The following is a 72089-nucleotide window of genomic DNA, read 5'->3' as shown; positions in this document are numbered from 1 at the left end:
TTGAACCTCACGACGTGAGGCATCATTTCTCACAACGTGAGCCAGGCCTGATGCTCCCAAACCCTAAAAAACGGGTATAAAAACAGAATTAGGAGGCTAGGGTCGCCCACCTTCAACCTCTTTCACTCTCAATTCACGGAAAACCCCAAATTTGATCCTTTTGAGCCCTTGAGCCTTTGTTAGAGGTGTTGGTGTTAAACGTGTTTTCTTTTCTTTGAAGGAGAAGATGAAGAAGCTCTTGTGGTGACTCATTTTGGCAGGACCAGCTCATCTTTGTGGATTAACAAAACTTATGAGCTCCAGTAAGGTATAAAAATCCTACCTTTGTCACTTAAGGTTGCTAAATCTAGGTTTTGGCTACCTTCTTTGCATGAGATCTTGGCTTACCAAGCATGAGGTTCATAAAGTTAGCAACTTTATGAACCATTGAGTCATTGGCTATATTAGAACCCCTGGATCTGGACTTTGGTGCAAGTTATGCCCACCAAGATTGAATCTTTATGATTATATCAACTTTAAACCTAGCTAGTGATTAAGTCATGCATTGGCAATGCATGGCTGAAAATATACGATTTTTATGGTCTTTTAGACTAAATAAGGTATTCTGGAAAGTCTCAATGCTCATCTTAAAAGATTAAGAGCTTAATGCACACAGACCAGTTCTCACGACGTGAGAGGTATAGCCTCACGACGTGAGCACGACGATTTCCCAATCGAAGACCTTAAGACGAGTGAATCGGGTTGACTCGTTGTGTCGACCCAAGCCGAGTTGACTCTCACGATGTGAAACGATGAAGCTCACAACGTGAGGACAGACGGATAAGGAAGGTTGGGCCATTTCCTTGGACTATGCTACTATGGGCCTAGTGGATTACTCTATTGGGGCTGGTATTGGACTAAATCACTTGTTGGGATGGAAGAAGGGTCCATTCTAGGAGTTGGGCCCAATTTAGAAAATTGGACCATAAGTAGGCCGTTAGTGGGCTTGGGCCAAGCCATAAAGAATTGGGCTTCATGCTATGGACTTGGGCCTAGATCATGGACCAAACTAGATTGGGGTAAAAATGGTCATTTTACCCTAAGAAGGATTATTGGATTTTCACTGAGTGTTGTTATGATAATGATAGTCAAGGAGTCATCGGAGCAGCTGTTGGAGATTCCTTCCAGTGATTTTCTACGTTCAGCTTTATGAGGTGAGTTACCTTCCAGAAGAAGTGCGTCTAAGACCACAATGCCGACCCACCAGTAGTTGTTTGTTAGATGATTGTCTTTGTTATAATTATCTGGTATGCCACTATCTGATATTCTTTATGTGATAGGATGCTATTACATATGTGTTAGTAATAGTAGGGGTGAAATAGTCCCCAGATTCCAGTTGAAAGATACCGAGGGGGTAGACAGTAGTCATGCATGCCTAGCAGTATGTTCATGTTATATTATTATGTGGTAGTGGTAAGGGGTGAAATAGTCCCTGATTACCGGTTGAAAGATACCGAAGGGGAGGCCATCTCCTAATTACTGGTTGAAAGATACCGGAACGGAGCTCGCTCCCGGTTACCGATTGAAAGATACTGAAGGGGAGCCCAACTTCCAGTTATGCCAGTCAGATACTCGTTGAAAGATACTGAGGGATATGGATTATGTGTTTATGGTATGTGGTATGATTATGATGGGGGAACTCACTAAGCTTTGTGCTTACAGTTTTTCAGTTTTGTTTTCAGGTATATCTTCATCAAAGGGTAAAGAGTCGGCACGGTAGCAGCGCGTCACACACATGCATGGTTTCCGCATTATAAGATTCTTGGGATTGTACTCTGACATTGTTACTATTTTTGTTGGATATAGTGTCTAAGTCCATAACTTTATTTGTTATGTACTTGACCCGACCCAGCATGGTCCATTTGGGTTGCATGGCATTACAATACTTGGATAGACAAAATGAGAGAAAGTACACTTGTGATTATTAATATATTATAAGTTCTAATATATTAAAAATAGTATTATTTAATTAGTATTGATCAAGTATTAATCTAGTATTAATTTGGTGATCAAAGTGAGACTAATTAAATATATAGGGTTGATTATGACAATCATCAATTCTTCTATGGTGGATTAATGATCCATGGTTTATGGGTTTGGTTATAACCATATGGAGCTCCATGGATAGTCCATGGGAGTTAAAAACCCATGGGTCATGAGAAATGAAGAGTCATGACAATTACGGTTTACATTTGTAACTCCTAATTATGACACATTATAAAAGAAACCCTATAGCATGCAAAATCGGCACTAGGGTATTCATAAGAGGGCATAACCGGTTTTTGAGGCTAAGTGACATTATCTCAAGTTATTCCAAGTTTGTAGTGTTTGTGAAGCATTTGAGGCACAACATTTGGGGTGCTAGGCTCACAAAGTCTTGAAGGAATCCAAGCAACAACAAGGTATGTATTTCTACTAGTTCTATGTTTTATTATATATTCCCTATGCCATGCTAGTTAGGAAATAACCTTGAAAAAGAAATTTGCATGTATATAGAGAAAACATAGATTCAAGGTTATTAGGGTTGCATGTACACTTAGGAAGTGTTAGAATGCTCAAAACCCATCAATGGTATCAGAGCCTAGGATTGTTTTCTGTATACTTGATGCAAAACTGCTTAAAAATCGAAAATTCTGCACTTTGACGACTGGACTCGCCGAGTTCATGGGGAGGACTCGCCGAGTCCATGAACAAATTCATCCTACTCGACGAGTAGAATCATGCACTCGACGAGTAGGAGCATGTTGGGCAGTTTTTCGAGTTTTGTTGCTGGAAATGGATTAAAATCATTATCCCAAACTGTTTTGGACTTGTAAAATTTGTTTTTCAAAGTGATAATGATTATTTTAACCCATTTTTCATGACTTTTATCAATTTTCAAGTATTGTATATGTTTATATGATTTCTTGAAATTGCTTGATATGAATTTGTGTTCTTATGAGTTTTAGAAGATCATAGGAATTTTGTGTAACCTCCATGTGTGTTTAATTCATGATCTTAATGGCAATGATGGTGTCCATAACTTGTCCTTAAGTTATGGATAACCAAAAGTCACTTCTTTAAATTGTGATTAAAGAACTAAAGAGGTTTCATAAAATGAAGAGTCTTCATTTTTATGAACCATTAAAACTCATAAGTTACGAATTGAAGAGACTTGGAATAGTTTCAATTCTTGCCCTCAAGTTTTGGAATTTGAAAAGTCTTACTCTTTAATACTTTAATTCCAAATTAAACCTTAGATTTTTAAAAAGTTTAAAAATCAACACTTATACTATTATTATAATTTTATTATATAGATATATATAATAATATGTCATTCTTACCGTTAGTAGGCCTCATTCACGAAGCCGGTCTATAAGAGGGGTATAAGGTTGTTGCCTATAAAATGGTGACTTAATGGGTGTCCACTCTCACCCACCGCTTCCTTGATCGGTGGAGGGTCGTTAGCCGAACGGGTAGGATACGACTCTAAATGCTCATTAAAAGTATAATGAATTATAAAGTAACTATACATTATAAATTGCCAATCTTAGTTACTTTAGGAAAATGTGAAATTGGTGCTAGCCCATAAAATTACACTTTGTACCTTACCAAGTCGTTAGTGGAGCGTGTGTGGTTAACCGACACACTAACATGGACTAGTAAGAGTGGCAAAGGGTAACTTGACTTTATTATAGATCGGTGGAGCGTGTGTGGTTAACTGGCACATCGATTAGGTAATATTGTTGAGGGTACCAAGTCAATTTGTATGGTTATTCACACCTTGTTTGTGATCCTCAGCATCCCAGTCACAAACTTGAGAGGGCACAATCGAGATTCAAACATGCCATTGAATGTTCAATGTATCTCAAAAGATCTAGGAGTTTCAAATCCAATTAAAACTTAATTATATTTCGTTTTTCATGGTGGAAATTGGTAAATCGTCATTGACCTACCTTTAACTATTTTATAATTTGGATTACGGCATCCCTCTTCCAATTATAAATAGGTTATTGGGTCCTAGTCTTAATATTTCATATTGGGTGTTATATTAAGGACTTTAAATCAACTAACTTGAATTTCTCCCATTATAGATGTCTAGTTTAGACAGCTATGGTCTTCCCAAATCTTTAGGAAGAAGCTTCCTAATGAAGATGATATCCTAAAAGGCAACCAAGGTGAAAGATCAATCCCTTTGTTGTGCATTAGTGGGATTGGAAATCATACTTCACTTCCTCCACCTCCTCTAATAAATCTCCCTATCCCACAAGTTTCAAGACCTGATAAGTTCTAAGTCACTCAATCCCTGTTGGCAAACAAAGTCTTTATGTGCTTAGGTCTTGGAGATTAAGTCACATATTGACAAGTCGGTAGAGTCTGGTGTCGAAGTCTCAAGGTAGCTGGCTGTAGGCTTGGTCACTCCCTGATGACCGATCACGACATGACCCTTAATGATCTTACCTATTTGCTTGATGATGCTAAATCAACAATGATTTGAAGCATTGGTAAAGCAAAATTTGATTGGAAGATCAACTTCCCAAACTTCCATGGACATTGACAATGGTAACATTGGAAGTCCAGAAAACCTTTCTCTTCCCAATTGAAAGGGATTGACCATAGTCAACTCGGTTGACCAAATGGTAAAGAGAAAGGCTAAGCCTGTGATAATCCCGTGTACCGTTTCCAAAGAGTCCATATGTTTATGTTGCCAAAGGAAGGGCATTGGTTGCGAAGCTACCAAATTTACCTAAAAGTCCATAAGGATAGTAAAGTCAAATGTTTGACTCTACTTCAGGTAAAGTCCATTGTCTAACTCTATTAAGTTTCTATTATGAGATTCTTATTGCATGATGTGACTGGGTCACATGTTGATGTTTTAAGAATCAAATAAAAGTGAAGAAACTTAAAGGAAGTATATGCTGATTCTGATCGCGAAGAGGGATTTTGATCGCATGGTTCAGTGATCAGAATTTTGAGCTGTTACTTAAGAGTTGAGACATATTGCTTAGGAATAGATAGCAACATGGTTTTCATATGGGTTGTAAGGATAAGTTTTCTGCAATGTTTTAAAATAAAGAAAAGTTTTGATTTTATTTATTTTAAGTATCCTTACAATGGAATTTGTGAAAAATTGTTGATTATATATTTCCATTAATATAAATATTTGAAAATGGATTTGATTCTTTCATTTGTGGTAGTATCATAATTTACCAAATAAGGAAAGATTCTCATCACCCAAGTTTCAGTTAGATAGAAACTTGGAATCATGCAACTTGTATTATATGATGAATGAGAAGTTTTCATCTTTGGGAAATTAAGACTAATTCCTTGTTCACATGTACATGTGAGTCAAGTGAATGAATAAAAGATTGGGTACACTTGGTTGTGTGTTGGTCGGGTCCACCACAAAGGTTGATAAGATTATTCATTATGATTTACTAAAGTTTAGTAAATATGGTTATACTTACAAGTTTAAGTATAATTTTGGATCATTGAAGAGTTTCAATGATAGATAGAATGAGTAAGAAGAATCAAATAAGGTAGAAAGATAAAAGCTTCTCCAATCTGAAGAGATGGGAGAGTACTTGAGTATTTTGTTTTATGATTATCTTAGTGATTATGAAACCATATCACAATTGATCATCCAAGGACATCTTAGTTCATTTGTTTGGCTAAGGAGAGGAATAATGAGTTGTTGAAATGGTTAAATCAAAAGATAAATCATACATCAAAATCAAATCTTAGAGTCATACTCCAAGATTGAGCCATTGAGTGACATAATTTTTAGAAAGTTTATAACCTTTATCAAATGTAGAGTAAGATGTGTCCTACTCTTGTACATTTGAGGTTGGTTAGTTGTGATGTTTTGGATAAAACAAAGACCAACTAAGCCCAATTATGGGAAGTGTTTAACTTGATAAGAATCCGCACTAACTATTGAATATTTGTTTTGTCAAGGAATGGTTCTTGACAAAGAGAATCATATACGTCAAGAGGTCAGTGGGAGTCTTAAAAAGATCTTAAGATAGGTTCAAAAACTAATCAAGAGATTTGTTAATCACTAGCCCGCGACTTGAGGTCTGTAACCTATCGTGTTGACATATTTTGTGCTCATCCCAGTTAAGGTTGGCTTTGCATTGGAGTTCTGAGAGTTCTCGACTATTTGCATAACAACCTGGAAGCAATGGTAGGCCCTTGTGCTGCCGGGTGGCAAGAAATTAAGATTGCACAAGTTCAGTCCATATGAATTTGGAAGTGTCACTAACCTAGTCCTGTGATTATGGTTTTGACAAAATTCACATGGAAAAGAACACATACACCATAAAAATCTAAGTGTCATAATGTTTCTCTTCGATTCATGAAAATGATGGTAAGGAAACTCTTTCACTAAGTAGATTTTGAGTAGATAGAAATTGTGAGAATGACAAAAGGTCTCAACATTATGATTATGACATCCCTCTTCATAATTGTTTAGACACACAAGTGAGCTATCTAAGGAAAGGTGTATGATTTTGATAAAGTCTTATCAAAGCAATTGCATATCAGAAATCTGCACTTTGGTAAGAAAGTCAATAAAGTGTTGGTTTCTAAAAGTCCAGCTGATCTCTGGATACATGTCAAAGCTAGTGGGAGCATAAGTGTTATGCTAGTAAGATAATAATCATTATGCTAGTGGGAGCATGATTATTATGTTAACTGTTGCAAGTCAGCAATATTAATTATAGAAAGCAAAAGTTTCAATTTGCCTTGAAAAAACTGTGTTGCTATAATTAAGGGAGAGGATTTTATACTTCACTCCAATTCTACAAGCTTAGATTGATATTTTAATCTACTTTAGTCAAGGATATATATGAATGTTATGTTGGAATGGTTCAACATAAGGAAATTCTATATATTTTAGCTTAGATTGAGAATTTAATCTACTTTAGTCAAGAATATATATATATATATATATATATATATATATATATATATATATATATATATATATATATATGAATGTTATGTTGGAATGGTTCAACATAAGGAAATTCTATATATGTTGCGTTCTCAAAATTCGATTATGATTACGGCATCCCTCTTCATAGTTCGAATTATGAAAACATGGCAAATAAAAATTTTATAGCATAAATCATGTCCCATATGCTTTGGGTATAAGTTTGATTACATGTGCTATAATCCATTCTAAATTTTCCAAATGTCTAGGGCATTAAGATGGAAAAAGGAATAGAACTGGAAATGACTAAAATGATTAAGCAAAATTGTCGAGGACAGTCTGAGGTTTACCAAAGATTGGTTGCTCATGGACAATTAGAAGTATAGAGTAAGGACCATATTGACATATTTTGAAAAGAGGCAACTCTTGTTCATAAGTGATGGTCAAAACGGTAATATGGAATTGTCTCCATAGGTGGAAGTTATTCTTTGAATCTGTGTAAGATTAAAGAACTTAATGCTAAGAAGGATGTTCAAAGGAATGTACTTTGAATTTGAGAATTCATTTCCATGGAATTGTTTTCCATTGGAATACTTTGTAATGTCTGTTGCCAAGTCTTTGTGACTTCTGTGCATAGTCATTACAAGGGGATAATTACATATAAGTTTAGAATCTAACATATTACAGTAAATGGCAAGAGTTTGGTATTCTTGCATTTACAACAAGGATTGGAATTGTGAAATGAGCATCATTGGAATATTGTCAATTGATCTATTTCACAAAGAGAGGAACATATGTAAACATAGTATGCATACTTGGAGTATGGCATAATTGTTGTTTGGAAAACCATAGTGTACATGCTTGGAGAATGGGACAACTAATGTTTTAATTTAATCATAAAGTTGATTAATCAAAACATAAATAATGAGTAATAAATATGGTGCTTAAATAAAAGGTGTTTTTATTTACACTCAAAGTGTTGGGGCCATTTAAGATTAGTATTATTCTTGTGTTTCACTTTGCATGTTTTGACTTCCAGAATAATTATGTTATGGTATATATGATATTATTCAAACCATCCACAGTCAGTCATATGTTGGAAGTAGATATGAATCAAGACTGTCATGAATTTGGCTTGTATGATTTGTCTAAAGTGCTTTAGACAATGCAATGGTTGCTACAACACTCATGAGTACTCATAAGGGCTGAGTATTGGATTCAACCCACGTTCACTTGCATCACTTCATGGAATTTATCTCGAGTGATCGTGAGACGGTAATATCATATAAATCTTCAAACCTAGAGATATGAGTTGTTGACTATGAGTTAGTTATTCATTGATTGTACGAAAACGCATTGGTAACTCGATGTTATAAAACTTGCCTTTGTGAATAATTCAACAAGTAGTTAGTACAATCATATCAGTCGAAGTTTATCTGTTCCTTCTAGAAATAGAAGCGATATCTGGCCCCCTCCATGATTTGGTTTTAACCTATGTACCGGGCCCGGTCAGAACCTAATTGATGTGTTCAATTTAGTTCTATGTCGAAACAAATCAGAGATCGAGAAACAAATGTTGGACAATAAGTAAGACCATGTTCCATGTGTTTGTTCAGCTGATATCATGAGAACAGAGGATTATATGATCACATATCTTAAATGGCGTATCATCGTCATCTTAGTTCTGAGAGACTTTGAAAGAGCTACGATTGCTAGTCGGATTTTGAAGTCAAATTTGCAAATATAGTTATTAGACTTATCCAAGTGGGAGACTGTTGGATATAGTGTCTAAGTCCATAACTTTATTTGATATGTACTTGACCCGACCCGGCATGGTCCATTTGGGTTGCATGGCATTACAATACTTGGATAGACAAAATGAGAGAAAGTACACTTGTGATTATTAATATATTATAAGTTCTAATATATTAACAATAGTATTATTTAATTAGTATTGATCAAGTATTAATCTAGTATTAATTTGGTGATCAAAGTGAGACTAATTAAATATATAGGGTTGATTATGACAATCATCAATTCTTCTATGGTGGATTAATGATCCATGGTTTATGGGTTTGGTTATAACCATATGGAGCTCCATGGATAGTCCATGGGAGTTAAAAACCCATGGGTCATGAGAAATGAAGAGTCATGACAATTACGGTTTACATTTGTAACTCCTAATTATGACACATTATAAAAGAAACCCTATAGCATGCAAAATCGGCACTAGGGTATTCATAAGAGGGCATAACCGGTTTTTGAGGCTAAGTGACATTATCTCAAGTTATTCCAAGTTTGTAGTGTTTGTGAAGCATTTGAGGCACAACATTTGGGGTGCTAGGCTCACAAAGTCTTGAAGGAATCCAAGCAACAACAAGGTATGTATTTCTACTAGTTTTATGTTTTATTATATATTCCCTATGCCATGCTAGTTAGGAAATAACCTTGAAAAAGAAATTTGCATGTATATAGAGAAAACATAGATTCAAGGTTATTAGGGTTGCATGTACACTTAGGAAGTGTTAGAATGCTCAAAACCCATCAATTTTATGATATGGTTGAGACATGTGATCTATGGATTTTATGAAATGAGATAACTTGATGATGTATCTTATAAATTGTTTTATGAAGCGTTATATCAAAAATGAAATTTTTGGTCTTGAAAATTAGGATGTTGCAAGTTGGTATCAGAGCCTTGGTTTGAAGGATTAGGGCATACTCTCGGGTGTGACTGGACTCAAACTGAGGACTTGGTATGAAAATTTTCAAAAGAAAATCATTTCTATAAAAATAATTTTGAAAAGAGAAAAGAACTTTGAAAAGAACAAGGTGTGTGATGCATGCAATCGGCCGAGCTCAAGTAAGTTTTTCCCAAGATACCCATACATGTTATGTTATGATATGATATGATTATGAGAAATGCATGCTAGATTAGGGCTAAGGATCTAGGAAGGATGCCTTATATGCCTACTGTATGAGAACTGCATGCTAGATTAGGACTAGGGATCTAGGGAGATGCCTTATGTGCTTGCCTTATGTTCTTTTTGAACTGCATGATAGTACTGACTAGTCAGTGATATGATAGCCTGGATAGGATATGCTTGGTTTGGGTAACTCAATGCTTGAATGCTGCTTGCTTTGTGCTTTTAGAAGTTCTAGTTATCTTTAACTAACTAGTAAACGAATACTTTAAGTTACATATTGTGAGGACTAAATAATTTCAGAAGGTTAGGTCTAGCCCTATTTTGGAGCTCTCGTTTGAGTCTAACCGTTGTAGGTTAGGACCTCTCATTCGAAGAATTATCTGGTCTTAGTGATATGTAATGATATTCGCGAGCTAGTTAGGTAAAGGTAGTAGGGATTTTTTATGCAACTGATGGCGGAGAGTAGGTTGGAGAGTTACCCTAAGGTAAGCCTAGGATGAGATTAGTGCGGCAAGTAGTAGTAGTAAAAGGGACTTGGCGAAGTCAAGGAAATCCTTGAGGAAAGTACAGATAGATGTGGAAGGTAGTATGTGCACGTACTACCGAATGAAGAGGATCTATACTCGAGTCAAGGACGGCTAAGATAGACCCAAGGAACTTGTAGAGTGTGTGAGACCTATCGAGGTTATATATGACCTTGATGATTATGTGTTTTGTTTTAGAATGGTGGTGACACATTTCGAAGCAGGAGGTTCAGGGTTCGAGTCGGGATCAATTTCAGGTTCGGGTGCAGGTTCCGAGTTGGTTGATGACAGACTACGCGAGTTCATCGCGTCAGAGATTATGAGAGGCATCCTTGAGGTGACCCTGTTGATTGTTGGGTCGATCAAGGAAGGGATCATCGAGCTGATGGAGGAGCGTCTAAGGGCGTTTAGGAGCGACGTGACATCTGTCCAGTATGGGACATGCACACTCTCCTTCAAGGATTTCAGGGGGTGTGGTGCGCCAGACTTCCACGGGGCAAAGGACCCCATTGTGGCCAGGAGGTGGATAGCAGACATGGAGTCTGCTCAGTTGACTAGGTTCTGCCCTGAAGGGTCGAAGGTCTAGTATGTTGCGGGATGTTTGAGAGACCGAGCTCGAGATTGGTGGGAGGAGGTTAGTGATTCGTTGGGAGCCCCAAACATTGAGGCTATGACTTGGTTGGATTTTGTGACCAGGTTTAGGGCTGAGTTTGCGCCGGCTGTGGAGCTTCAGCAGCTGGCCAGGGAGTTTCTTGACATGAGACAGACTACTAAGTCAGTGGCGGAGATTATCGCCAAGTTCAGGGAGATGGCCTTGTTAGTGCCTCAGTACGCATGGGATGAGGAGATGTGGAAGACCCGCTACCACGACATGTTGAGAGCCGACATTCAGAAACATGTCAACTACTCATCATGTCCGAAATTGAATGACATGATTGCGAGGGAGAGGGAGAGGGAGATTGACATAGAGCACATCAGGAAGAGGAAGGCGGAGACTGAGTAGGGTGTTGGGGTTTCAGGGAAGAAACCCAAGGGATTCGGCTCTAGGTCGAAGGGCCAGCATGGCCAGAGCCGCTGTGGGAAATGCGGCAGGTCACATGAGGGAGTTTGCTTGTGACATCCCCAATTTCACGGCCAGAAAAGACCGATTTGTTTATGCTTTATTTTGAAAATCAGAGTAACCTTTTAAAGAAAAGAGTTACGGAATTTGTTTCCAGAAAAACATGATAAATACGCTATCAAAGCATCTTCGAAGAAATGTATTTTATTCATTTTTAAAACATTGGGATGTCATCATCAATATAGAAACATAAACATAAACAGAACTTACATTCATTATCACTAGTGATTTACATCTCCTTGATCTCTCAGTGTAATATAGTTTCATATCGACACATGTGATACAAATAAACTGAGTGGGTCAGGTTGGGAAACTTGGTGAGTACATAGGGTTTTCAACCCATAATAATATAATGACGTTTAATCATTAAACAATCAACTCAATTACCCATCCCCATTATCTTTTTTATTTCTTAAGGGTCTACCCTAAGAATCATTTATCATTCAGCCATTCAGTCCTAAGGATTGTCCTAAGGAGTAGGCACGAAGTCCATCGTTGCCAATGACACAGCTGTCAATATTATCTATTAAACACAGCTTCCAATATTATCATTTAGGCGTAGCTTCCAGAATTGTGACATTCTCTATTAAAGGCAGCTGCCAAGATTATGATTTACTCTATCAGGCGTTGCTGCCAATACTATCCTCAGAGCGCAGCTGCTAGGATTTTTAAAAAACATCTACAGGTTGTGGCGCAGCTGCCAATGCTCATCTATAGGGTACTAGGTCCATTGCTGCCAATGTTCACTTATAAAGCACTATGTCCATACTGCCAATGTTCCTCTATATCAGCTTTCATCCCTCATCATTCAACTACTAATGTTTTACCCAACATATTTTGTAGATATAAAATACATATACAATTTAAATCATTTAAAACATGTATAAAATCGTTAATCCAGCATAGATAGCAAGTATACAGATAATATGCACACGTAGCACGTAATTTATATACAATACTTCATATCTATGTGTAAGATGAAAGTAACTATACACTCACTTGTTAAAGTGACGACTCGAAATTCGAGCAGCGCTTCGCTTCTTAACAATATGATTTCCTTCGACGAAACCTAGTATTATTACCACTAGATTTTAGTCTAATATTTATTGTGACAAATTATTAGTCTAGATTTTTCAGTAACTTAGAGTCTACTTCATGATCTATCAAGTAAGGATCAGCCAGACAGGACAGTTGGGAGGTAGGACGATTTGGACATATAGCTTTTTTGAAATCCAACAACCAAATCCAATGTGACCATTCTAGACACCTCTCCCGTAAGTAGTTAAATCAGTATAACGAATTTGAGTCACTGATAAATTTTAATTAAAGGTTCATAATAATGATATTATAAGATATACTTAAAGTAGGGTAGCATAACTTACTTAGCTAGGAGTCGAGATCCGCAGAGGAAGGGCAGAACCCCGATATGCTGGAGGAAGGGCAGAACCTACCCTGATATGCTGGAGTGAGGTTAGATAGAGAATCACGGGGAGTAGCCAAGTGGTACTCAAGACGACGGAGAGGATCCAACAGGTCCAAAGCAGGCTTTAGACTACTTAGAGTCGGCAGAAAAGTTATGTTGACAAGCGCCGTTCGGACCTTGAGTTCTAGGTCGGAGATATGGTCCTCCTGAAGGTGTCACCTTGGAAAGGTGTCATCCGGTTCAGGAAGTGGGGCAAGTTGGGCCCCAGATACATTGGACCTTTCAGGGTTGCAGCCCGGGTGGGCAAGGTGGCGTATAGGTTGAATCTATCAGCCGAGCTTAGCCAGATCCACAACACTTTTCACGTCTCCCAGCTGCGGAAGTGTCTGGTAGACGACTCTGTGGTGGTGCCTCTAGAGAATATTCATGTAACGCCCATGTTTATGGGATAAACATTAAAGACGATGTAATAGTCTAGTTCAACTATTGTTACGTGTTTTGAAGGAATAAGAATAAAATATGTGAATTTATGTGCTTTATACTTAATTATTATGATTTAATAAAATAAGGAAAAAAATAAGCATCGAAAATAAATGTTAGATAAACACGATATTTATGAAGAAAGTTGTAGTGGTTGAAACAAGGATTCCGGAAATATAAAGAATACCAAAATCCGAGTTATAACGAAGAAGTTATGACCTGTCAAAGTTTCGTGATAGAACTTGCATGACGCTGTGTGACGTAAAAAGTGAATTTACGATAAAGTGCTTTTTAGCCTTAGCAATCTAAATGAAATTCGTAGTACACGTTAAACCGAGAGCGTGCATAAAAAGAATGTCCAAATCTAAATTCGTATGAGGAAGTTATGAATTTTCTATGATTTGGCATAGCAGTATGCAACCTAAAATTCGAATTATAGACCAAGCGATTTTTAGCCGACACAACCTAAATAAGAATCGAAGATCTCGTCGATATTAGTTCAACGGTAAAAAGACAGATAAAAACAGACATCATATGAAGAAGTTATTTATTTTTAACGGATTCTTCCCGTCTCGGCCTGTTAAAAATATAATTTTATCAATAAAGTCAAAATTAGCCGACGGAGTCACGTATCTGACCCCATCGACACATTGGAGGCCTAGAAAACGAACCCATGTCATGTCTCATACGCCCAACGTACCGAAGTTACGACCAACGTAGAGCATCAGAAGCCAGTATGCCCCGCGTACCTAAAGATTACGCCCAGCGTACCAAGGGTCAGGCTCCTATTATAAATAGCAAGCAAAGCCCTCCGGAAATGGTTGCTAATTCTCATAATCATTCACTCTCAATACCCACTCTAGCTACTCTAAACCACCCCGTAGCCTAGGGAACATCCCTAACACCCGAAGCAAGTCCCGAAGTCCCAAAATCCCCGAGAAAATAAAGTTTTCGAGTCGAAACTTTGCCCGCGTAAAGCCTGGTTTTTGAGAAAACATCCCGTTTTCATCGAAAAAGATTGTTTTAAGGGACGAAGTGCTGTCCAATCACTATCTTATCAGGTGAGTGTATGGTCACTTTCATCTTACACATAGATATGAAGTATTTTATATAAAATACATGCTATGTGAATATATATTGTTTGTTTATTTGGGATGGATGTTGAAAGAATGATTTATATAGGTTTTAAATAATTTAAATGGTATATGTATTTTATATCTACAAAAATGTTGGGTAAAACATGGGTATATGAAATAGTTGGTATGTGATGAAAGAAGAGTTGGATAAATGAGATGATCAATGATATAGATCATGAGATGAGGGTAAGGGGTGAAATATGAGAGAATCCCTTTACCCAAATGTTGCCCCCATCATCTAACAGAGTATGGATGACAACCATGGACTATTTTAGACGGTCTATGGAACACTAACATGCTTGCAACTTGTAGGTGTATGAACAATATGTTCATCAAATGTACTCTAAAAACCCATTGACATGTATTGGGAGTGGACTCACAAAAATAATACTGTCAATAAATGAGAGCTATGGACTTAGCACACATTGTATAAACCCTGGCAGCTATGGACTTAGTGACTGTTGTATAAACCCTGGAGATGTTGTGACTTCGTGCCTATTCCTTTGGAGGAATCCTTAGGAATGATTGATAGATGATTCATAGGGTAAATCCTTAAGAAATAAAGAAGATAATGGGGATGAATAACTGGGTTAATTGTTTGATGATAAAATATAATACCTATATTTGTATCACAAGTGTCGATACGAAGCTACATTACATTGAGAGATTAAAGGGGATGTAAAATCACTAGTGTAAATGAATGTAAGTTCTGTTTATGATTATGTTTCTGTATTGACGATGACATCCCAAATTTTTAAAATGAATAAAATACATTTCCTCGGAAGTGATTTGATAACATATTTATCATGTTTTCTGGGAACAAATTCCGCAACGTATTTCAGTAAAAGATACTCTGATTTTTAAAATCAAGCATAAACAAATTGGTCTTTCTGGGCCGTCAAAATTTAGGATGTCACAATTTAGGTGGATGACAGCCTGAAATACATTGATCGACCAATAACCATCCTTGACAGGAAGGAAAAAACCTTGAGGAACAAGGTAGTACAGTTGGTGAATATGCAGTGGCAGCACTGTAAGGGCTCAGAGTGGACATGGGATCCAGTGGAGGAGATGAGGGAGCACTATCCAGAGATATTTGAGGCAACAAACTTCGAGGACGAAGTCTAATTCAAGTGGGGGAGAATTGTAACATCCGAATCATGAGGTATAAAATGTTAGTTTTTGCACTCGGAAGAGGCTCACGACATGATCCATAGTGGTCACGTCGTGGGTAGGGCAATTGACTCTTTGACCCGCGTCCTCGAACCTCACGACGTGAGGCATCATTTTTCACGACGTGAGCCAGGCCTAATGCTCCCAAACCCTAAAAATCGGGTATAAAAATAGAACGAGGTGGCTAGGGTCGCCCACCCTTAGCCTCTTTCACTCTTAAGTCACTGAAAACCCCAAATTTGATCCTTTTGAGCCCTTGAGCCTTTGTTAGAGGTGTTGGTGTTAAACGTGTTTTCTTTTCTTTGAAGGAGAAGATGAAGAAGCACTTGTGGTGACTCATTTTGGCAGGACCAGCTCATCTTTGTGGATTAACAAAACTTATGAGCTCCAGTAAGGTATAAAAATCCTACCTTTATCACTTAAGGTTGCTAAATCTAGGTTTTGGCTACCTTCTTTGCATGAGATCTTGGCTTACCAGGCATGAGGTTCATAAAGTTAGCAACTTTATGAACCATTGAGTCATTGGCTATATTAGAACCCCTGGATCTGGACTTTGGTGCAAGTTATGCCCACCAAGATTGAATCTTTATGATTATATCAACTTTAAACCTAGCTAGTGATTAAGTCATGCATTGGCAATGCATGGCTGAAAATATACGATTTTTATGGTCTTTTAGACTAAATAAGGTATTCTGGAAAGTCTCAACGCTCATCTTAAAATATTAAGAGCTCAATGCTCATTTTAAAATATTAAGGTATTCTAGCCGTATGTTCATGTTATATTATTATGTAGTAGTGGTAGGGGTGAAATAGTCCCTGATTACCGGTTGAAAGATACCGAAGAGGAGGCCATCTCCTGGTTACCGGTTTAAAGATACCGAAGGGGAGGCCTGCTCCCGGTTACCGGTTGAAAGATACCGAAGGGGAGGCCCGCTCCCGGTTACCAGTTGAAAGATATCGAAGGGGAGCCCAACTTCCAGTTATACAAGTCAGATACCAAGGGATAGGCATTATGTGTTTATGGTATGTGGTATGATGGGGGAACTGGACAAGCTTTGTGCTTACAATTTTCAATTTTGTTTCCAGGTACCTCTACATCAATGGGGTAAATGTCGGCACGGTAGCAGCGTATCACACACTGTAACATCCCAAATGTCGAGTCCAAAAATTTCGTTTGTAATTAAGTAATTTATAAAATCGTTTACTGAAAACAGTGTCATTTTCATATCTATCCATAAACCATCATGAACGTATCTTAAATTCAAAACATTGAACAATAGTATAAATCTGAGTACAGTCCTAGAAACTCATTGCTAAAATCATGAGTGTGTGTGATGCGCTGCTACGCCGCCGGCTCCTCCCCTTGGATGAAGAGGTACCTGAAACCAAAACTGAAACTATAAGCACAAAGCTTAATGAGTTCCCCCATCATACTACATAACACACAATCATACATGCTGCCAGACAATTCTGGGGTGCCCAACCTACCCATCTCAAGCCATTCTAGGGTGCTGACTACCCATGTCGAGCCATTCTGGGGTGTTGACTACCCATGTCAGGCCATTCTGGGGTGCCTACCTACCCTCCGGTCTATCTCACCCGGTCACGGGGACTGTTTCACCCCTACTGCTATCACATAATAACATATCATAAACATGCTGTCAGACATATCTGGGGTGTCCGACCTACCCTTCGGTCCTAACAACCGATCGGGGGACTATTCCCCACCTATTACCACTATCACGTAGAACATAGCATACTGTCACATAGAACATTTCAAGTAATAGCACACCAGACAATTATTACAAATACAATCATCTCAACTATAGTCAACTACTAGTGGGTTGGCCTTTATAACATCCTAAATTTCAAGTCCAATACTTTCATTTTAGTTAAGTAATTTATAACATTGTTTACTAAAAACCTTGTCGATATCAAATCAAACCATAATCCATCAAAACATATCTCAAAATCAAAACATCGAATAGTAATAGAAATCAGAGTACAGTCCTATGAATCACAAAATGCGGAAATCTAATGTGCGTGTGATGTGCAGCTACCGCGTCGGCTCCTTCCCCTTCGATGAAGAGGTACCTGAAACAAAACTGAATACTATAAGCACTAAGCTTAGTGAGTTCCTGTTGGATTAGTGTCTAAGTCCATAACTATTTTGGTATGTACTTGACCCGATGGTGCATGGTCCTTTTGGGTTGCCTTCACCAAAGCAACTTGATTGGAGAAATAAATAGAGAGAGAGAGGTTATTATGATTTATTAATATGTTATAAGAATAATATATTAAAGGAGAAATCATATTTGTTTAATTAATATCGGTCAATAATTAATTAAGAATTAATTTTGTGATCAAGTGTAATTAATTAAACTAGAGGGGCTGAATTGTAATTATGTGATAGTTACAAAATAAGGTAAGGATTATCTTAAATATAGGGTGAATGAATTTAAGGAGATAATGCCTTAGAATTCGACTAGGATAAGGGTTTCTAAGACTTATCTTAGGGTTGCTTGGTGGGCAAGCAACTAGATAAGGATAAGGACTAAAACCCTAATCTTTACACCTATATAAACCCCCTAAGGCTCATGAATTCGTCTAAGCCTTCCCAAGAAGTCCTAAGGACGAATTCCTACCTCTCTCCTCTCTCTTTATACCTTCTCCATTTGCTCTTGGTGTTTGTAAGCCATTAGAGGAGTGACACTTGTGACTCTAAGCCTTCCAAAGTCAATTCAAGGAGGAATTGGGATTGTTATTACTACATAACAATCAAGGTAATATCATAAACCTGATTATATGTTAATATTGATTTCCATATGCTGGAATTAGGGTTTATAGTCTTGGATTCAAAGCATGTACAATAGAGAAACCTAGATCCAAGCATTAGGGTTTGTATGAGCACATAGGATGTCTTATGTACAAAACCCATCAGTGGTATCAGAGCCTTGACTGGTTTCTATTGTATTGATGCTTGATATGTTTGAAAAAAATCGATTTTTGGTGTTCTGCTTGATGGACTCGGCGAGTCCCACTGTGGACTCGGCGAGTTGCCCCTACTCGGCGAGTTCCAGAGGGTGACTCGGCGAGTCGGTGCGTCAGACAGAGGTATATTCGGGATTTCTTGCTGTTTTTACTTATGGATGGTTACCTTATCATGTTAGATCAATATCAATCCGATTATATGATATATTTGACTATATTTTTGATCTAATTGAAGATATTTATCAATTAATAAGATAATTGTTTCCTTATAAGATAATTGATTAATTATTCTGAGTAAATTGATAAATTGTTTTGCAAGAAATCATTAAATAAATCAAATATGGATAATTATGTAATTAAATGTTAATTTAGATTATTTGTTATTTGATCCTTGTGCTTTGAAAAGTTTCATATTTTCCCCTTTAGGTTTTATAGTTTAAATTTGAACCCAAAGGTTTTGTTCTTTTGAAATTTAAATAGTTGAAAACCTAATGTTTTAAAAAGGTTTCAAAACATGCCCTCAAGTTTTGGAATTTAAAATTTTGGATTAATAGTTTAATTTGATGTATATTTAAATTCTAAACCCTAATGTTTTGAAATGTTTCAAAACTTGCCCTCAAGTTTTGGAATTTAAAAGTTGATTAGAAGTTTAATTAGGAATGTTAAATTCTAAAACTCTAGTATAGTTTTGAAAAAGTTCAAATCACACCCTTATGGTTTTATTAATTAATTAAGGTGTATAATTAAAAGAGGTTTAATAAATCCATAAAAGTTTAGGTTTAAAATTTAACTGAATTAAAAGTATAATTGTTAAATTAGACCACCTAGTATTTTGAAAAGTATAAAATACACCCTATACTATATATAACATTAAATGTCTAACATTATATATATATATATATATATATATATATATATATATATATATATATATGAGTAAAAGGCAGTCTTACCGTTAGTAGGCCTCATTCACGAAACTGGTCTATAAGGGGTGTTTAAGGAAATTGCCTATAAAATGGCGATTGAATGGGTATCCACTCTTACCCACCGCACTCTTGACTAGTGGAGGGTCGTTAGCCGAACGGGTAGGATGGGACAAAACCTTCCATTATAAGTATAATGAAGTATAAAAGTAACTAAATGTTTTCATAAAATTTCCAATCTTAGTTACTTAGGCAAAAGTGAATTGATGCAATTCCATGAAATTACACTTTGTGCCCTTGCGAAGACGTTAGTGGAGCGTGTGTGGTTTACCGGCACACTAAATGGTTCTAAGCAAAGGTAGCAAAGGGTGACTCAATATTTGTCATAGTTCGGTGGAGCGTGTGTAGTTTATCGGCACATCGAATAGGTGACTGTAACATGTGAGGGCACCATGTAAGTTTGCATGGTTATTTACATCCGCTTTGTGATCCTCGGCATCCCAGTCACAAACAAGAGGGGCATATCGAGATTTAAACATGCCATTGAAAGTTCAATGAATCTCAAAGAATCTAGGAGTTTTCATAGATTTAAAACTTAAATTCCTTTTCGTTTTTCGTGGTGGAAATTAGTGAATCGTCATTCACTTACCTTCAAATATTCTGCAACTAGGGTTACGACATCCCTCTCCCGTTGGGTCCTAGCCTTAGTAGTTCATTTGGGTGATTTACTAAGGACTCAATCTATCAACTAACTTGAATTTGTTTTTCTCCCGTTTTGTAGATGTCAAAGTTCGACAACTATGGTCTTCCCAAATCCCGTGGAACAAGCATTCCACATGAAGATGATATTCCACGATTCAATCGAGGAACGAGAAATCATGCTTCAATTCCTCCTCCTCCTCCTATTGTTCTCCCTAACCCACAAGATCGAAGAATTGAAAGGTTCAATATCACTAAAGCCCTATTGGAAATGAAACATGAAGATGGTAAACCCGTGTGTGCCCACGTTCTAGGAATGAAATCACAAAGTGATAGGTCGATAATGTTGGGTGTGTCATTCCCAGATCAGTTGGCTGTGAATTGGGTTTTGCAGTCACTTCCTGAATCATATAATGAGTTCAAAAGAAAGTATTATATGATGGATCATGAAGACAACCTCATTGACCTAACTTACATGCTCATTGCTGCTGAATCAGAAATGATTTGGCGAAGCAATGGAGCGTATTTGTTGGGAAAGTCAACCAACCATGCTTCCGAGGACGTTCTAGGAGAACCGACCTGCGTTTGCTGCCAAAAGAAAGGGCGTTGGATACAAGTCTGCCCAAAGAGCCTGAAGAGTCTAGAAGATGGGAGAGTCAATGAGTATGGCTGCGCTTCAGGTAAAACCCACTATCTAACTCCATTAAGTTCCTATTCATTAATTCTTAATACATAATGTAATAAGATTGCATTTGAATGTTTTACAGGATTGGTGAAAAGAAAGGAAGCTTGGTGAAAGAGCAAGATGAATCTAATCACAAGGAATGGATCTTGATCGCATGGACTTGAAGATTAGATTTTAGATAGTTATGATAGAGTTGTTAGAAATTTTTCTTTTGAAATACATAGTTTTCAATGGATTTTGCATTGTAAGGACAAATGTTTTCCGCTGCTTTTATAAATAAAATAAATTTTCGTTTGACTTATTTATTTATTTGTTTATTTCCTTGCAATGAAATCGTTATGAAAATTGGTGTTTGCATATTTCTACAACAAATGGATATGATTCTTATTTATGGTGTTTATGGAAAAGTCGAGAATTTACCAAATATGGAGAGTTTCTCATCGCCCAAGTTTCAATTGGACAGAAACTTGGAATCATGCAACGTGGAGGCACGATGAATGAGAAATTTCGTATTTGGAAATTAGACTAATTCATTGACAAAGTGTCAAGTGAAGGACTAGGAGATCGAGTACACAAAGTTGTGTGTTGATCAAAGTCCACCATAAGAGTAACAAGATATTCGTCATGACTTACTAAAGGTTTAGTAAATGTGATTATAATTACAAGATTAAGTGTAATTCCGAATTGATTAAAGGGTTTAGATCAATAGCAGAACGAATAAGAAGAATCAAATAGGCAGAAAGATAAAAGTTTCTCCATTCTAAGAAGAAGGGAGAGTAGCTTTTATGCTTTATGATAGGTCTTAATGATTAAGAACCATATCTCAATTGATCCTCTAAGTGAGTCTTAATACAATTGTATGTTTAAGAAGAGGAATCAAAGATTGAAGAAATGGTCAAATCAAGAAGTCAATCATACTTCGTTCCAAAAAAAGTCTTAGAGTTAAGATTGTGACAATGAGTGACAAGTATTAAGAAGGTTTATAACATTCATCAATTGTGGAAAGTTGTGATGTCTTGGATAAGACAAAGACCAACTAAGACCAAAGTTATGAAGTGTTTTGTTTTGATAAAAGCTACACTAACTCTTGAATATTTGTTTGTCAAGAAATGTTTTGACAAGAGAATCGTATATGTCAAGGAGTCAGTGGGAGTTTTAATGGTCTTGAAAGGTTTCAAGAACAAATCAAATAAACCTTATCAATCATCACTAGCACACGAGTTGAGGTTTACAACCTATCGTGTTGACATTATTTTGTTTCTGTGCCAATCCAATCGAGTTAATTATGCATGTGAGTTCTATGAGTTCTCATTTTGAACGCATAAAAGGAAAAGCACCTTAATCAATGAAAGGTACATTGATAGGAAAAGGTGAGCTGCTTAACTACTTGGAAGACGTGGTGGGCAGCTGTGCTACCATAAGGCAAGAAATCAAGATTAAGAAAGTTCGGTCCATATGAGTTTGAATTTGTCATAAACTTTAGTTTTAACAAATTCACATGGATAGGAACACATAAACCATTTAAATCTAAGTGTCATAAGATTTCCTCCTTCATGAAAATGATTGTGAGGAAATGCTTTCACTAAGAAAGATTTTAAGAAGATAGTGATTATAAAATTGCATTCTCGAATTCGATTATGGTTATGGTATCCCTTTCCATAATTTGAATTGTGAGGTTTGGCAATTAGTCTTAAGTGTTTAGACTCACATATGAACTATCGAAGGCAAAGGTGTATAAGTTCAAGAAGCCTTGATAAAAGATTATCAAAGCACTAAGTATGAGAAACATGAACTTAAGAACTTCAATAAGCATTGTTTTTCTGAAAGTTAAGATGTTTATGAATACATGTCGAAGCTAGTGGGAGCATAAGTGTTATGTTTTATAATAATCATCATGATAGTGGGAACATAAATGTTATGATTGTATGATTATTAAGGCACGTATTGCAAGTTGGCAATATTAATTATAGAAAACAAGAGTTATACCTTGCAAAGTCGTAAGGGTTGTTAAGTTGTTTTGCTATAATTAAGGGAGAGAATATTATGCTTCATTTCAAATCTAAAGGTTTAGGTTGAGAAATGTTAATAAATTTAGTCAAGGGTACATAGTGTGTTCTTAAAATTTCGATTATGATTACGGCATTCTTCTTCATAATTCGAATTTTGAGAACATAGCAAATAAAACATTATGCGTCGTGTCCCATACGCTTCGGGTAAAGGATCGATTGCAAATGCTTTAATGTTTGACCATTCTAAAATTTTCCAAATGTCTAGTGCATTTAGAGGGAAAAGGGACTAGAATCGGTTTTGACTAAAATAATTAACAACTATCAAAGAACAATCCAAAGTTCGACGAGGATTGGTTGCTTGTGAGTAGTTGGAAGCATGGTATTGGATGGACCATATCGACATTATTATGAATAGAAAAGATTCTATTAAGAATGAGTTGTCATATGGAAATTATGGAAATGTTTCCATACCAGATGGACCATATTGACATCATTACGAATAGATAAGATTCTATTAAGAATGAGTTGTCATCTGGAAAATATGGAAGCGTGCCCATATTGGGAATTGAATATTGAAAATCTATGTCTAGATTAGAAACTTTTATGCAAAAGGATGTTCAAAGGAATGTACTTTGAGTGAGAAACATCATATCTAAGGAATTGTCTTGTAACAATCTCCGATAGAGGACTTTGTAATATCATTGGCAATAGTCTTTGTGACTTTGGTGCAGTGACATTACGAAAGGATAGTTGCATAGAATGTTAGAATCTAGCATATTCTATAAGTAACAAGAATTTGATATTCTTTAACTTATGAAAAACGGATTTGAAGTTGTGAAATGAGAAGGATTGGAAATGTGTTCAATGTGATCTATTTCACAAAGTAAGAACCATAGGTAAACATTGTGTGCATGCTAGGAGCATGGGACAAGTGTTGGAATTCAAGTAAGAAGTTGATTACCCAAAACGACAAATAATGAGTAATCAATATGGTGTTAAATAAAAGGCGTTTTATTTATACTCAAAGGTTTGAGGCCATATGGGATTAGTATTATTCTTGTGTTTCACATTTGCATGTTTTGACTTCCAGAATAACTGAGTTTATTAAGAATAATCGAATTATTCGAACGGGCCACAGTTGTTCATATGTTGGAAGTAGATATGAATGAAGACTGTCGTGAATTGGTGTGTGGATTGTCTAAAGAGCATTAGACATAAGCAAATGTTTGCTGCAACGTTCATGAGTGCTTATGAATATGATTTGAGCATTGGATTAAACCCACACTCACTTGGATCACTCCATGAATTGCATCACGAGTGATTGGTGAGACGATAACATCTTATATTCTTGAAACCGGGATGTGTGAGTTGTATCTTGCAAATCGGTTGCACATTGATAATATGTGAACGCAGTAGTAACTTGGTGTTATAAAACATATTATTGTGTGTGATTCAGTTAGTAAGTGCAATCAAGCATTGTATCAAAGTTTATCCGTTACTTTTATCCAAAGAAGGATAAAAGCGATATCTTTGGGCCCCTCGATGATTTAGTGGTGACAAATGTAAATGCTCAGCCGGGCTAGGGCTAATTTGATTTGTTTAATTAGTCAGTCGTCATAAATCGTGAATCGAGATATAGTACAAAGAGAATGATTTGAAATCATATCTCATATGATATCTAGAATGGAGGAATATATGATCCCTTATCTAAGGACACGCGTATTTGATATGATCGGAGTTGACAGCGGCTTTGGAAAGCTATGATTGCAGATCGGGATCCGAAGTCATACGCAGAATAGTTGTTAGACTTATCCAAGTAGGAGACTGTTGGATTAGTGTCTAAGTCCATAACTATTTTGGTATGTACTTGACCTGATGGTGCATGGTCCTTTTGGGTTGCCTTCACCAAAGCAACTTGATTGGAGAAATAAATAAAGAGAGAGGTTATTATGATTTATTAATATGTTATAAGAATAATATATTAAAGGAGAAATCATATTTGTTTAATTAATATCGGTCAATAATTAATTAAGAATTAATTTTGTGATCAAGTGTAATTAATTAAACTAGAGGGGCTGAATTGTAATTATGTGATAGTTACAAAATAAGGTAAGGATTATCTTAAATATAGGGTGAATGAATTTAAGGAGATAATGCCTTAGAATTCGACTAGGATAAGGGTTTCTAAGACTTATCTTAGGGTTGCTTGGTGGGCAAGCAACTAGATAAGGATAAGGACTAAAACCCTAATCTTTACACCTATATAAACCCCCTAAGGCTCATGAATTCGTCTAAGCCTTCCCAAGAAGTCCTAAGGACGAATTCCTACCTCTCTCCTCTCTCTTTATACCTTCTCCATTTGCTCTTGGTGTTTGTAAGCCATTAGAGGAGTGACACTTGTGACTCTAAGCCTTCCAAAGTCAATTCAAGGAGGAATTGGGATTGTTATTACTACATAACAATCAAGGTAATATCATAAACCTAATTATATGTTAATATTGATTTCCATATGTTGGAATTAGGGTTTATAGTCTTGGTTCAAAGCATGTACAATAGAGAAACCTAGATCCAAGCATTAGGGTTTGTATGAGCACATAGGATGTCTTATGTCCAAAACCCATCAGTTCCCCCATCATACCACATACCATACATAACACATACTTCCAGGCATATCTGGGTGCTTGACTTACCCCTTTAGTCCTCTCGACCGGTAACCTTGCCTAGCATACCTGGGTGCTGGCCTACCTGTTCGGTCCTCTCAACCGGTAACCTAGCCTAGCATATCTGGGTGCTGGCCTACCCCTTCTGTCCTTTTAACCGATCATCGGGGACTATTTCACCCCTCTACTAGTATCACATAAAATCATAGCACATAACATAAGATAACTAACATGATTGGGCACTAACTACCCCTTTGGTCCTTTCGACCAGTACTGGGGTCTATCCTATCCCTACTATCATATAACACATAGCATCATAGCATACTAGCACGTAATCATGACGTATAACACATACCAGACAATTATCACAAAGATAATCATCTCAACTATAACTCATACTAGTGGGACGGCCTTGGTGCCTTAGACCCACTTCTACTGGAAGGTAACTCACGTCGATGTCGTGTAGTATCCGCACAGTCCTCGACACATGTATCAACTCGTCTCGACTCCTCAATCCCTACACAACGATCTTTCTTGATTACTATGCATACTAATAACCCTTACAGGAGTTACCCCAAACCCAAGTCAAAGTCAAGGTCAAAGTCAACCTCCACTTGGCTCGACTCGCCGAGTTGGCCCGCCAACTCGTCGAGTCCTCTATTCCATTATCTGCCCCAACCCGACTCTACTCGTCGAGTCTAGCAAAAACTCGACGAGTTCTCCTTCAATCAAAACATCGGGACAATCTTCAACCGACTCGCCGAGTCCTTCCTTGAACTCATCGGGTTCAGCTTCCTTTTATGAGCTTGTCTAGTCTGTGACTCGCCGAGTTGTATGAACAACTCGTCGAGTTCGTCCTCATGGGTTGGGAGATTGCCTTGGACTCGCCGAGTCTGTTCATACACTCGCCGATTCCTATGATTTCTAGGTCCAAGACAAACATTTAGCAGGCTGAGTGTTCCTTCCACTCAACCAAAACCATTTCCAGAAGAGGATTTTAGGGAAAAAGCGTCCCGACTAGCCGAGTTACCCAAGTGACTCGCCGAGTCCCTGTTTGTCCAAATCGATACATTCGATTACAATGGTTCTTAACGCATCAAAACCAAAACCATGGTTCTTACAATGGTTGAGTGTTCCTTCCACTCAACCAAAACCATTTCCAAAAGATGATTTTGGGGAAAAAGCGTCCCGACTAGCCGAGTCACCCAAGTGACTCGCCGAGTCCCTGTTTGTCCAAATCGATACAGTCGATTACAATGGTTCTTAACGCATCAAAACTATAGATTTGGCCTCCTAGGGTCCCTTTTTCATGTAAAGCTAAAAACTTGATGTCCATGCATAGGTCTTTAAGCTCAAAAGACCCAAAAAAATGAGGTCTACAAGGTGCATGGGGCTCTCATGGCCATAAAGTTGGCACCTTTATGCCATGAGGACCCTTCAAGGCCCATGATCTGAAGCATTTACCCTTCACTATGCTCTGGAACCCGAAATAGCTTAGAAATGTCCCAAAGATGTCAAGTTCCAAGCTCTAAAATGGATCTATCAAATGGAAAACCAAGGCTGGAGCTTTTTACCTTATATGAACTGGATATGGAACACAACCTCTAGATCCACTAGCCTCAACTCGATCTCTCAAGCTCCTTCCTTCTTCTCAAGCTTCACAACCACCAAATGCACAAAAAATGGCTTAATAATACTCAAACACAACTAGTGTTTCGATTTAGGGCCTTCTGGAAGTAAGAGGGACGATGGAGGCTGGTTGGGGAGAAGGTAAGTTGTTTAAATAGGGTGCAAACCCTAATTATTAGGGTTTTGTCCAAACGGCTCCTACTAGTCGAGTCGGTATGCCTACTCGTCGAGTAGGTCACTAAACTCCCGTGTCCAAAGTCGATTCTACTCGACGAGTTGGGCCTCCAACTCGCTGAGTCTCAGGCCAAAATGTGGTAATTACTTTAATAAAAATACGTACCAGGAATCGGGTGCTAGAAATCTCCCCCACTTATTTTAGACTTCGTCCTCGAAGTCTGCTGCTCTATCCGGGAACAGCTCGAGATAGTGCTACCTCATTTTGTCCTCCGGCACCCACGCCCATTCCGAGCCCTTTCGGTGTTGCCATTGCACCTTTACCAGCTCGACCCTCTTGTTCCTCAGATCCTTCGACTTTCGGTCGAGGATCGCCACAGGTCGCTCGATGTAGTTCAGGCTGTCATCTACCTGAATATCTTCCAAGGGCACCACTGCCAAGTCATCCACTAGGCACTGCCGCAACTGGGAGACGTGGAACGTACGGTGAATCTAATTGAGTTCGGCCGGTAGGTCCAGCCGATATGCCACCTTGTCCACCCGGGATATAATCCTGAAAGGTCCAATGTATCTGGGGCCCAACTTGCCCTGCTTCCTAAACCGGATGACGCCTTTCCTAGGCGACACCTTCAGAAGCACCATGTCCCCGACCTGGAATTCCAGGTCCGACCGTCGCTTTTCGGCACAACTCTTCTGCCAACTCTAAGCAGTCTGAAGCCTACTCCTAACCCGCTGAATCCTCTCCGTCGTCTTGAGCACCACTTCGGTGCTCCGCATGACCCTCTGGCCAACTTCAACCCAACATATTGGGGTCCTACACTTCTTCCCGTATAACATCTCAAAGGGAGGACGATCGATACTCGTGTGATAGTTGTTGTTGTAGGAGAACTCAGCTAATGGGAGGTAGGTATCCCAGCTACCACCGAAGTCTAGTACGCATGCCTACAGCATATCCTCCAGAGTCCAGATGGTTCGCTCACTTTGACCATCCGTACGCAGGTGAAAAGTGGTGCTAAAGTGTAGACGAGTAACCAAGTCGTCGTGGAATTTCTTCCAAAATCTGGAAGTAAACCACACATCTCTGTCAGAAATCACGGAGACTAGCACTCCATGTCGAGCCACAACCTCTTGAATGTAGATGTCAGCCAGCTTCTTGGCCGATATGCTCTCCTGGATCGGTATGAAATGAGAACTTTTGGTCAATCGATCCATGATGACCCACATGAAATCCACTCCCCGCACGGTCCTGAGAAGTTTGGTGATGAAATCCATGGTAATATCTTCCCATTTCCACATGGGAATATCTAACGGCTACATCTTGTCGTGTGGCCTCTGGTGCTCATCCTTGACCTTCCTATAGGTCAAGCACCGCTCTACATACCATGGTACATCCCGCTTCATGCGGGGCCACTAGTAATCAGGGCGAAGATCCCTATACATCTTCATCGCCCCGGCATGGATAGAAAACCTGGATTTATGCGCCTCCTCCATCAATACCTTGCGCACACCCCCATGACATAGGGCCCACCCTCTACGGTGTAGTGTTAACAATCCACGACTGTCATAATCGAAGGAGGAAACCTGGCCCAGAATACGCTCACTCTTACGATGTTCCTCCTTCATGGCCTCCTGTTAGGCCTCTCGAATCCGCTCTAATAGTGGAGTCACTACTGTCATCCACAAGCAGATGTCTTTGATCGGCGCTGTCTTGCGGCTAAGCGCATCGGCCACGACATTGGCCTTCCCTGGGTGGTATAGGATCTCACAATCATAATCCTTCACCATATCTAGCCACCGACGCTGCCTCATGTTCAGATTCAGCAGATCCATGAGGTACCTCAGACTCTTGTGATCCGTGTAAATGGTCCAACGGACTCCGTAGAGGTAGTGTCACCAAATCTTGATGACGAAAACAACCGCCCCCAACTCCAAATCTTGTGTTAGGTAGTTCGCTTCGTGAGGCTTCAACTGCCTCGATCCCGATCCCGATCCTGACCCAGATCCTAAACCTGAACCCGAACCCGATCCTGATCCTGATCCTGACCCGGATCCTCCTGCTCCGTGACGCGTAATCATCACCATTCTGAAACAAAACACATAGGTGTCAGGGTCATACAATACATCAGAGGTCTTACACACTCTACAATCTCTGCCTGAGGGTCTCAAATGCTACCTGCTGCTCAGTCCCCCAGCAAAACACCACCGACTTCTTAGTCAGTCGGGTGAGCGGTACAACTATCTTGTAGAAATCCTGGATGAATCTCCTGTAGTACCCTGCCAACCCTAGGAAGCTCCGAATCTCAGATAGAGATCTCGGGACCTCCCACTGCATCACGGCCTCTATCTTAGCCGGATGTACCAAAATACCTTTCTGATTGACGAGGTGCCCAAGAAACTGCACCTCACGCAACCAAAACTCGCACTTGGATAACTTTGCGAAAAGACTCTCCCTCCTCAGAATCTCTAGCACCTCCCTCAGGTGCTCCTCATGCTACTCCCGAGTCTTGGAATAAACCAATATGTCATCAATGAATACTATCACCGACCGATCCAACAACGGCCGACATACACGGTTCATGAGATCCATGAACATGGCTAGAGCATTGGTGAGCCCAAACGGCATCACCACGAACTCATAATGACCATACCGGGTCCTGAAAGCAGTCTTCTGCACGTCCTCATCTCTGACTCGCATCTGATGATACCCGAAGCATAAATCGATCTTGGAAAACCAAGACGCTCCCTGCAACTGATCAAACAAATCATCTATCTGTTGGATATAGTGTCTAAGTCCATAACTTTATTTGGTATGTACTTGACCCGACCCGGCATGGTCCATTTGGGTTGCATGGCATTGCAATACTTGGATAGATAAAATGAGAGAATAAGGCACTTATGATTATTAATATATTATAAGTTCTAATATATTAATAATAGTATTATTTAATTAGTCTTGATCAAATATTAATTTAAGTATTAATTTGGTGATCAAGTTGTAACTAATTAAATATATGGGGTTGATTATGAGAATCATCTAAACTTTTATAGTGGATTAAATGATCCATAGTTTATGGGTTATGGATATAACTATTTGGAGCTCCATGGATAGTCCATGGGAGTTACAAACCCATGGGTCATGAGAATGGAAGAGTCATGACAATTATGAGTCTTCATGATGAAACGCTAATTGTGACACCACTATAAAAGGGACCCCATGGCTAGGAAACTCGGGCACTAGAGTATTAATGTGAGGGCATAGCTGATTTTGAAGTGTAGAAGTATTCTCTCTAGTTATTCCAAGGTTGTAGTGTTGTGTGAAGCATTTGAGGCACAACATTTGGGGTGCTAGGCTCACAAAGTCTTGAAGGAATCCAAGCAACAACAAGGTATGTATTTCTACTAGTTTTTATGTTTTATGTAATCCCCACGCCATGCTAGTTAAGAAATAACCTTGAAAAAGAATTTTGCATGTATATAGGGAAAACATAGATTCAAGGTTATTAGGGTTGCATGTACACTTAGGAAGTGTTAGAATGCTCAAAACCCATTAGTGGTATCAGCGCCTAGGAAATTTTTTCTATATACTTGATGCAAAACTGCTTAAATATCGAAAAATCTGCTCACTGACGACTGGACTTGCCGAGTTCATGGGGAGGACTCGCCGAGTCCATGAACAAATTCATCCTACTCGATGAGTAGAATCATGCACTCGACGAGTAGGAGCGCGTTGGGCAGTTTTCCGAGTTTTGTTGCAGGAAATGGATTGAAATCATTATCCCAATTTGTTTTGGACTTGTAAAATCTGTTTTTCAAAGTGATAATGATTATGTTAACCCATTTTACATGACTTTTATCAATTTTCAAGTATTATATATGTTTGGGAGTACTTACTTGAGCTCGGTTGATCGCATGCACCACACCCTTTTCTCATTTTCAAAACTCTTTTCTTTTTAAGTCTCTTCCTCAAAAATTCTTTTGAAAACACTTTTCTTTTGAAAATGTTTTACCGTGGCCTTAGTTTGAGTTCAAATACACTCGAAAGCGTATCCGAATCCCTCAAACCAAGGCTCTAATACCAATTTGTAACATCCCAAAATACGACCCAAAAAATTTTGTTTAATCATTACTAAAATCATTATATCAATACCATAAAATAAAATCCATACGTCAATATCTCAAAACCATAACAAGTATCGCAAGAAAACTGTATCAAGACTGAATCAAATCATATCAATGAAGAGTTAAACCAACTCCCAAGACAAACTGAAGCTGTGGTGTGTGCGATGCCATCATCCCGAGCTCTTCTCTTTACTTACGGAAGTACCTGAAACCAAAACTGAAACTGTAAGCACAAAGCTTAGTGAGCTCCCCCAAACTACCACATACCATACAATAACATATAAACACATACTGGGCCTTGCCCACTCAATCAGACTAAAATCCGGAAACTGAATCGAACTGAAGTCCGGAACTAACCAGGGCCTTGCTCTCTGCATCGGATCGAAGTCCGGAAACTGCATCGGACCAAAGTCCAGAACTAACCAAGGCCTTGCCCTCTGCATCGGACAGAAGTCCGGAAACTGCATCGGATCAAAGTCCGGAACTGACTGGACCTTGTCCCTTGCATCAGACCGAAGTCCGGAACTAACTGCATCGGACCGAAGTCTGGAAACTGATTGGGACCTTGTCCTCTGCATCGAACCGAAGTCCGGAACTAGCTGCATTGGACCGAAGTCCGGAAACCGACTGAGCATAACATAGCATAGCATAAACATATCAACTAGCATGAACACATAAACTGCATACTACATCGGGCCGTAGCCCGGAACACATAACACATAAACCCTGTCTGAGCCACGAAGGCATCAAACATTCTAACTACTGCATCGGACGGAAGTCCGGAAACTACTGCTAATTAAATGGGCCGACATTGTGGCCTTAGACCCGTTCCTACTAGAATGAAACTCACCTTGTGATGCTGACGGCTAAACTCTTGAATGAGAAATCCCTAACTGCTACTCCGACTGCTTCCCGACTATCAAGGGTAATAAAATACTAAATCAGAATAGGGATTCTCCTATGGGTAAAATGACCGTTTTAACCCTGCTATGGCATGGGTGACAACATGGCCCAAACCCTTAATTCCTTCCAAGTCCATCCATGGACCCACTATAGGCCTACTAATGGCCCAATTTTTCTAAATTGAGCCTATGTCCTCGTATGGGCCCTACCAGCCCATAATAATCTTGGCCCATAATCTAACTTCTAGAGATCCAACAACAAGATAGGCTTTCCAAGCTTACTATTGGCCCATTAATGGCCCAACTTGCTATATTTGGCCTAAAGCCCTTTATTGGGCCTTACTCAAGTCCAATACTAAATCCTTGGTCCTTAGTAACAGAACTCTGATGGACCATTAAGGCCCAAGGACCCTAAGTCTGAAACTCAGCCCACATCGAGGCCCAAAACAATCGAAGCCCAAACTGGCAGCGTACGCGGGGCGTACACCAAGGTACGCTGAGCGTACTGACTGCTGGCTTGTACGCGGCGCATACCTCCTTGTACGCCCAGCATACAGCCCTGTAAAGCCAAAATCTCATTAAGTGCTTAATAATCTGATCCAGAAGCTACAAATCCAGATCCTAAGCTTGTGCCATGTCTTAAGCCATAAAGTTGCCTACTTGATGGTTTACAAGTCTCACAAAGGCTCAAACTTCCATAAATAACATTCTACTTCCATGGAGCTAACTAGATCTCATGCATGGTTCCATATAAGCCACAAAGATTGCAACTTTATTGCTAGGAAGATGTTTCTAAGCCTCAAGGATGGCAATCCAAACTCCAAAACCGACTTACAAGATCAAGACTCAACCTTGGGACCTAAAAAGGTCCAAACTTCCATAACCTAGATCTAGAAGGAAAAAGGAAGAAAGTTCAGAACTTTATACCTTCCTTTGCTGACCAAGAGGGTGCTAAGTCCAGATCCCTGAGCTCAAGCTTCTTCTCCAACTTCTTCCCTTCCTTCTACACTACTTCCTTTCCTTGAAACACTCACAAAAGCTTCTTCACACACAAAGAGAGGATAAGAACGAATTAGGGTTTCCTTGAGAGTGAGGAGGCTGATGGGAAAACAGGGAAGGAGGCTATAATGGAGTTTTTATAGCCTTAAACCCCTAAATTTAGGGTTTTTCCTCTGGACGCATACGCTGGGCGTACCATATGGTACGCTGCACGTACGCTTCTCCTCCCCGCATTTCATTAAATCGCTACGCCCAGCGTACAACGGGTTTACGCCCTGCGTACGACTTATGGCCAGACTATGGCTCGGCCCAAAACAAAGAGGCCCAATCACATATACAATTCTATTATAACCCAACATAAAACTTGAGAATCTAAATAAATTTATACCTCGGAAGACGTTTGTTACATTTCAATGGCATGTTTAAATCTCGATATGCCCCTCTAGTTTGTGACTGGGATGCCGAGGATCACAAAGCGGGTGTGAATAACCATGCAAATATACATGGTGCCCTCAATGTTACAGTCACCTATTCGATGAGTCGGTTAAACACACACGCTCCATCAGACTATGACAAACAATGAGTCACCCATTGCCACCTTTGCTTAGAACCAATTAGTGTGTCGGTTAACCACATGCGCTCCACTAACTTCTTAGCAAGGGTACACAGTGTAATTTCATGGGATTACATCAATTCACTTTGCCTAAAGTAACTAAGATTGGGAATTTTATAAAAACGTTTAGTTACTTTATATAGAATCATTATACTTATTAATAAGGAGAGGATTTCCCTATCCTACCCGTTCGGCTAACGACCCTCCACCAGTCAAGCAAGCGGTGGGTGTAAGTGTACACCCATTAAACGCCATTTTATAGGCAACAACCTTATACCCACCTTATAGACCGGCTTCGTGAATGAGGCCTACTAACGGTAAGACTAGCATTTAAATTATATATATATATATATATATATATATATATATATATATATATATATATATATATATATATTAAGCTTGTAATAATATAATAGTATAGGGTTGAATTTTAAACTTGTAAAATTCTAGGGTTTGAAATTTAAATTATTCAAAAATTAAACTTTTAATCACAAAATTTAAATTTCAAAACTTGAGGACAAGTTTTGAACTTTTCAAAACACAAGGGATCAAATAACAAATAATTTAAATTAAACAATTAATTTCATAATTATCTATATTTGACCTAGTCAATATTTCTTGCAAGATAATTCAACAATTAATTCAAATAATCAAGTATTATCAAATAAGGAAATTATTATTTAAACAATTGGTAATTATCTTTTGTTTTGATGAGGATATTGATAAAAAGGTAATAAAATTCGGATTTTATTAGACTAAAACAATTTAGGTAATTATCCTTAAGCAAAACAACAAGAAATCCTGAAATTGCCTCTGTCTGACGCTCCGACTCCCCAAGTCCCCATATGGACTCGTCGAGTTCATCCTACTCGTCGAGTCCACAATGGGACTCGCCGAGTTCATCAGGCAGAGAGCAAGACAAATCGATTTTTTGCAAGAATCAAAACACAAAGCATCAAATTCAAGAGAAGCCAATCAAGGCTCTGATACCACTAATGGGTTTGAGCCATAAGAACATTCCTATGTGCACATGCAAACCCTAATGCTTGGATCTTGGTTTATCTAATGAACATGCTTTTCATCCAAGACTTTCAAACCCTAGATCTATGATATACAATTCAAAATTGACTAGACAAAGTAGATCTAGATGATTACCTATTTCTTGGAAGCTTGAATCTTGTTATCCTTGGAGCTTAGAGTCACAATTGTCACTCCTTTAATGGCTTACAAACACCAAGAAGCAAGAGGATGATATGGAGAGAGGTTGAGGGCACAAAATCGACTCTAGGAACTCCTTAGGGTTTCTAGTAGCCAATTTCTGTAGCCCCTGGGTCCTTTAAATACATGAGTTGCTAGGGTTACAGCCTGAAACCCTAATTGGATTACTTAGGCTTTAAGCAGTCCAAGGATCCTTCTAGATTAGGGATTGGACGATTTCAAGGAGCCCATGCACCTTATTTTCGTCCACCCCATGATCCATAAGGATCCACAGCCCAAAACCAACTATCATACAATTGACAGTTTTAGTCCCCTTTATTTAATTAATCTCTTTTAGCCACAAAATTAATTCTTAATTAATTCTTGTCTAATATTAATTAAACTATATGATTTCTCTTTTAATATATTAATCATATAATATATATTAATAAATCATAATAACCTCTTTATTCATAAATCATCCTATCATGTTGATCTGGTGAAGGCAATACAAAAGGACCATGCACAATCGGGTCAATTGCTTACCAAATATAGTTACGGGTTTAGACACTAATCCAACAGATATTTTGGTGTATTCCAAGACCCAAGAGCAGCATGAGGAGCATCTGTGAGAGTTATTGGGAGTCCTGAGACCGGAACAGTTGTACGCCAAGTTCTCGAAGTGCGAGTTTTGGTTGCGAGAGGTCCAGTTCCTCGGACATCTCGTCAACCAGGAGGGGATTTTGGTCAATCCGGCCAAAATCGAGGCAGTTATGCAGTGGGAGGTCCCAAAATCTCCCTCGGATATTAGGAGTTTTCTGGGGATGGCAGGATACTACTGGAGATTCATACAAGATTTCTCCAAGATTGCAGTACCCCTCACTCCTCTGACGAGGAAAGGGGTGGATTTCCGGTGGGGCCCCGAGATCAAAGGGCGTTTGAGACCCTCCGTCAGCGTTTGTGTGAGGCACCAGTCTTGACAGTCTCAGAGGGAGTTGAGGATTTTGTGGTTTTCTGTGATGCATCCATCACAGGTTTAGGAGCAGTCCTCATACAGAGAGGACGAGTTATAGCCTATGCATCGCGGTAGCTGAAGCCGCATGAGACTAGATACCCTATGCATGACTTGGAGTTGGGGGCGGTGGTGTTCGCCCTCAAGATATGGAGAAACTACCTTTATGGGATCCGCTGTACCATTTACACGGATTACAAGATCTTAAGACATATCATGGATCAGCCGAACCTAAACATGAGGCAACGCAGGTGGCTAGATGTAGTTAAGGACTAAGATTGTGAGATCCTTTACCACCCTGGTAAAGCGAATGTGGTTGCGGATGCTTTGAGCCGCAAGTCAGCTGGATCTTCTACCCCTGCGGTATGTATGAGGATAGCGGTGGATTCTTCGCTTGTGAGTTTGATCAGAGATGCCCAGGTAGAGGGCATACGACCGGAGAATTGGAAGTTGGAGAGGATCAAGGGTGAGAATATCAGGTTCGTGCAGGATAGTCGGGGGTTACTGACCCGATGTGGTCGGGTTTGGGTTCCAGTGTTTGGTGGGGTTAGGTAGATGGTTATTGAGGAGGCTCATAAGTCTAACTTCTCTATTCACCCGGGGGCCACCAAGATGTACTAGGATTTAAGTTTGAGCTATTGGTGGCCGTGTATGAAGCGTGAGATTTCTTGGTACGTCGAGAGGTGCTTGACCTGTAGGATGGTCAAGGCCGAGCATCAGAGGCCGCATGGCAAGCTGCAACCCCTGGAGATTCCCATGTGGAAATGGGTACAGATCACGATGGACTTTATCACAAAGCTACCACGGACGGCGAAGGGGTTTGATGCCATTTGGGTCATCGTGGATCGATTGACCAAGAGTGCCCATTTCTTGGACATACGGGAGAGCTCGTCAGTGTAACACCCAAAACCAGAAAGTTCAAGAAAGGAAAGAAAACCCTAAGTCAAAGGGTCAACTCGCCGAGTCCAGGGAGGAACTCGATGAGTCCGAGCGGGATCTGGATCGAGGAGTGAGTGACCGACTTGACGAGTCGGAGAATGGACTCGGCGAGTCCGGTCTGAAGAGAGAAACCCTAATCCCGGGGGTTGTACCCTATTTAAGGGATGTTATGTCCCTTCCTCAGCCTCTATATCATCCTAGAGAACCTGTAAATCCTAGATTTCATGTGAGCTTCGATCATTTGAGGGAAAATAGCTTTGGAGGAGGGAATATTTGAAAGGAACTTGAAGATCAAGAGGGTTGCTTCAAAGGAGAGGTGTAGATCCGAGAACTATTTCAATTTGTGCTCATCTTGGAGGTAATAAGTTGTTATCTTCCCTCCTTTGCATCTAGATATATCTTGGCTATGAGTTTTGGGGCTTTTATGCCATGTCCTTGAATCATTTTGAGTTGGAGCCCAAATTTGAAGTTGCTACTTCAAATCTATGTGTATTCTGGCCTAGAAAATCATAAAGCATCATTCTTTGGGTTGGTTATTAAGCCTCTTTGTCTTAAACCCTAGTTTGTAGTGTTTTGAGCCTTGATCTCCTTAGTTATATGTAAAGTTTGCTACTTTACATGGGGAATGGACTTTGGAAGTATGGATCTATGATTTGGAGCCCCTGCATTGGCTCGAAAAGACACTGAATGGATTAATAACTGAAGCGACTCGGCGAGTCACATGGGTAGACTCGGCGAGTTGGATGAAGTTGGTCAGGAACTCGGCGAGTTGGAAGAACAACTCGACGAGTCTGTTGAAGATTGCCTTGGACTCGGCGAGTCTGTTCTTGGACTCGGCGAGTCAAGTCGCGAAACCCCAAACCCTTCGAGTTAAGACTCGGATTAGTGAGTTGAGTGGGGACCCAGTGAGTTGGATAGGTCAGGACTCGGAAATCAGTAGACTCGGCGAGTCATGGTCTGACTCGGCGAGTCAAGTCACGAATGAAAGGGATTTCAGAGCTTATGAACTCGGCGAGTCAGTAGGCTGACTCGGCGAGTAGGGTCAACTTGGAAGGTTGACTGTGACCAGGACTTTGACTTTGACCAAAGTTGACTTATTTGACTTTTGAAGGACTGTCAGACTAAATATCATTTTGATATTGGTAGCTCAGAGAGCTAGAGGAGCAACGGCTCAGAAGGTGGTCGGTTAGCAGCCAGAGGGTTATCAGCAGAGCTCAGTAGTTCAGGTGAGTTTCCTTCCAGTAGGAACGGGTCTAAGGCCACAATGCCGGCCCGTTTAGCTAGTAGTAGTTTCTGGACTTCGGTCCGATGCAGTAGTTAGTATGTTTGATGCCTTTGTGGCTCAGATAGGATTTATGTGTTATGTGTTCCGGGTTACGGCCCGATGCAGTACGCAGTATATGTGTTCATGCTAGTTGATATGTTTATGTTATGCTATGTTCAGTCAGCTTCTGGACGTCGGTCCGATGTAGGGGACAAGGTCCCAGTCAGTTTCCGGACTTCGGTCCGATGCAGGGGGCAAGGCCCCAGTTAGTCCGCTTATACTAGATGATATGTGTTATGCTAGGTGATATGTGTTTATGCTATACTATGATCAGTCAGTTCTAGACTTTGGTCCGATACAGTTAGTTTCGGACTTCGGTCCGATGCAGCTAGTTCCGGACACTGGTCCGATGCAGGGGACAAGGTCCCAGTCAGTTCCGGACTTCAGTCCAATGCAGTTTCTGGACTTCGGTCCGATGCAGTGGTCAAGGCCTTGTATGTGATTTATATGTATTGTATGGTATGTGATAGTTTGGGGGAGCTCACTAAGCTTCGTGCTTTCGGTTTCAATTTTTGGTTTCAAGTACTCAGTTTTCAAAAGAGGAGCTCAGAGGGATTGCAATGCACACACCATAGTCATTTAGCTTGGGAATCTTTACTCTGATAATAAGATTATGTTTTGGATTAATACCCAGAAATTATGTTATGACTTATTATGCGGTTTTTATAAATATGGTTTTAGTAATGTGTTTAAAAGAAATTTTTAGTCGTGATTTTTGGGACGTTACAATCAGCCAAGAAGCTGGCCGAAGTGTACGTTCGCGAGATCGTGTATCGCCATGGGATTCCCGTTTCCATTGTCTCTTACCGGGATGTCAGGTTTACCTCCCGTTTCTGGTAAAAGTTTCACGAGGAGCTGGGCACGCGATTGCACTTCAGCACATCATTCCACCCATAGACAGACGCCAGAGCGAGCGGACTATTCAGACCCTCGAGGATATGTTGAGGGTGTGTGTCATCGACTTCGGTGGGAATTAGGATTCTCACCTACCGATTGCGGAGTTCGCCTACAATAACAACTATCATTCTAGTCTTGGCGCCCCACCATTCGAGCTGTTGTACGGGCGGAGGTGTCGCACCTCAGTTTATTGGGGTGAGGTGGGTCACAGGGTGATGGGTCGTACGGAGGTGGTCTTGTAGACTACCGAGAAGATTCAGCAGATCTGGCAGCAACTACAGACAGCTCAGTGTCGGCAGAAGAGTTATGCCGACAGACGCCGATCTGAGTTGGAATTTCAGGTGGGTGATATGGTGCTCCTGAAGGTCTCGCCCTGGAAGGGTGTGATCCGCTTCAGGAAGAGGGGAAAATTGGGCCATTCAAAGTTATTGCCAGGGTTGGCAAGGTGGCTTATAAGCTTAAGCTTCTGGAGGAGCTTAGTCGGATTCACATCACGTTCCATGTCTCGCAGTTACGGAAGTGCATCATGGACCAGGAGACGGTTGTATCGCTGGATGATATTCAGGTCGATGAGCGCATGAACAACATGGAGAGACCTGTGGCCATCTTAGAGAAAAAGAAGAAGAAGATTTTGCAGAACAAGGTGATACCTTTGGTGAAGGTACAGTAGGAACATCGGAGGGGATCCGAATGGACATGGGAGCCAGAGGCAGAGATGCGCGAGCACTACCTAGCGTTGTTTATTCCAGAAGACTTCAAGGACAAAGTCTAGTTCAAGTGGGGGAGAATTGTAACGCCCTGATTCTCAGGTATGGATTTAATTAAGCATCTCATTGGTTTTAAGTCCTACTCGACGAGTTAAGGGTGCCCTACTTGTCGAGTAGCAGCGAGGTGGGATCGCACATTTAGTGACCTACTCGCCGAGTCCATAAAGGGACTTGACGAGTAGGAGCTGGCAGATGAAACCCTAAATCCCGGGGTTCTGCACCCTATTTAAGGAGGCATAAGCCTCATTTGGCCTCCTTACAGTCAGTAAGAGCTCATAGAAAACCCTAACCGTGTATTGTATCCTTATTGTGTATTGTAAGATTGGAAGGAGGGCTTATGGGAGGAAGAACTTGGAGAACAAGGGGATAGGAGCAAGGAAGGTGTGGGAAATCCGAAATCTACCTCTGTTAGCACCCATTGAAGGTATGAAGTCGACATCTTTATCTCTTTTCCTTCTAGATCTCATATTGTGGAAATCTAGGGTTTTATGGTTTGAGTAAGGTGATATTGCAAGACATGAGCTAGATCTGAAGTTGTAACTTTAGATCTGGACCTTTCCCGAGTTCTAGATTCATAAAGTTCCTGTTTTGGTCGTGAAGGAGCCCCCCCCCCCTTGTCCAGGAAACCCATTAAGAGCTTAGTTTTGGCATTAAGAACCTTTTTAGCCATCCATGCACGTAAAGCTTGCAACTTTACGTGAAAGGAATGCCCTGGGAGCTTGGATCTGTAATTTGGAGCCATTGCATGGCTTAAAATGGTTCTGTATGGCTTAAGGACTGAAGGAACTCGGCGAGTCGCAAGGGCGACTCGGCAAGTCATATGAAGATAGCCGTGGGCTCGACGAGTTAGATGAACAGCTCGGCGAGTCCGATGAAGATTGCCATAGACTCGACGAGTTGAATGAACAACTCAGCGAGTCAGATAAGTTTTCCCCAAGTTAGCAATGCGTGTGTATCAACTTGTTACTAGAAGGAAACTTGTCGGGTGGCTATAGGGCCTCAATCGAGAATCCTGGAAACTCAACGCGTCACCCCGGTGACTCGGCGAGTAGGTAAGAGTTTCAAGGAACTCGGTGAGTAGCCGAGGGTACTTGATGAGTCAAGGTCAACATGGACTGTTCACCTTGACTAAGGACTTTGACTTTGACCAGGGTTAACTAGTTGGGTTATGAAGTACTCTGTGAGGATGAAGACTTATGAGCATGTTCGTATTATGGTAATAGGTGGTGGAGTGTTTGATGAGTGATCGGAGAGCTGTGATTTATTTACCGAGCTGACATCTACGATGTGAGTTATCCTCACTATACTAAGGGGTCTAAGGCACCAAGGCCAGACCATTGGATTTGACATCCCAGTAGTTATTGATATGTTGAGTTGAGTTAGTGATGAAGGCCAGTTGATATGCTAGTCGGGTAGATCTGTAGGACTGCCTGTGATACTGTATGATTATCTGTGTGTGCATTAGTCATGATACATGTCGACATGTTATGTGGGATGGGTTGAGGTTGTACTTCTCCATGCGGTAGCCAACAAACCCTAGAGTATTCCAGATATGAGCTGAGGGCCCGGTAGGCATTCTAGACTCATACTGAGGACTCAGGAGCATTCCAGATATGAGCTGAGGGCCCGGTAGGCATTCCAGACTCGTAATGAGAGCTCGATGGCATCTAGATACGAGCTGAGGGCCCTGTAGGCATTCCAGACTCGTACTGATGGCCCAGGGGGTAGTCCAGCTTGAAGAGCTGTGGACCCAGTGCACGCTGTTCTGTTTTGATTGATATGATATGTTAATCTTGATATTGCTGTGTGGACTGTATGTGTATCGGTATTTTGGGGGCAACTCACTAAGCTTTCGAGCTTATAGTTTCAGTTTATTGTTTTAGGTACATCAGGGGATCGAGGCAAGGCCAAGGCGTGATCATACACCTCCTCCTATTGTGTTTATGTTTCTGGGAAAAACTCTTAAACTCAATATTTTGAAAACAAAGTTGTAATGTTTTGATGAACTTGACATGTTTTAAAAAGTTTAAATTGGTTTGAAATTTTGGATGTTACAGAAAATGTATATACCACCGAAGTATGTCAGAGAAGTTCTTTTTGTCCGAATCACTGTTGAGTTTACATCAGTGAGTGATATCAAGAACGTGCTCCAAGCAGGAAGTGGAGAACAGTTGTTTGTCAACAAGAGCGAAAAGGAATTTTTCACCTTCGCCTCTTGTGAACATGACAGTGAGATGCGTCGGATCAATCTTACCCATCTTCATCTTGTTGAGATCACTTGGCTTTCCAATGGGCTTTACAGTTTGTTTCTTCCTCAAAACATTTGCCACTTCCTGATCCATCTTGGCCACTTCATGGATATAGGAAGCCAACATTCTCTTAATATGATCTAGGATCGACTCATATTGTTCTTGGCTAGTAAGTGGAATGTTGAACAGCAAAATCCAATCGTGTGGATTTAGATTTGGAAGATCAGCCAATGATATCATATGCACCGAGTCATCAGAACCCGGGTCACCCTGAACTTCACATTAATGAATTTCCCAGCAACAGTTGGTTTAAATACCTTGACAAAGGTTATCTTCTGAGCACTCCATGTCAAGTATTAAGGCTGAGCAAACTGAAGATAATAATTTAATTAAATCTTGATCAACCTCCGGGTGAGGAGAAAGGACTTCAACTGTAGGATCAAAACAATGGAACATAAATGCCCTACAAGTGATGGACATGTCAAACTGCGAGTCCCTCGTATTGTCACACCCAAACGAGTCAATGGGTTCTAGCTAGTGAACATTGGGAGACGCAATCGCTTCTTTTATTAGTCTTTCCCTGGTCCATGTGGGAAAGAGAGCTTGTTTACAAATAAGAGCCTCTTGAATTTCTTTCTGCTTTCGCTCTTTCTCTTCTTCCTCTATGGCTATTCGCAAATTGTCATTAATATCATTATCCCTTTTCTTCCCCTTTAACGCCTCAACAATCATGTCTTCCTCATCATCATCATCATCATCATCATCATCATCATCATCATCATCCACAACACCCTTCAATTTTTCATGACCAGAACCCGAAGCTACATTAACTTTCGGTTTGATTTGGATAATGATTTTGGATAGAGTTGGAGGATTTTGAACTTCTCCCGCTTGTTGCGGATCGACCACCGGCTCCGTAACACCTTGAACCTGACTTAACATCTAAATAGTAGGAAGAAGTTTGGTAGTCAAGTGAGTCCGGATAGTAAGGGTGAGGACAGGATCATGTACATTCACAAGATTACTCAGAATTGAAAAAACATCCCCAGCACAGCTTTTAAGAACTGCCCGCTCAGTCTTAATTGATGCAATCTCCGTTTGAGCATGAGCAATATTAGCAGATTGGACTTCCAGTTGTGTAGTCATTTGAGCAAGGTCATCCTTAATCTTATTGTCTATGGCCAGTTCAGCCTAAAGCTTTTCAAGTCGAGAGTTGACTAAAGAGAGAAAAGAATTGTGATCGTCTTTGAGCTCAGAACGGATAGCATCAAATTTGAGTTTCTCTTCTTGAAGTGACTTGGAGAGGTTATCCACAGAGGCATTAAATTTTGCTACATTCGAATCAGCATGGCCCTTGAACTAGTCCAGAAAAATTTTAGATTCTTAAACAAGTTCTGTCACTTCTGATGTTGCTTTCATGCAAGACGATGTGGAGTCTTTTACTGCATCGGCTGATTTGTCAATAGAGATTGTTTATTGTTGAAGAGTAGTATCAAGAAAAACCTTCAACACCACATCAGAGTAAGTGGACGGAGAAGCAAGCAATTTGTCAAGTTTTTCATGAAGACTCTGTAAATGTTGCCTTGTCATTAGAGCTTCATCATCATCTTCACTGGGAAGTCGATAAGGACTGTAATAAGTTGAGTCAAACTCAAAGTTTGCACCTCCCAGAATAAGCTCAGAATCTGTTGAAGAAGATGGTGAGGGAGGTTTGGTGGTAACAGGGGTTGTAACGCCAACGATATGTGCCCCCGTATCAGATATGTTGACACTCACCGAAGGACCAGTTGTTGTTGTTGCTTGAGAAAAGACTGGAGGTGGAATGGATCAGTAGTGGAAGGTTGAGATGTGACAGGCAGTTGAATGGGATCAACCTAGATTGGTACTGAGGTTTCTTTTAGAGAAGGAGGAGGAGTAGGAATATGATCATGTACCTGAGGAGTTGGAGACCGAGTAGGAGTGTTTCCTCTTGGTGAGCCTTCATGTTGAACCTCCTCTTCTTCCTTAGCTGATTTCTCATCTTCATTGGAATCAACAGGCGAAGGTACCTTCAGTCGCTTGGCCATTTTCTTCACTTTTTTCTTTTTGGGAGCCGAAGGTGCAACTTTATCAGACTTACACTTTTTAGGAGAGGAGGGACCTTCGGTCTTAGTTTTCATAGATTCTTGTTTCTTCCCTCTCTTGGCAGGTTTATCAGCTGCATCCAAAGCACTCTGCATATCAGGAGTGAGTTGGCGTGGACCCGAAGTTGTCAATTTCTTGTAATCGGCCATAACTTTGCTTTCACTTGAGACACACCGGCTCATCGACTCAGGCATAGAACCGACATACAGAAACTTTGTTTGATCAGAAAAAATGATTTTTGTTGTGTGAAACGTAGAAATAGCAGACAGTAGAGGATCCGTCATGACTGGAATTTCAAGCTTCTCAATGGCCCAACGGGTGACTATCGTCCAGAAACGACTGCATGAGATCTCAGAATGTTTTGATGAAAAATTTGAGGCGTTGCACCAGCTGTGACCAGATTAAAGATCCATAATCCTAATGGATTCCACTGTAGAGACCATAAAGGATGGTCATGAAACCCTTACTTGCCCCATCTGAACCGGCAACCCGTTCTGCTAACCCCTTGTAGATTAGTGTGAACAGGCCATTCCATTATGGAGGTAAACACGACTTCTTGAATTTCCTAACTATCGTAAGAACATCTGTGTATCCCATCTCATAGAACATCGAAAACAGTTGAGATGTTGTCATAAAATCCAGAGTGATTACAGAGGCATCAGTAGCAATCCCTAGAAGGGAACAAAAGCATGTGTTGGATACAGAGGTTTTGTGATTAAAGATATCAAAGAAGATCTGTTCTTCGTTTTTGTCGTATGAAGCCGTTGAATGGACCTAAGAAAGAAGGGACATGGGTATTGACTCGACCTGCGTGAGAGCAATCACCAATGGAGAATACTTGAGACATTCGACCACATGAAGCATATACGAATCATAAACAAAAGGGTTCAGTTGAATAATCAGATTCTGATTAGGTTTTATCGAAAGCAAAGTGGATGAAGTTGTTTGTTCTTGAAGAGAGGATGATTCCGCCATTGTTGTAGTGAAGAAGATGATGAACAGTTGTATTCGAGAGAGAGGTTGAAGAAGGTGAGAAGGTACAGTACGTGTAAGACCCCCTTTTATACCATTGCCTGGAGAGAGAAAGTATCCACTGTGATGATGATACGATCTCTGAAATGGCGCCTGAAAAAGCGCGATTTGACAGCTTGGAATTCCTAGATTTACGTCAGTAGGCGTGGGTAGTGAAACCGTTTCAAATTCACGCGCCTAAATCTTGTCCCATGTGGAATTCTTATCCGATTACCGTCTCCTCAATTCTTCAAAGTAAAGTACAACCAGCTACAAACGAGACTCAGTCATTCTCTTATATTAAACGACCTTCGTTCCTCCACAAGAAAGTGAACCACCTTGGCTTTTAGAACCGAAAGCACAACTCTGAAAAGTACCATTAGTACCACAAACAAGAGTTTGGAAAATCATAAAGATCTTCGTGCAAGAGTGTGCCAAAGAAAAAGAAATAAATCAAGACGTGTGTGGGATATGTGATGTCTTTGAAGACATGAAACGAAGGATCCCGGGCATGAATCTCTTCCTTCAAAGTCAAGAGAGACTGAGAAGTGTCTGTGTGGTTTCCCGTGAAATATGATCAAATGTCTGTTAAGAAACATTGAAAGGCATATTTTCATGTAAAGGCCTTAGTGGGTGGTTTAGCTTCAACCGAACTTCGATACTTAATATAAGACCGAAAGTAGGATGAAGTACTTGTGAGACCAATGTGGCCTGTTGAACAAGTAGGTTTGATAAATATAAAGTGACTAGGTGGTTATGAGAAATCTCAAAAACAAAAATGAAACTAGATCTTATGGGAAGAAACGTCTTAGTTTTAGACAATTTCATAAAGACCACTCAAAATAAAAGGAGATTTCTTCAAGGTAACAAGTAATAGCTTGAACATTTGATCGTTCACCGTCAATTCATTCAAGGTGTTGGATTTTGGGTCTCACTTAGCACATGGTAAACATATCTAATATTATCAACACAAATGTTGTGTAACCATAAACCACAGTGGTAATTACTGAGAGTCTCAAGGGTTACGGTTGTGGAGCGAAACTTGATGGAGAAAATGAGATGGTGAAAGAACCGAAAGTACCTCTGCTGATTAAGAATGACAAAGCAGAAAAGTCTTAACTCACTGTGAGAAGAGTAAGGTAGCTCATGACTTGAGTGAATTTAGCAGCCTAATTAGGAAGAAACGATAGGTGTAGATCGAATCATTAAGGCTTCACTCTGAGTCTAAAAGGCTTCGGTCTACATACAACAACATGCTTATAGAGACTCTTAACTAGTACATAGATAAAAAAAAATATACCTCCCTAGCTCCACATGATGTAAAAACTAGGATCATCAATCCTAAGAAAGAAAAGAAAAGAAACAAAAACGAAACAAAACACAAAAGGAAAATGTTTTTGAGGTTTTGGATTTTTCTGAAAAATAATAAAAACAGAAAATAAAATATTTTTGGAGTTTTTGGAATGAAAATAAAAGAGAAACAAAAGGTAAGTGAAAAGATTGAAACAATATACAAAACATACAACTGAAACTAAACTTAATAAAGATGAAGCGAAATAGACCAAGCGTTCGGTTCATTTCGGTCCCCGAAAATTCTAGAACCGAAATAGACCAAATGTTTGCTCTATTTCGCTTCTCCAATTTTAATGAAACGGAAGAGGTTTCGGTACCGACTCAACTTCCATTATTCCCAAGCCTTGTAGAATTTTACTAAAGCTCGCTTTTGGTTGGGCCTTAGTGAAGATGTCAGCTAGTTGATCAGAGGACCAAACAAAGTGAATTTCAACATTTCCATATTCAACATGGTCCTTGATGAAGTGGTATCTTAGTGCAATATATTTAGTCTTTGAGTGTTGAACTGGATTGTGACATATTTGAATCGCACTTTCAAAGTCACAGTAGAGGAGAATCTTCTTCATACTCAAGTCGTAATCTCTGAGTTGGCTTTGTATCTAAATCACTTATGATGTACATGATGTTGTTGTGATGTACTCAGCTTCTGCTGTGGAAAGAGACACACAAGTTTGTTTCTTTAATTGCCAGGTGACAAGTTTGCAATCAAGGAACTGGCACCCACCAGTTGTTCTCTTTCGGTGTAATCCACACCCACCTAGATCAGCATCAGAAAAGGCTTGAACAAAGAAACCGGATTTAGCAGGATACCAGAGACCGAGAGACAAGGTTCGCTTCAAATACAGGAAAATATTTTTCACTGCAACCATATGAGGTTCTCTTGGATTTGCTTGAAACCTGGCACAATAACAGACAAAAAAATTATGTTCGGTCTACTAGCCATTAGATACATTAGAGACCCTATCATTTGATGATAGAGAGTCATATCCACAACTGGTTTCTCAAGAGATGGAGTCAGCTTCAAGCCAAATGCCATTGGAACCTTTGTTTTGGAATCTCCTGTCATGCCGAACTTTGCCAACAGAGTCTTTGTGTAAGCTTCCTGATTAATGAAGATGCCTTCTGGTCTTTGTCTAATATTTTTTCCAAGGAAAAAGTTACTTGGACCCATTGCACTCATTTCAAATTTAGTCTCCATCAACTTCCTGAATTCAGCCGTTAAGCTAGGATTCATGGAGCCGAAGATGATGTCATCAACATAAATCTGAACTATCATTTAATGTTTGCCCTCTTTCTTGCGAAAGAAGGTTGGGTCAACCGAACCTTGTTTGAATTTTGACATTTTGAGAAAGTGTGTTAAAGTTTCATACCAGGTTCTTGGGGCTTGTTTCAAGCCGTAGACTGCTTTATCCAGAATGTAGCAATGATCAGGATACTTCTCGTTCACAAATCCAGGTGGTTGTTCAACATAAACCCTTTCTTTTAATTCGCCGTTCAAGAAAGCACATTTAACGCACATTTGGAAAACTTCGAAGTATTTATGTGTAGCATATGCCAGAAAGATTCTCACTGATTCTAACCTTGCTACAGGAGCGAAGGTTTCCTCATAATCTATTCCTTCTTCGTGACAATATCCTTTCACCATGAGCCTCGCTTTGTTGCGAATCACATTACCCTCTTTATCTAACTTGTTCCTGAAAACCCATTTTAAACCGACTACAGATGCATCCTTTGGTGTGGGAATCAGCCTCCAAACATGATTTCGTTCAAACTCATGAAGTTCGTCTTGCATAGCTTTCACCCAATCAGAGTGATCAAGAGCAGCATTTACCATTTTCGGTTCAATTTTGGAGACAAACAAATTAAACATGTAGAATTCCACTCGAGAGAATAAAGCAGCTTGTTTCAGCTTCTGTTGAGAGCGTGTGAGAACTCCCTCAGATGATTCACCAATGATTTGAGTTTTAGGATGATCCTTTGTCCATTTTATAAGAGGAGGTTAATTTGGGTCATAGGCAGGATCCAATTCAGCGTTAATTTCTTCTTAAGGTTCTGATTGATCGCCTTCGTCATTTGTATTTCCATTCTCCCCCTCAAATGGCGAAGCATATCCCATATTTTTATCAAACTCCTCTCCCTCGGTTGGACTTTCATTGGTTGAGATTTGAGATCGATTCTCCCCCTGGAAAGGAAATTCAGTCAGTTTTGCAGCATCGTCAATGATCTTCTTCAAGTGATCAATTTTGTTATTTGTTTCTTTGGCTTTCGAGTGGACTAGCTTCTCTGGTTTATCAAAGAGTAGCATGTATTCCTCAAATAAATTGGAAATAGGAATCGAGACTTGACTTGATTCTTGAAAGATTTCCTTTGTTGGACTTTCTCTTGTTTGAATCTTCTTCATGTAATTATCATCAAAAGCGACATATTAGGTTTCTTCAATCTTCTTTGAGCGTTTATTCAGAACCCTATATGCCTTTGAAGTAAGCGAGTAAACAAGAAAGATCCCTTCATCGACTTTTACGTCGAACTTGTTTTGTTTCTCTTTCAAGTTGAAAATAAAGCATCTTGAACCAAACACGTGGAAAAACTTCACATTAGGCTTGCAATTATTTAAAATATTGTATGGTGTGATGGAAAACCTCTTGTTGAGGAAGGATCAGTTCTGAGTGTAGCATGTAGCAACTATTGCGTCCGCCCAGAGGTATAGTGGAAGAGAAGCAAAGGTCAGCATGGTTTTGGCTGCTTCACATAAAGAACGGTTTCACCTTTCAACGATTCCATTCTTATAACATCCGGATTTCCAGGTATCATATTTTAAATTGATTATTTTAAGTTATGAGGAGGGACTTGGCGAGTTGACGCTTAGACTCGTCGAGTAGGATCGCGATTGCTGACTGGATTAATGAACGGACTCGACGAGTCGATGGGTGGACTCGATGAGTCCGTGCTGAGGTCAGAAACCCTAATTTCTCGGGTTTAGGACCTATTTAAAGGTCCTTATGGCCTTCATTTACGGCCACATACTCCCCTGAGAAACCCTAGAGAGTGAAGAGAGCTTAAAGAGCAAGGGAAAGGCTAATTCTTCATCCTTTTGGTGTGATCTTGCAAGAAGCAGTGGGAAAGTCCATGCTAGATCGATTGTGGAGCTTGGATCTGTGTTGTTCATACTGAGATTCGCTTTTGGAGGTACAAATCCTTTTCCATTTCATGTATTTGATAGATTTCTTGAATCTAGTGTTTCTTTGCATCATTTTGTGTTGGATCTTGAAGCATGTGATGTCCCAAGGTGGTGTAGATGTTAGATCTGGACCATGAGAGGTCTAAAAAGTCCCAACCTTCTAGCTTTATGCTCTTTCATGAGACTTTTGAGAGTAGGTTGCCATTTTGAAGGTTATTTCTCCATTTATGGCTTTGTGTGTGTTGCATGAACGTAAAGTTTGAACCTTTACATGACTTCTGAGTGCTAGAAGGTTAGACCTACTAGTTAGAGAAGTAGACCTGACCTCAGAAGGTCGTTTGAGTGTTTCCATGGAAGGAACCCGCCAAGTCCATAAGGGAACTCGACGAGTCGAGTCGGCTTTCCCTGTGACTCGTGACCGGTTGTAGCCCGTCGAGTGGAAGGTGCACTCGACGAGTCGAGCGAGGTTTAGAAAGAATCAGAGGACACGCTTGGACTCGCCGAGTCACCTATGTGCACTCGACGAGTCTGGTCAAGGTTTGACCGTTGACTTTTAGAGTTGGGTCAACACTTGGACTTTTGGACAATTAGAAGGGTAAAATGGTATTTTAGCCTTTTGAGAGAACATTGGAACGAACTAGTCTAGCCTGGAGAGCCGTTATTGATTTCAGATGATTGCTTATATGTTTAGGCGGGGATAGGTCATTGTTACGAGGTTCAGGGATACCGAGCACGTGAGTTACTAGACAGCATACAAGGTGAGTGTTCTCACTATACTTTACCTAGAGTGGTAACTATGTGTGACCGGAAGGTCTTATATGTTATGCGGAGTATGTGATATGTGTTGCTATGTGATATGTATGTGTTATGCTATGTTATGAGTACCATGATATGGACCGGAAGATCAATAGTGTATGGACCAGAAGGTCAAGATGATGAGGACCGGAAGGTCATACGGGAAGGGCTGGAAGGTCTACTAGAGTTGGAACAGAAGTCCCCTGAGACACATGAATTAGAAGATCCCATAGAGTTATGGACATGAGTGGAGTATGCGTTGTATGTGGTATTTTGGGGAACTCAGTAAGCATTTATGCTTACAGTGTTATGTGTTATGTGTTTCAAGTACTAGCGATGGTCGCGGGTAGGCACCGGCATGATCCGTACACACTGGCAGAAGTTATTTTATGATATTGGGATATGTTTTTATCGTGATGACATTTGTTAAACTTGAGAATTTGAGAATATTGAATGAGTTTTATGTTATTGAAAAATGAAAAATTGTTTTGAAAATTCACGTTGTTACAACTCTATTGTGGAGTGTAGGGAGCAGAAAAGTTGTGAGTTACTCCCTTTTCAGTCAGAAACTCTTCAAATTCTTTATTTTTGAACTCTAGACCATTATCACTTCTTATGTTTCTTACCACCTTTCGCATTTGTACTTCAACTTGCTTGATAAAAAACCGTCAGCTTGGGAGTCGCCTCTGATTTCTGTTTAAGAAAAAAAAACCAGGTGAAGCGTGAAAAATCATCTACAATTACATGTATAAACTTACTACCACCGATGCTTTCGATAGCCGAAGGGCCACATAGGTAGATGTGCAGTAGCTCAAGAGGTTCGATGATTTTTGTATTGATACCAGAGGGATGACTCTTTCGGCTTTGCTTGCCCATCTCTCATGTTGCGCACAGATGTTCCTTGTCAAATTTTAGAACTAGCAGTCCACGCACGTGATCCCCAAGAACCAGTTTATTGATATCTTTGAAGTTCAGGTGCGAGAGTCTTTGTTGCCACAACCAACTTTCTTCTGAGTTCGCCTTTGTTAGCAGGCATACAACAGGCTTTCCTCTTATTGGGTTGAGATTCAGAGGATACATCTCGCTTTTGCGCAAGGATTTTAACACAACTAGTTGAGAGACGCTTATTAGATTATGTTGCAGTCCTTCCACGTAAGCTACTTTACGAATCGAAAATTCACCGTTTGTAATCATCTTATTTCCTTTGATCGTTCCAAATGAGTTGTTTCCATATTTTACACAACCACCATCCTTAAGGGACTGAAACTCCCTTAACTCTTCCCTCCTACCTGTCATGTGATGAGAGCAGCCACTGTCAATATACCATTCGTCATCAAACTGCTCGTCATTGATAACCTATAAAAATTAAACAGATTTAGGAACCCAAAGTATCTTGGGCCCTGGTGAGTCTTTTACAGAATAGGGAATTGCAATAGAAAGATCAACCAAATATGTTCTTTTTATTAATGTGGTTTTATCTTTTCGCTTGATGGTGTAAACTTTGATTTTATTTTTATCTTGCTTCCATTGGGGTGTATTATTGTTAGTTGGTTTTTCAGTTGAGTTTTTCTTTGGATTCCTAAGGTTAGCTGCCTTTTTCTCACCTTGAGCTTTAATATTAGAGACGATCTTTCCTTTTCCTTTTATATCCTTTACCGGGTTTGGTTTCGGTTGCGAGTGAAGATAATGGGGATTAGGATTGAGACTTGACTTTCGGTTCTTGGTGTAGTAAGAGTTTGGACCGAAACTTCCTTTTTGTTTTGTCTGACTACATGTTTGGCAATGCTTGCATGAAGGAGATTTGTCCTTTGATTTGTTATTTGCATTGGCATTGGACGTCTTTTTAGAGTGAACATAATTAGGGTTTTAGGACTGCCAAAACTATTTTCTCTCATTGAGATTCTTCATGTATCTTTTGTTCCTCTGGCATTTCTGTTCAACAAGTTGCTCTTAAGATTTATGAATATTCTCTCTTGGTTTTGGTTTCTCTTCTCTAGCTTCGGTTGTGGTTGAAGATGCACCAGATGCTTTCATTGGTTCGTTTGGTATCTCTTTCGTGCCACTTGAACTTGGCTTATCAAAACTTGAAGGTTTGTTGATGGGTTCAACCATGTATCTACCCTTGACTCTCCATGAAGTTCACTCTAACAGGCCAACCGTTTCATCTGAATTGTCGATGGGTGCAGACCAGAAGTAGTTGTCACAACCTTCAGCATTATCTTTATCAACCAAGGAGGTCAATTATGTTGTTTGTTTCTTAGTTACACCTGTAACAGCATACACTTGGTTTGGTACTATTTGCACCTTCTAATAGACAACTGCCTTTTCTTTGAAAACCTTGGACTTGTCCTTGGACGTTCGAGCGAACTCAACAGAATTTCCAGAAATGAGTGGTTTCGCTGACTCAGGTTCGCTCTTAAGAAATTATGAACAATCGACCTCATCTTCTACTGAGATTTCGCTCATCTCACTGTCATCATCAAATTCAAAACTATTCTCTATGTTCATCTTATGTTATGAACTTAATTTGGCATGTGATGAGTCAAATTTTTGTATGGTCTCGGTCTTGATTTTTAATTTATCATTTTCGTCCAGCAAATTCTTTAACATAAATTTATGTTCTTTGGACTCAATGAAAGACTAAATTTTGTCCAGTCCATATTTATAGGTTATTGAAATCTCATCTGAGGACATTATAGATTCACATTCAGAAATGACTTCGTCCTCCTTAAATTCAAGGAAAGGCAAAATCATTTTGTGAATCTTTTTACCTATCTCACAATCTAGATGCAACTGGGTGATATAAGTGTACAATCGTTTAGCAATCAAACAGAAAACATTTCTTTGTTTTAAAAACTTCAAATTGTCTCGTTGCACATAAATAAGTTCATCCCTGGCCCTAACTAACTCTGACTCCTTCTGCTGTATCCACATCCTTCTCTCCTCACTCTTGGAAGACTCCCTGCTGAGTTGGTCAGTTAGGTTAGAATTTGCTAAGCGAGTTTGCATAACACTGTCGCTTAAATTAGAAAACTTGAATTTTAATTTGTTTAACTCTGTTTCATAGTTTGATACATGTATCTTATGTGATTCGAGGATGGATTGTACCTTTTTGATCAACTGATCACAATCACTGATCTTTTCACTCACAGGCTTGGCAGTGAAACATTGTTTTCCTTAAGCTTCGCTTCCTCATGCTTACCTTCGGTTGTATCTCCTCCCATTTGTGACACTCCTGCTGTCACCATTAATCATCTCCCAGGTGACTCAATAACTCCTTCTCTTGCCACATAAGCTCTTCCATGCGAGGGCCTACGTACCTCTTCATCTTCAGAGTCTGTAGACCAGACTTCTACTCCGCCAAACTCATCATCAATAACATGTTCCTTCACAATCAAAGCATTCATAGAAACGTTAGTTGATTTCTTTATCTTTATCTCCTCCAATATTCGCATGTAGTATTCTTTGTCATCTTCACCCTCCCTTTTCTTAGACATCTTTCTTAGCATGCAATCCTTAACGAAGTGGTTCTTGCCGTGACAATAGTTGCATTCATATCCTGAATCTCCCACAAGCTTTCTCTCCTTCTCCTCATCGTCCTTCTGAGTAGTGTTCTTGTTCTCCTCCTTCGTCTTTTCAAAGCTATAGCTTCCCTGCCAATTTCGGTTCTTGTTGACAGGGAACTTCTTACGAGCAAACTTCTATGGGTTTGTAACCATCATTGCATATTCTTCATTAGTCAAATCGCATTCTAACAAATCAGATTCTTCTTCTTCATCTACTACATTCTTGTTCTTAGAAACAACGGCCAGAGAACCCACACCCGAAACTACCTTCGCTTCCTTAGTCACCACGCTTTCATGAGATTTGAATATACCCATTAGTTTCGCCAGCGAGTAGGACTTAAATTGCTCATGTGCCTTTACAGTCGAGACCACAACCATCCATTCGGGTCTTAACCCATTCATAAAGGTAACCTTTTGTTCGATCACTTTCCTTCCAATTCCATGCTTCATCATCTTGCTAAGCAAATGGTTGAAACGGTCGAATGTCTGAATGAGTTTCTCATCAGGTTTTTGTTCGAAAGCACTGAACTCAGAGAGCAACAAGGTTTGGATCGAGTGCTCTAGATCTTCATCAGTTGAATATAATTCTTTCAAACTATCCCATATTTCTTTAGCTGTAGTGCATGAACGTACTGTAACGACCAAAAATTTCAACCAATTTAAAACATTTTATTTCATTAAAAAATGAATACGTTCATACATCTTGTTTGCAAAATAGTTTAAACATCAGAGTATTCCCCCAGAATCATATCACATAAATCATAAAACATGAGGAGCGGTATGATCACGGCTTCGCCTTGCCACGATCTACTGAAGCACCTGAAACAATAAACCACAACTGTAAGCCTGAAAGCTTGGTGAGTTCCCCCAAAGTACCCATAAACACATAAACATACGCATACAACAAAGAACAACATACTACGGGTCCAATCAACCTTCCGGTTGGAATACCCTCGGCCCTCAACCATCGGGTTGGAATGCCTATATAACACAAGCCCAATCATCCTACCGGGATGGAATACTCTCGGCCCACAACCATTGGGTTGGAATGCCAAAACCTATACGTACAACAATAACTACTATGGGTCCAGTCATCTCATAAGATGGAATACCCCAGGCCCCTCAACCATCGGGTTGGAATGCCAACCTACTATGAGTCCAATCATCCTACCTGGATGGAATACTCCTAGCCCACAACCATCAGGTTGGAATGCCCTACTCCCTATACATACAGTAAATACTACAACTATGGGTCGAATCATCTTGCAAGATGGAATACCCCAGGCCCACAACCATTGGGTTTGAATGCCAACCTACTATGAGTCCAATCATCCTACCGGGATGGAATACTCCTGGCCCACAACCATCGGGTTGGAATTCCCCACACTAGTAAACATGCACACATAATAGGCAACCACAGAATACTCTACATAACCAACATATAAGGGCTCTATCATCCTACTGGGATGGAATACCCTATGCTACTGCTCAACATACATAACCCGCAGGTAATCTCCTACCAGTGTACATAAGGCAAGACCAACTACAGGTCTATAAATAACCACTACCCAACTACCAGGGCACTGATCCAACAGAACTAACCATCACACAACTATCCATTTCTCTAGGATACTAAGCTAACAAGGAATATCCATATATCACTATCCTATCTACCAGGATACTAACAAGTATATCATCACATTACATAACAAGCTCTAACAACAATTCAAAGGGCCGGCCTTGGTGCCTTAGACCCTTGAGTACAGTGAGGATAACTCACCTTGCAACTGCCGAAATCCTGAAAATCTCTGACTGCTGACTCACCAAAAATCCCAACTATCACATGAAAATCATCACATTAGAATCCATCATGACTTTCTAGGCCAAGGGCCTACAACACTCATTAAGTCCACTATCCTCTTATTGGGCCAAGACCCAAAACCAAATCCTCATGCAAAGCCCAATATTGGCCTAATTTACTAAATAGGGCCCACCTTTCCAAACGGGCCTAGATCCAAGGTCCATGATAATTATTGGGTCCAATTTACTCCATTCACAATGTTCAGTCACGGCCCAAGCCCAGCTAACCCATAAACAGCCCAATTACTTAAGGCCCAAAATTGAAAATCCAACAGAGGGAGTACGCTGGGCGTACCCCTCTTGGTACGTTGGGCGTACTTCGATTCTCGCAGACTGGAAACAGGACGCTGACCCACTACGTTGGGCGTTCATCAACTTACGTGGGGCGTAACCTCGTTGAACTAAAATTCCTCATATGTTCTCAATGGCTTAAGCACTTAAGCCCAAACTTCAGATCCAACGACCAAACATGCCTAGGATTCATAAAGTCTCAAAATTTATTACTTGGGACGTCCAGAAAGCTCTTAACTCAAGGTCTTAATCCATTAAGACCTACCTACATCATACATGAGACAACCAAAGCCATTGGGACCTCATTTTTCTCACTCAAGACCTCTCCTAAGCTCTAAAAGGATAGCTAGTATCAACCAACTCACATCATGCATCACTTTGGGGTTTTTGGGACAAGGAATGGTGTCAAAACTTCATAACACTTAGATCTACACAAAATAATTGTCAGGCAGGAGACTTTAAGATGCCTTCCCAGATCTACGAGCTCCAACCACCCAACTCCTTCCTTGACAACTCCTTCTTTCTTCTTCTAGTCTCTCCTTTGCCAAACCAAGCTCCCCAAGGTCAAATATCCACAACAACGGAAGAAGAACGGCTACTTGGGGTTTTTGAGGGTAAGAGGGCAGACATGGAGGCTAGGGTTGGAACCATTATGTTCCGTAGATAGTGGCTGGCCCTAAAATTAAGGTTTCTGGACACTGGACGTACGTTGGGCGTACGCCCCCAACACCGGCGTTCACTTAACCAATCTACGTTGGGCGTAACCTAGTTTACGCTGGGCGTACCCAGGCAATCACACGCATGCACTCCATGCATGCTTAGGACCCTTTGCCAAATATTTCCTTTAGGGACCATTATTGACACTATCTTCAAAGTGTCATAACTCCTTTACTCTAAGTCCGTTTCCGACGGAATTTGTATCCATGAAAAGGTGGCGAGAAGCCCTACGCTTCTAGTAACACACCCCAACATGAAACCTTCTCGAATAGGAGCCATTGCCATAAAAGACCGAAACGCCGTTACTCATGATCTTGGGGATCCATAAATAATTACTTTTAGAACGGGGCGTTACACATACTAAACGGAAAGTATCGGCTTGCAAAGCAAATCTGATCATCCTCATGGCTTTAATGTTACATAACACCTTGTCTTTCTCATCTTGAGGGATCTTTTCTACGTCAATCAAGAGTTGATTGTCTTTTGAGTCTTGACATTTCTATTCGTTCCAGAGTGAACAAACGGACCAATCGTTATCGCTTCCCAGATATTGTTGATCCAATATTGTTGGAGATGTTGATGGGATTTGATTGAGAGTCGTCGTGAGACATGATGAGCTTTTTCTTATAATTGCTAGAATCAGACTTGTAAGGATGAACTTAGGGTTTTATCAAACACAAGAGACACCTTCGATCAGAAGAAGACGGCTTCACTATATTCGACAAAAGCGGAAACCCTAAAAGATTCTTCAAACAAAAGAGATGTGTATTAATTACACAGTCTCCTACTCTAATACCAATTGATGAGAATATTGCGCTATTAGATCGATAGATTCTAAACAGATTAACAACAATAATAAAGTAAAGTGCATGAGAATGGATCAAAAGATGTCGAATGATTAATATCTCACACCTTAAAAGAGCTCGATTAAGAACTTCGACTGTAGAGGTGTGGTTAGAGTTACAATGCAATCGCTATTAATGAAAACGTTAACCTCAAAGCTATACATGCATGCATATTATATAAGCTAACCCTAATGCTTAAACCATAGTTGGACAGGCCCAAACTGGGTAATCAAAATATTAACAAATAAGCCCATATGACGCAACACTCTAATCCTAACAATTTGTTTACTAGTTAACTAAAGAAAACTATCAATTCTATTAGCACAAAGCAAGCGGCATTCGAGCATTAAGTAACTCGTCCCAAACATAACCTATACGGGCTATTATGCAACACCATAAGCATATACAATAGGCATAGCAGGCATCTCCCTAGATCCTTAGCCCTATTCTAGCGTGCAGTTCTCATACACACATAGCAGGCATAAAAGGCATCCTTCCTAAATCCTTAGCCCTAATCTAGCATGCAGTTCTCATAATCATATAAGATCATAACATAACATGTATGGGTATCTTAGGGAAAACATACTTGAGCTCGACCGGCCGCGCACATCACACACCTTGTTCTTTCTCCAAACTTTCTTACTTTAATTTTTAGAAAAACATTTTCTTGTGAAAATCTTTTAAATCCTCGGTTTGAGTCCAGGCACCCCTGAAGGTGTGCCCGAATCCCTCAAGCCAAGGCTCTGATACCAACTTATAACATCCCAAATTTCGAGTCCAAAAATTTCATTTTAGTTAAGTAATTCATAAAATTGTTTACTGAAAACCTTGTCGATATCATATCGAACCATAATCCATCAAAACATGTCTTAAAATCAAAACATCGACTAATAATAAAAACCAGAGTACAATCCCATGAATCACAAAATGCGGAAATCTAATGTGTGTGTGATGTGCAACTACTGCGTCGGCTCCTTCCCCTTCGATGAAGAGGTACCTGAAACAAAACTGAAAACTGTAAGCACGAAGCTTAGTGAGTTCCCCCATCATACCACATACCAAACATAACACATACTCCCAGGCATATCTGGGTGCCTGGCCTACCCCTTCAGTCCTCTCGACCAGTAACCTTGCCTAGCATACCTGGGTGCTGGCCTACCCTTTCAGTTCTCTCGACCGGTAACCTAGCCTAGCATATATGGGTGCTAGCCTACCCCTTCGGTCCTCACGAATGCTCATCGGGGACTATTTCACCCCTCTACTACTATCACATAAAATCATAGCACATAACATAAGATAACTAACATGACTCGGAACTAACTACCCCTTTGGTCCTTTCAACCAGTATCGGGGTCTATCTTATCCCTACTATCATATAACACATAGCATCATAGCATACTAGCACGTAATCATGACGTATAACACATACCATACAATTATCACAAAGACAATCATCTCAACTATAACTCATACTAGTGGGACGGCCTTGGTGCCTTAGACCCACTTCTACTGGAAGGTAACTCACCTCGATGCCGTTTAGTATCCACACAGTACTCGGCACGGGTATCAACTCATCTCGACTCCTCAATCCCTACACAACGATCTTTCTCGATTACTATGCATACTAATAACCCTTACAGGAGTTACCCCAAACCCAAGTCAAAGTCAAGGTCAAAGTCAACCTCCAGTTGGCTCGACTCGCCGAGTTGGCCCGCTAACTCGTCGAGTCCCTATTCCATTATCTGCCCCCAAACCGACTCTACTCATCGAGTCTAGCAAAAACTCGACGAGTTCTCCTTCAGTCAAAACATCAGAACAATCTTCAACTGACTCACCGAGTCCTTCCTTGAACTCATCGAGTTCAGCATCCTCATATGAGCTTGTATAGTCTGTGACTCGCCGAGTTGTATGAAAAACTCGTCAAGTTCGTCCTCATGGGTTGGGAGATTGCCTTGGATTCACTGAGTCTGCTCATATACTCGCCGAGTCCTATGATTTCTAGGTCCAAGACAAACACTTAGCAGGCTGAGCGTTCCTTCCACTCAACCAAAACCATTTCCCGAAGACGATTTTGAGGAAAAAGCATCCTGACTCACCGATTCCTTCTTTGTCCAAAACTATACAGTCGATTACAATGGGTATTAATGCATCAAAACTATAGATCTGGCCTCCTAGGGTCCCTTTATCACGTAAAGCTAAAAACTTGATGTCCATGCATAGGTCTTTAAGCACAAAAGACCCAAAAAATGAGGTCTACAAGGTACATGGGGCTCTCATGGCAATAAAGTTGGCACCTTTATGCCATGAGGACCCTTAAAGGGCCAAGATCTGAAGCCTTTCCCCTTCAATATGCTTTAGAACCCGAAACAGATTAGAAATGTCCCAAAGATGTCAAGTTCCAAGCCCTAAAGTGGATCTATCAAATGAAAAACCAAGGTTGGAGCTTTTTACCTTTAATGAACTGGAGATGGAACATAAACTTTAGATCCACTAGCCTCAGCTCGATCTCTCAAGCTCTTTCCTTCTTCTCAAGCTTTACAACCACCAAATGCACAAAAAATGGCTTAATAATACTCAAACACAGCTAGGGTTTTAATTTAGAGCCGTCTGGAAGTAAGAGGGACGATGGAGGATGGTTGGGTAGAAGGTAAGTTGTTTAAATAGGATCGAAACCCTAAATATTAGGGTTTTGTCCAGACAGCTCCTACTCGTCGAGTCGGTCTGCCAACTTGTCGAGCAGGTCACTAAACTCATGTGTCCAAAGTCGATTCTACTCGACAAGTTGGGCCTCCAACTCGCCAAGTCCCAGACCAAAATGTGATAATTACTTGAATAAAAATACGTACCAGGAACCAGGTGCTACAGCCTTGGTGCCTTAGACCCACTTTTACTGGAAGGTAACTCACCTTAATGTCACGTAGTGTCTGAACTGCCTCTGGTGTGAAAATCGACGTTCCTCGACTCCTCAATCCATACACGACAACTCTATTAAGTCATCAATTCGCACTCATGACCCCATAAGGGTCAACCCAAATCCTGGTCAAAGTCAATTTTGGTCAAAGTCAACCTCCAGTTGACTTGACTCGCCGAGTTGGTCTACCAAATCGACGAGTTCCTATTCCTCCAAAATGATCCAACTCCTGACTCCACTCGTCGAGTCTAGCAACAGCTCGACGGTCCTCCTTCAACCATAATATTGGGACCATCTTCAACCGACTCGCGGAGTTCCCCTGGAACTCGTCGAGTTTATCTCCCTCATAAGAATGTGTTCCGTCTACGACTCGCCGAGTTGTATGAACAACTCGTCGAGACCATCTTCATGGTTTGTGAGATTGCTTTGGACTCGCCGAGTTTGTTCATACACTCGTCGAGTCCCATGATTTCCAGGTCTATAGTCTCGTCCAACTTTGTTGAGTCCTTCTCTAGACTCAACTAGACCCCCAAACCAGCAAAGGTTGGGGAACCACTACCCGACTCGCCGAGTCCCAAGAACAACTAGCCGAGTCTACTAAGTTCCAAGTCCATAAAATCGATTTCTGCTAAGCTCATCTCATCCAAAGGGTAGATCTGACCTCCTAGGGTCGATATAACACATAAAGTCACTAACTTTACGTCCATGCATGGGTCTTTAAGCTCAAAAGGACCAAAAATGAGACCTACAAGATGCATGGGGCTCTCATGGCCATAGAGTTGGCACCTTTATGCCATGAGACCCCTCCAAAGACCAAGATCTGAAACCATAACTCCATATTACACCCCATAACCTAAAAATGGCTTAGAATGCCCTAAATATACCAAAATCCAAGCCCTAAATATGATTAAACACATGGAAGATCAATATAGAAGCTTTTTACCTTAAATGAGATGGAAATGGAACACAATCTCTGGATCTTCTAGCTTAAACTTGAACTCCTAAGCTCCTTTCCTCTTCTCAAGCTTCACAATCCACTAAAATGCACAAAAATAGCCTTAGAACACTCAAACAAGGCTACGGTTTCAGGCTAATGTCTTCTGGAAGTATAAGGGACGATGGAGGCTGGGATGGGGAGAGGTAAGTTATTTAAATAGGGTGCAAACCCTCAAATTTAGGGTCTCACTCAAACAACATCTACTCGCCGAGTCGGTCCCTCGACTCGTCGAGTAGGTCCCTTAAACTTCCCGCGGATCACGAGTCTACTAGACGAGTTGGGCCCCCAACTCGTCGAGTCCTAGAGAAAAATATAAGAATTACTTGAATTAAATGCATACCAGGAATCAGGTGTTGCAAATCTCCCCCACTTATTTTAGATTTCGTCCTCGAAGTCTGTTGCTGGGTCCTGAAAAAGCTCGGGGTAATGCTCCCTCATCTCGTCCTCCGCCAGAGGAAGGTAAGTATCCCAACTACCTCCGAAGTCTAAAACACACGCCCACAGCATATCGTCCAGATTCTGGATGGTCCGCTAACTCTGGCCATCCATCTGCGGGTGAAAGGTGGTGCTAAAATGAAGACGAGTACCCAGCTCGTCATGAAACTTCTTCTAGAACCTGGAAGTAAACCGCACGGGATGTCCAGTGGATGAAAATTGTCATGAGGCCTCTGGTGCTCAGCCTTGACCTTCCTCCAGGTCAGGCATCTCTCCACAAACCAAGCTACATCTATCTTCATACAGGGCCACTAATAATCACAACGAAGATCCGTGTACATCTTCGTTGCCTCGGGATGGATAGAAAACCTAGATTTGTGTGCCTCCTCCATTAATACTTGGCGCACACCTCCATGATATGGGACCCACACCCTACGATGAAGAGTCAACAATACACGGTTGTCATAGTCGAAGGAGGAAACCTGCCCCACGATACGCTCTCTCTTCCGATGTTCCTCCTTTTATGGCCTCCTGTTGGGCCTCCTGAATCTGCTCCAACACGGACTCACAACTATCATCCTCATACAGATATCCCTCATCGGCACTGCCTTGCGGCTAAGCGCATCGGCCATGACATTAGCCTTCCCCGGGTGATAGAGGATCTGACAATCATAATCCTTTACCACATCAAGCCACCGACACTACCTCATATTCAACTTTGGCTGATCCATGAGATACCTCAGGCTCTTGTGGTCTGTGTAAATGGTACAATGAACCCCATAGAGGTAATGACGCAAAATCTTGAGGACGAAAACAACAACCCCCAACTCCAGATCATGCGTCAGATAGTTCGCCTTGTGAGGCTTCAACTGACTCGAAGCATAAGCGATAACATGCCCTCTCTGCATCAATATCGCGCCCAAGCATGAGATGGACGCAACATAATACAATACAAAGTCATCCATTCCCTCCGGCAAGGCTAAGATTGGCGCCTCACACAATCACTGTCTCAACGTCTCAAATGCGGCCTGCTACTCAGGCCCCCAGCGAAAGACCACGACCTTCCTCGTCAACTGGGTCAGGGGCAAAACTATCTTGGAGAAGTCCTGAATGAATCTCCGATAATAGTCTGCCAATCCCAGAAAGCTCCGAATATCGGATGGAGACCTCGGAACCTCCCTCCTCATCACGGACTCTACCTTGGCTGGGTCAGCTGAAATCCCATTTTGGTTGACAAGGTGCCCAAGAAACTGCACCTCGCGCAACCAGAACTCGCACTTGGAGAACTTAGTATACAAGCTCTCCCTCCTAAAAGTATCCAAAACCTCCCGCAAGTGCTCCTCAAGCTGCTCTTGCATCTTAGAAAAAACAAATATATCGTCAGTGAAAACAATCATAGACCTATCCAACATCGGTCTACACACGCGGTTCATGAGATCCATTAATGCGGAAGGAGCATTGGTGAGCCCAAAAGGCATCACCACGAACTCATAGAGACCATATGGCGTCCGAAAAGTAGTCTTCTACACATCCTCCTCTCTGACCCACATCTGATGATAACCCGAACACAAATCAATCTTGGAGAACCAAGATGCTTCCTGAAGCTGGTCAAAGAGATCATCAATCCTCAGTAGTGGGTAACGGTTCTTCACTGTTACCTTATTCAGCTCCCGGTAATCTATACACATCCGATGCAACTCATCCTTCTTTTTCACGAACAAAATTGTGGCTCCCCAGGGCGAATTGCTCGACCTAATGAATCCCTTGTCTAATAACTCCTGCGGCTGTGAAGACAACTCCTGGATCTCAGGAGGAGCCAACCGATACGGTGCCTTAACTATCAGAGCCGCACTGGGGACTAGGTCGATCCTGAACTCTACCTGCCTCTCCGGAGGTATCCCAGGTAGCTCCTTAGGGAATACATCCAAAAACTCTCGTACCACCGGCACATCGCCCACCGTCGCCTTACCCGCCTCCCGGGTATCCATAACATAGGCAACATATCCAGCACAACCCTGCTGGAGGTAGCGCCTAGCCCTCGCTGCTGAACATAAGGTTGGTCCTCATTGTGGCCTCTCACCCTGAATCACCAACTCTCCCCCACTTGGGGTCCTGATCCGCACCAACTACTACATGCATTCGATCACTGCCCCGTTGGGGCTTATCCAATCCATGTCTATAATAACCTTGTTCCCCCATAACGGTATGGGAACCAAGTCTACTAGGTAGCACTCCTCGAACAATCTCAAAACACAATCTCTGAAAACCTCCGATGCTCGTACTGACCGGTTGTTCGCAATCTCGACCTCTAGAGGGCAATCCAACGTGCCCGAGGACTCAAAAAACCTCTTGCTAAGTGCAAGAGAGACAAACGATCGGGTAGCACCAGAATCAAACGACACATGAACTGGAATATCGTTCACATGGAACGATCCTAAACAGAGCACATATACATAACATATCAAAATCATAGCGACATATCATATAAGATTAGAGAGAAGAAATCATACCCGTCACCACATCGGGTGCAGCACGTGTGATATTTGCATATTTAGCCTTATATTAAGTATAGATTTTTATCATTTATTAGCCAATTTATTGCATAGCATGGACAAAAGATACTTAAAAGTGTTTGAATTATGTTTTCAGTCCAAAAGCGAAGCTCGGAAGCAAAAGGAAGCAGGAGAAGCGATTGCAAGCTCGGGAGTTGAACAAAGAAGAAAAATGCTAAAAATACAAGGTACTCAGCGAGTAGGGTCGACTACTCGGCGAGTCGCGTCGAAGAATCGAGAAGATAAAGACTCTCTAACTTACCGTGCACGGGAATTATGTGATAGAGTCGACGAGTCAGTCATGGACTCGGCAAGTCAATGCGAATTTATAAAAAACGACTTTTCAGATCGACACAAAGAATTTTGGAACCCTTGGGGAGAAGCAAGCTGCGAATTAGAGTCAGGAGAGATCTGGAAAACGAAGATACAACCCGAAACCCAATTCCGAAAGAGATTTGAGGCAAATTCACATCATTCTTACTTCAATCAATTGTTTTTCATCATGTTTAGACTTTTAGATTTCGTTTTTGTGCTGTTAATTACCTCAATCATGAGCTAAAACCTTTTAACTTCTGTTTGGGGAGACAATATTGAGACTATGGTTTGATCTATGGTAGGATTGATTTAATATTGGTGATTTTGTTAATTCTAGCTTGTTAAAGAACCTTATTTGTGAATGATAACTATTTTTTTCTGTTAATAGGAAGATAATTAAGCTACATGAACATCTCTTAATTGTTACCTCATATAATTTATGTGACCACTCTATTATATGACTAGGATTAGCGACTGTGAAACTAGAATTAATAGAAAAATAGGTAAATTCATGTGTGAGCTTGTGTGATGACCATCAACAAGAGGTTAATTAAAGGACCAAATTAGTTAATCATTACAAGTCTAAATTAACCCGAATAGATAACCTAGGGAATTGAATTAAATTAGACAACTGGCCACTGTTTGAGTTAGTTTGTTCTCTAAGCATTAGTGCAGCGAACGTGAATCTAATCACTTGAATCGGTAGCCAATAGAAAAATCAATACATTGCACTGTTGCCATAATATCAACCATAGGATCAATTGAGTCGAACTAAACAGAAGTTCCCTTCATCATTAAATTTAGTTGAATCTTTGCTTATCTAGTTTTTAGTTAATTAGTCTAAGTATTAGTTAGTAAGTTTCTAGTCTTGTAAAACTAGACAAAACCCCTTCTTATTACTTAATTTTAGATAAAATTATTTTTTAGTTTTAATTCTCTGTTCCCTGTGTTCGATACCCTATTTATTTGGCTTTACCACAATTGATAGGTCCACTGCCTTTGTGTGTTTATTTTATAGTTAAAGTAGAATTAAAACTAGTTGGTTTTACACACATCAAGTTTTTTGGCGCCGTTGCCGGGGAACGGTTCTAAATTAGCACTAATTTCTATTTTTATCGATCCTTTGTGTGAGATTTATCTTACAAAAAGTTAATTCTTAGGTAATTTAGTAAGTAGGTTAGGTTTTAGTATTTATTGGTTTTTAATCGTTTTATTTTAAATCTGTCAAAATTTTCTGGTTTTTCCTTGAACTCTCCAAGTGCACTCGAGTCAACTCGGAAAGTCCACTACTGTTCACAGTTTTAGTTTTTATTTTATTTGTGTTCTTTTTATGCGTTTTTCTTGTTTTATTTGCAGTTGTTTCATGACCCGAGGATCTGATACACCTTTAGTTCCTTCACTAGAAGACCCGGAGTCCTCCCTAAGGAAGAACAAAGGAAAATCCGTTGGAGAATCCATTTCTTCAAAGAACTCAGCGTTGAAGAATCTAAAGTCCGTTTTCAACAAGAAGAAGAGCAGCAAATCAGGAGCTTCCAGCGCCTCTATAGCAATCGAAGATCCAATTAAAGAAGACACCGAGTACGAAACCGAAGGAGAAGAAGATCCCACTTTCGGGCACGAATCCAACTTCGACGACGAATTATCTATTCCCATGGAAAACATCGATGAAGCCCCCATGGGGGAATGGAAGAAGAAGATACGTGACGATACCGGCCCGAGACTTGTGTAACCCGCAATTTCCGCTACTGCTACTTTCGAACTAAAGGGCCACATACTCGCTCAACTAAAGGAGATTCCCTTCTACGGAAAAGATCACGAAGATGCCTATAAACAATTGGATGGAGTTAACGATGTAGCTGACTACTTCAATGTTCCAAATGTGCCTCACGAGACCCAACTGCTTCGTATGCTTCCAGTCACATTCAAGGGTGCTGAAAAAGATTGGCTCAAGTCACTCCCTCCCGGGTCCATCACCACATGGGCTAAGATGAAAGAAGAATTTATTGACCACTTTTGCCCACCTTCTAAAATAGCCAAGTTGAAGAAGGCCATTGCTAACTTTGAACAACAACTCGGAGAGTCCTTTTATGACGCATGGGAGAGGTAAAAAAGTTTGCGAAGAAATTGCCCACACCATGACCTTAACAGCCAACAAGAAGTCTCCATCTTCTATGACGGAGTCAATGTCACAACAAGGCAATTACTTGACTCGCAAGGCCCGCTCACAAAGAAGCCACCCCCGGTGATCAAAGAATTAATTAAAGATTTCTCTAAACATTCTAGAGAATACCACAACCCACGAAATGAAGCAAGTAGGGGGTAGTGAACACGGTCAACGATGGCATGGCGGCAATGATGGCTAAACTAGACAGTTTAGATAGAAGAATGACGAAGATGGATCAAACAATCTATGCTATCCGGGTGGGATGTGAAAATTGTAGGGGACCTCACCTAACTAAAGAGTGTGACTTGGATGAGAATGGAAACAAAAAGGCGCAAGTTTTCTATTCAAGTGGTGACAGATACGATGAAACTTGGCGGAAACCCAAGAAGGAATGGCTCCCGTATGAAGAATACAAAAAGGCAAAGGAAGAGAAATACAAGCAAAAAGAGAGGGGCTTCTATCAAAAGGAAGAACTGGTTGTGGAAAAAAGAGCCGATTTAGAAGAGATGTTCACGAGATTTATAGCCGCGTCCGAGAAAAGACACAATGATGATGATGCTGTAATACAAGAGACCAGAACAATACATAGGAATCAGCAAGCATCTATTCTCAACATTGAAAAACAGCTTGGGCAACTGGCACACCAAGTGAACGAGAGAAGACCGGGTGAACTTCCAAGTAAAATCAAGAATAATCCGAGAATGGAGAATGTGAATGCTATAACATCTAGTTATGGGGAAATTTTCACTCCTCTGACCCCTGCACAGAAGGTCTCAACTAAGGTGCATGCAGAAAAAACAGAAGAGTCGAGTGCAGCTAAACCCGACACGACTCACCGAGTCCCTCTAATGGACTCGACGAGTCCATGGTCTGATGACAAAACGGTTGTTTCCTTCAAGCCGTACAGGCCACCTTTGCCATTTCCAATTTGAGCCATGCCTGATGAAAAGGTTAAAGCGTACAGAACTTTCATGGAACATGTTAAAGCCCTTCAAGTCAACATCCCATTTGCTGAAACGATGCTTCAAACACCTAAATATTTAAACTTGCTTAAGGGTCTCTTTGCTGCCAGAAAAGATATGGCTGAAGTCATGGAATTAGTATTAAATGAACTACCAGAAAAGAAGGGTGATCCAGGAAGCATCTCTATTCCTTGTCAATTTGGAAATATACTTGCTACTCAAGCATTGACCGATTCGGGTGCAAGTATTAACGTAATGCCTTTCTCTTTCTTCAAGAAGTTGAATTTACCGGAGACAAAGCCTATTAATATGAAGATCCATCTAGCGGACAAGACAATCACTCGTCCAAGAGGTGTAAGTGAAGATCTTCTCATAAAAGTGGAAAATTTTGTATTCCCCGTGGATTTCGTAGTGCTTGACATGGAAGAAGACCCCAAAATTCCAATTATTTTAGGAAGACCATTTTTGAATACCGCATGTGCATTGGTAGATATGTGCGAGTCCACACTAACATTGAGGGTAGGAGATGATTCGGTAGTGTTTAAGGTTATACAAAAGGATAAGCAAGAAGACACAAGAGAAGAAGAAATTTCCTCCATTAATTTGGATGATGAAATACTACAAAAAGAACTTGCACACTTACAAAAAGAAGATCCAAATAAATTTATACTATCTTCTGGAGGAAATGGTGATGCTGAGAAAGACTTAGAGGAGATACAAAAGTCGTTGAAGGGAACTGATTCAGAAAAATCGATGGAAAGTGAGAGATGCGCATCGACTCGCCGAGTCACATCGACAGACTCGACGAGTCCAGTCGAAAATTTCAGCAATTCGGATTACCTTGATCTGCTTGTTACCAGTCCCTTGCCTGATTTTGACATGAAGAATTTTCCTAATTCTTTAGAAGATCCAGCAGCAGAATGCGTAATTGTTAAAACGTATTGTGAATTCCAAAATGCTCAAGTAGCATACCTTGACACGGTGATACAAGGAGATGAAGAAATGCGTCTTGATAAGGAGGCAAGCTTGGGGGAAGATGAGAATGCAAAGGCTGGGAATGATAATACTAATAACTCGTTCATTGAGTCACAAGCAACCAAACCTCGAGCCCGAGTCTTTTCCAATTATGAAGTAATTACCTTCAAGGAAAGGGAAGTACAAAAGAAGGTGCCAAATAGTGGGGTGAAGAAAAAGAACATTGGGAAACGGAACATACATGCAATTGAAGAGGATGCCACAAGGAAAAAGAAAGAAGAATTGCGACGGGCATATAAGAAGAAGATACACGCTTACAAGACAAAGTATAAACTGCAAAAGAATAAGCGTGCATTCCTGATGCAGGAGAGCGAAGAAACATAGAGCGGGATGGAGTCCAGCTAACGACTCCTTAAAAAGAAGCGCTTGGCGGGAGGCAACCCGTTATGAGAGTTTGCTTTCTTTTCATTTCCATTTTAGTTTTTGATTTGTAACACTCGTGTTTCTAGCCTAGGCATTTATTTGAGTTGATAGTCTAGGTTAACCTTTGTAACTCATTTTGAAGAAATGAAAAGGAATTATGTGAATATTATATGAATTATGTGTTTTATGCTTAATTATTAGGGCTTAATTAATTAAGAATAAAAATAAGCGTCAAAATTAAATTGTGAGATAAGCCCGATATCTTTACATAAAGTTGTAGTGGTCGAAACAAGGATTTCGGGGATATAAATAATACCAAAATCCGAGTTATAACGAAAAAGTTATGACCTGTCGAAGTTTCGCGACAAAACCGGCACGGTGCTGAATGTCGTAAAAAGTGAGTTTTCGATAAACTAATTTTTAGCCTTAGTAATCTAAACGAAAGTCGTGGTATTATTTAAACCGAGAAGTTCGATAAAAAGAACGCCCAAATCTGACTTCGTATGAGGATTATGATTTTTCGAATTTTAGATCGAGCGATTTTTAGCCGACACAACCTAAACGAGAATTGAAGGTCTCGTCATTAGGAGCACCACGGTAAAAAGTCTGACGAAAATGGACGTCGGATGAAGAAGTTATGAATTTTTAACGGATTTCCTGTCCCGGTCTGTTAAAAATAATAATATAAAATTTAAAGTCAAAATTAGCCGACGAAGTCTAAGGGAAGTTGTAGATCGTAATTTTAGCTACGCGTGCATATAAAGAACGTCAAAAACGGAGCTCGTATGCGAAAGTTATGGATTTTAGAAGTTTTGGCGCAAAAATCGAGAAAATTCGCATAGTCACACTTTGCCACGTCACCCTCGCTTAGAATGTGACATGTGTCCTGCTGAGTCACCAGGCTGCTGAGTCACCGAAACTGCTGAGTCATGCGAAGCCACGTGTCCTCTTCTGATTCGACCGAGGAGGAGGCCCAATCCGAAGCAGCCAGCTCCCCAGCTGAAGCTTCGCCCTGCTGCCGCGTGTTCCGAGCCTCGCATAGCCTAGCTCCGAGGCTCGCTTAGCCTAGCTCCGAACCTCGCAGGTGCACTAGTAGACTCCGATCCACTTAGAAGCTGCCAGTGAGCCCTCGCAGGTGCGAGCCATGTGCAAGCCATGCGCAGCCTCATGCGAGCCTTCGCCTATGAACCCTCTCAACCGTTGGATCAGAAGCTTCTCAGCCCTTGGATCAGAAGCTTCACCCTATAAATAGAAGGCTGCGAGCCTTCTCGGATATTTTTAAGAAATTGCCACATTTAGCCCCTTTCTTCATATTTTCTTAATCTTAACATCCTTCAAAGCCCCGGTATCGATTGTAAAGCCCGGAATACCCCACGAAGTGCCCGAGAAGCACGGATAATTTATCTTTTCGGTTTCGAAGCCCGACTTTTTCAGAGCCCGGTTTCAAAATAAAACTCCCGGTTTTATTTGGAACGATTGTTTTAGGAAACGAATTGATGCCCGATTTTCACCAAAATAAGTGAGTGTGTAGTTACTTTCAATTTACACATAGATATGAAGTATTTACCTTGAAATACGTGTTATGTGTAAATATGCTAATTGTTTATTCTAGGTGATTGTTGAATTGATGTTTTATGCAAGTTTTAAACTGTATATGCTTTTTATCTACAAAATATGTTGGGTAGAACATGGGTAGATGAAATAGTTGATGTGTGTTAAAATGGTGAGAGGCCTCAATGTTGTTGTTGTTGTTGTAGTCATCTAGCGGAGTATAGATGACGACCACGGACTTTCTAGATAGTCCAGTGGAACACTAGCATGTTCGGAACTTGTAGGTGTTGATGAATTAAATGTTCATTGGCGCACTCCATCCCCGTCATGGTTGCCTTAAGGACATGTATGGCTGAGGAAACCCCTTAGCAGTAGTGTCCATCCCGATGATAATCCTTAGGCTAGGTCCCTTGTGATAGGTGTTTAGGGACGTAAAGTGAGGACAACGGGAATGGGTAATCAGGGTTATTGTTGATTGGTGAACTTAATAAGTATATTATTATTGTGGGTTGAAGACCCTATATGCTCACTAGGC

At 40.4% G+C, this 72089-nt stretch overlaps 1 protein-coding gene and 1 non-coding gene across 2 annotated transcripts; both read right to left on the bottom strand.

The window, feature by feature from the left end:
* Positions 1–51635: 51635 nt before the first annotated feature.
* On the bottom strand, positions 51636–60483 carry LOC128134106 (uncharacterized). The gene is made up of 5 exons (XM_052771529.1): positions 60366–60483; positions 54707–55188; positions 54311–54643; positions 51924–52346; positions 51636–51683 (listed from the first exon to the last, which is right to left on the bottom strand). Exons 1-5 carry the CDS (start codon positions 60481–60483, stop codon positions 51636–51638), a joined length of 1404 nt encoding a protein of 467 aa, XP_052627489.1.
* Positions 60484–67514: 7031 nt separating this feature from the next.
* Positions 67515–67621, bottom strand: LOC111880540 (small nucleolar RNA R71). The gene has a single exon (XR_002846506.1). It is a non-coding gene; the product is annotated as a small nucleolar RNA R71 (small nucleolar RNA).
* Positions 67622–72089: the final 4468 nt, after the last annotated feature.

Source organism: Lactuca sativa, chromosome 5, assembly GCF_002870075.4.
Source record: "Lactuca sativa cultivar Salinas chromosome 5, Lsat_Salinas_v11, whole genome shotgun sequence".
Taxonomy (NCBI): Eukaryota; Viridiplantae; Streptophyta; class Magnoliopsida; order Asterales; family Asteraceae; genus Lactuca; species Lactuca sativa.
The sequence above is the reverse complement of the archived record's forward strand: the minus strand, read 5'-3'. Positions and strand labels throughout refer to the sequence as shown.

Bases quoted from the DNA above. Each gene is read 5' to 3' on its own strand.
- LOC128134106 (XM_052771529.1), bottom strand. From the start codon at position 60,483: ATGGACATCAAGTTTTTAGCTTTACGTGATAAAGGGACCCTAGGAGGC. The intron at 54,644-54,706 runs GTTACAAACCCA...CGAAATTGGCAG, and splicing joins ATGAAGAATATGCAATGATG to GGAAGCTATAGCTTTGAAAA. The intron at 52,347-54,310 runs GTACGTAGGCCC...TAATTTTTATAG, and splicing joins CAGACTCTGAAGATGAAGAG to GTTATCAATGACGAGCAGTT.